Source organism: Quercus robur, chromosome 1 (genome assembly GCF_932294415.1).
Source record: "Quercus robur chromosome 1, dhQueRobu3.1, whole genome shotgun sequence".
Taxonomy (NCBI): domain Eukaryota; kingdom Viridiplantae; phylum Streptophyta; class Magnoliopsida; order Fagales; family Fagaceae; genus Quercus; species Quercus robur.
This window is the reverse complement of record NC_065534.1, coordinates 17638056-17690099: the sequence shown is the minus strand read 5'-3', so window position 1 is coordinate 17690099 and position 52044 is coordinate 17638056. Positions and strand designations below refer to the sequence as shown.

The 52044-nt window shown below is 35.0% G+C and overlaps 2 protein-coding genes across 10 annotated transcripts; both read right to left on the bottom strand.

The window, feature by feature from the left end:
• Positions 1-19817: 19817 nt before the first annotated feature.
• On the bottom strand, positions 19818-21786 carry LOC126723827 (uncharacterized). Its single transcript, XM_050427732.1, has 3 exons — positions 21646-21786; positions 20449-21114; positions 19818-20258 (listed from the first exon to the last, which is right to left on the bottom strand). The coding sequence occupies exons 2-3, from the start codon at positions 21038-21040 to the stop codon at positions 20107-20109; spliced, it is 744 nt and encodes a 247-aa protein (XP_050283689.1). The 5' UTR covers positions 21041-21114; positions 21646-21786; the 3' UTR covers positions 19818-20106.
• A 2002-nt stretch (positions 21787-23788) lies between these two features.
• Positions 23789-46824, bottom strand: LOC126723817 (rho GTPase-activating protein 7). 9 transcript variants are annotated; one of them, XM_050427647.1, is made up of 23 exons: positions 46501-46823; positions 46261-46414; positions 44755-44791; positions 42306-42382; positions 40520-40590; positions 40362-40440; positions 40108-40246; positions 39858-39977; positions 38734-38811; positions 38515-38570; positions 38366-38435; positions 36977-37064; positions 34210-34453; positions 33578-33799; positions 32408-32761; positions 32260-32309; positions 31665-31725; positions 31498-31581; positions 30292-30423; positions 30053-30222; positions 29016-29085; positions 24761-25000; positions 23789-24430 (listed from the first exon to the last, which is right to left on the bottom strand). In XM_050427647.1, the coding sequence occupies exons 2-23, from the start codon at positions 46309-46311 to the stop codon at positions 24245-24247; spliced, it is 2679 nt and encodes an 892-aa protein (XP_050283604.1). In that variant the 5' UTR covers positions 46312-46414; positions 46501-46823; the 3' UTR covers positions 23789-24244. The 9 variants fall into 9 exon arrangements, with proteins under 9 accessions (XP_050283604.1, XP_050283615.1, XP_050283651.1 ...); XM_050427658.1 differs by having other exon boundaries at positions 46761-46779; XM_050427694.1 differs by having other exon boundaries at positions 32408-32668; positions 46261-46824.
• Positions 46825-52044: the final 5220 nt, after the last annotated feature.

Genomic DNA, 52044 nt, shown 5'->3' with positions numbered 1-52044 from the left:
ATTAAATGCCACTGAACTTACCTTTCATATAAGAAGCCAGATGAGAGGGTACTTCCTTTGCATAAAGACCCTTTAACGTTTCTAAAGCCTTAAACCTCAAGCTGCGCTCAAAGTTTTCCTTATCAACCCAGTCAAATCTTATAGCGTGATATGTCTGAGGTAAAAACGGGGGTGAAGAGACCACATCCTTACCAAAAACACCGTGTCCCTCCGAAGCTTAAGATGGCTCGGTCAGGACAGGGTTGGTAGAGACTCAAGATATTTCTCATCCTCCTTCAGCCAAAATCCGAAGCAGGAGCTAATCGCATCAAGCTTTTGGTGCAATTGAGCTGGGGTTGCTTATCATCAGTACCATCCGCTCTCCTATGAGCATAGCTAATATGGCACCAGTGTGTTAGGAGTCAGGGCTGATGTAGGGACTAAGTATCCCTGCTTATTCCTCTCTTCCTTCATTGGTGCCTCCTTTTACCCCCCTTCTTCTTCTTCCCCATCACCAGATCCATCCTGGTGCTTTTCCTTCTTCCTCTTCTTCTCTTCATCCATCAAAAGAGGTCCTCCTCTTAATATGGTAGCTACTAGTGCAGAATTTAGCGAGACTTCTTATTTTTGTTGTTTGTTTGTTTGTTTTTTTTTTTTTTTTTTTTTTATTCTAGTTCTGGTAATTTGTTTCCTATATAGGCTTGTTTAAGCCCTTCATTGTACACTGTACTACTTCTTTATATTAATAAAAGTTGTCATTGTTTTATTCTATGTATTCTTTCTTCCCTGCAATGGTTATGTCGTGAATGGACATACTACTGTATGATTTCTTTTCATTTTTATACTCTGAACGATGCTTAGAGCCGAAATCCCTGTTAATAAAGAGACTTTACTCTGCGCTTATTGAAACTATCCAGCATAATAATGCCGATCTGAACAAATGATACCTAGGGCAAAAACCCTTACTAAGAAAAAAGAAAAAGATGTTATTATGAGCTTATTAGAGCTGTCTGGCATAATAATGCCGACCCGAGAAAACAATACTTAGGGCCGAAACTCTTATTAAGAAAAAAAAAATGTTGTTATGAACTTATTGAAGCTATCTTGCACAATAAGACTGACCTGAAAAAGGGTTGTATACCCCATACTGCACAAGATGATGGCTGAATGCTCGGTGCTGTGTAGGAAGTAATCATCCGAGGATATGTAACCCCACATGAACAGCCCCTGCGTGTCGCTGAGTAATAAGGCGTTTTGCCATCTTCCTAATGACCTCCGTAGCCTTAGTCTTTTCTGGTACTTGGTCCGAGGACTGAGCGACTTAGAATTCTCCTTAAGTAGCTAATTTTTCCATAGATTTGAGTCCGAGGACCATGCAATACCTTGGTTCTGTCCAAAACTTGCTTTTTTAAGTAGTTGGTTTCCCCATAGGTTTGAGTCCGAGGACCATGCAATACCTTAGTTATGTCAAAAACTTGCTTTTTTAAGTAGTTGGTTTCCCCATAGATTTGAGTCCGAAGACCATGCAATACCTTGGTTCTTCCAAAACTTGCTTTTTTAAGTAGTTGGGGAAATTAACCCCTCGGTTATGGCGTGGGACATTGGTTTAGGGGGATTAGCTCCTCGGCCCAGCCCCCAGAACCACCCGCACCACTAACGCTTTGGAACGTAGCCCCTATTGAAGAAACGTAGCCCCTAGTGGAACTTTATGCTAGAACACTACAACCAGCTGTTGGAAATGATGGGGGGACTGTCTCAACCCACCGTTTGTGCCAAGATACAAGCCCTCCCCACAGACGGCGCCAATTGTAGGGACTCAATTCGTGACGACCCCAAGTCCCAATATGATATTGGGCTCGTACGTAAAGAGGGCCCTAACAATATCATTTGTAGAGCGTAGGTTTGAAAAGGCTAGGCCTTGGTCACCGGACAGTGGTTAATCGTGGTGTTCATACAAAAGTAAGCCATGTTCGCTTCAAGGAGTCTTTCTCCTTGAGGCGGTCTAGAGGCCCTGGTTCTTGGCCTTTTTTCCCAGCCCCTTTCCCTAGATTGCTTACTTTTCCTTTTATACTAGCCTGTATCCCTCATCCAGCGTCCACGTGTAGGTTCGACTTTCCAAGACTGATACTTGTCCCATCAGCCCATACCCAAAGTGGTTGGAGGTGGTTGTAAAAACTGAAGAGCATGGTTCTGTCAGGTGCAGAGTATTCAATGGCAGTAATGGCAGTTTTCCCTTTGTCCTTGGTCGCCATACTGTCCAGCGGTCCTTTCTCTATCAACGCAGATATTTTAAGTCTTTTCCAAAACTGTTCCTATACCGTTCTTGCCCCTTTCTTTCAGGGGGACCTCGGATATGCCGAGGACATAATTATCCTCGGTTACGTCTCAGGACTACTTGGACTTTTATTACACGTCCTCGGCTATACCCCTCCTCAGCTCGGGCCTCGGGCCCCAATGTAAAAATGGGTCAGGGCCACTAATTATTGGGCCCCACAATAATCAATACCGAAACAATTCTAAACCTTTTGTGACTCTATATAATTTATGTTATTTTAATCAATCCTCTCATAACTCTTAATTAGTTTTTTTTTTTTTTTAAAGTAAAAGAGATAAATAACTATTTTTAAAAAATACAAAATGCTAGCCAAAAGACCCAAAACTATTACGCGTCAGAAGCAACGAGTAGATTTTATACACTCTTTTTTTTTTTTTTTTTTTTTTTGATAAGTAGATTATACACTATTTTTGCATGTTGAGATGTTGAGAATCCAGCCTCCTGTATTGGTTTGTTGGTGAGTCCGATTTTGTGAGGTTGGGTATTTAATTTTGGTTGTTTTTAGATATGAAGTAAGCCTTCAATCTTTATCTAAAGTAATTATCATCATCATATTATAGTAATGTATCTTATCCTTCTGTAGATAAAAGCGTAGTTGTCCTTGCTACAAAAACAAAATCACATTTATTCTAAAGAAAAAAAACAAAATAACATTAATGACACCACCAAACTCATTAATGCATGGATTAGGAGGGATCTAATTTGAGTAGCTAGTAATATATTTTTAACCATTTCAAATAATAATAATAATATCATTAATGACTTTTCTGTTGGGGTATGTCGGGACTCACTCATATATGAATAATGCTAGAGATATAAACTTTTTTACAAAATTTTTTACAAATTTTGATGTGGTAAGTAGTTATTGATAAATGAAAAAGTGATTTAATGATGGGTCTATATGAATATCAATAAAAAGCTAGTAACGACAACCGTTTGTAAAAATGTTGTAAAATAATTTGTGTCTATAGTATTATTCGTCTTATATTTAGAGTCATTCACTATTTACATTTATTACTTGAGTTATAATTTTTTTTTTTTTTTTTGTTGGATACTTGAGTTATAATTATACATAAAGCCATAAAGGGAAATGATAACAGTGTTTTTAAACGAACTTAGAAAACTACAAGTATTCTATTTTTGGCAGACTTCTAACTCGTTCTTATCTTCTAATTTTTCAACATTTGTAGAACTTTTTGTAATTTATTCAAGTTTTTAATAAAGGAGTAGCCACTTGTGTAATGATACTCAGGGATGGAGCCAGAGGGGGGCACCTACCCCCCTGTCTCCTCCCCAAAAAGTCCTTCATATTTTTCTATAAAACAAACCATACCCCTAACATGACATAAGGAAATAAATAAAATACAAATTTTTATTTGAGAAAGTTTAAAAATGTAATAAATTTTCATAATATTTTTACAATACTCTTATTTTTAGTTGAGATGTATCTCAGAATATATATATATTTTATTTTTATCTTGACCAATGATATATTGATATTTTAATTTATTATAAAAATATTGTGAGATTTTGTAGTATTACTCAAACAACTCCTCCCACCTTAAACAATGAGCTTAACACAAAATAAATGCCACTACCACCAAACCTATTTAGACTTTTGACCAATTTCAATCCTTTTTCTTTTTACTTATCCAAATTTCTTTCCTTTCATTTCAGTTTAATCACGTAGAACTCAAACTTTATACAAAATAATAATAATAATATCTTGTATAGCACTAAAGCTATATAAAGCATCCACTATTTATATCTCCATTTCTTGCATTTTCTTAGTTTCAAATTTTGATTTTTATCATAAATCCAAATTTTAAATAATTAGAAGAATAAAGAAAGAAAAGTTGAAATTTATTATATCAATTTATTTTGAGGAATCAAATTAAATGTTTAAACTTGATATATATAGATTAATCTCTTACTTTGATGATTGATCGTCAATAATGTTTTACAATTGTTTATTTATTTTACAATTATTTAAATTTTAATAGATTTTGTATGACAATCATTGTTGTTTATAATTTTATTATTAATATTGATTAATAATTTTAGGCTCTTTTTTATTATTTTTTAATCTTGCCCTCCCTAAACTGAAATCCTGACTCTGCCACTGATGATACTTATTTCACAGAAGATAGACACTTGCATAATATTTTAGGACAATATTTTTATTATATTGTAAATGATAATCCCTATTTTATATATTGTCTATAGGTACATGGTGCATTTCTACTGATTTTAAGAAGGGGATTATAGCTAAACTAACTTGGTTGAGGTCTAAAAAGTACTAATCAAGTCGCATCATTCAATATGAGAACTAGGTACTTATTGAGACAATTAAGCCATGTCATTATTAATGTTGTCTTTTTCTTTTTTTCCGACAACCATGGTTGACGCCTTTGGTGACCATTGTTGATAGTCGATTTTGGTCGGTTACTTGTTATTTCTCCCTTTTTGAACAACCCTAATTAAGTCATAAATAAGAAGAAGAAAAAAAATTGGTTATTATGGGAAAACAAATATTAAAAAAATTATATATAAAAAAAAAGAAGTTGCTATTGCACGCTCCGTCAAGGGAAGTGTGTATGCTGTAAGAGTCCTGTGAAGCTCTGACTCAGTTGTGGGAATAAATATGAGTGGGGCCATGCTTTGATTTAAGACATGCATTGCTGAAACCGTGGCGCTTACTCAATTAGCAAGTTGATCGTAATCCAAGCGCTACGATCACAGCCGTCAAAAATCTTTGCCTTTTCAGTTGGACGGTCAGGATTGTACAGTTTAGAGGTCGTTGTAATCATCCCCTCTTTTGGGTAAGAGATAATTGGTAGCCAACTAATAATTTCCACCTATAGTATCACGACACGATCATGTCCTGTTTCTTAGCCCACTAGAGTGTATATATATTTATGCACAAAAATTAAATACAGTCTCTTAGGTGCTGTTTCTTATATCCTACTCTTAAGATTTAGCCATATAACTATTTAACTAAAATATATTTTCATCTCATAAGAAAAAATCAACATGACAGAATCTTAAAAGGGAAATCTAAAAAATAGCACATAAATATTGTACCTAAGTTTTGCTCTATATTTATTATATAAATAGCAAAATAATTAAATATACTAGCTTCACTGCATGCCCTTTACGTGAACAGTAAGACTCTTCTTTTGTAAGGGCACATTTGGTAGACTGTAATAGACATTGTAATGTAATAGATATTTTTATGATATAACTATTCGGTTGTTTGGTTATGTTTTTATTACAATGAATAGTTATTTTTTATGAATAGTTATTTTTCAAAATGAGGAATAATTATTCCTTATTAAAATTAATGAATATCTATTCTTTCACCTTATGTAATAACTTAAAAAAAAATCCTAAAAAGTCATTAGTTGCCACATCTTCAAAAAGAAAGAAAATAAATTTTCCTTATTGTTAATTGTAGGGTTAAGGATCCAAATCATATATTGGACCTTGGGCCTTGGCTGAGAGCATGAGTAGTCCGAGGACGAACGAATGGTAATGAATGATTTAGACTCAGGACTTAATGAGCAAGATACAAATGGGAAGGTGGTCCGAGGAGGAATATCTCCTCGAGTATGATAAATACAGCTCAAATATGTATTCCAACAATTGGGGTGACCTTCCAAGAAGCTCCAGTGATAGGGACTTGCATCATAAACATACGAGAATGAGGGAAACCCAAAAATATCTAAGAAAAAGCTGCTACCACCACATTGAATGCAATGCAGTTACTTTTCTGAACGTATTTATGTGGAGAAGACCCCTGAATAGTGCTGCCTTGGCTACCACAATTCACAGAAAGCCAAAGAGGGTGTCTGATGGGACAGGTACTCAAGTAAGAGCTCAAATGATCAACAAGTGTAGGATCAAGATGGTCCAAAGGGAGTTATATAATGTAAGAGACCTTCCTTGAGGAAGGGATCGAAAAAGAGAGAGAGAACATTGTAGCCATCAAAGATATACTTGTAATCGGTTTAATTAATTTATATGGAGACTTACCTCCTTGGACAGTGAATTCATTCAAATCAGTGCTTCTTGTTTTTCCTTGATTATCCTCTAAATCCATACTAACCATTGTCCAATTCATTAGGACCTAGTTTTTTGATCCACTCTCTACAAATTTATTGTACTAGGCTCACTGGACCAATATCCCATACATTTTGGGCTTGGGCTACAAAACATGTCCCTACACTACTCATTCAAAACAGCCTATACTAGCTCAATCATGCCACACATATATATTCCCCAAGAATCTTAGTTCAATATTTGCTACACTGAGCTGGAATCTCTCTCTCCCTTCATTCCAACCTATTTTTTCCTTTTTTACTTGTAATTATAATACCTTTAATCCTTGTTTATTGTTATTATGATGAAAGCCATAATGTTTTGGATACTATGAAAGTTTTTCCTTACGCTGAATTAATAATAATAAGGAAAACATATAATTTTTACCATGTAAATACACTTATTAACCTGTCAGACATCTACCATTAAAGGTCTGTCATATTCACTGCTGGACCGTTTTTCCTCTTGTGTACTTATTATAATAAGTCCACTTTTATATTAACCAACTATGGAGGAAATGCATAATTTTTGCTATGCAAATACATTTATTGATTTTCCAAACATCTACCGTTGGACGTTTCTCTTGCTTACCACTAGAATATTATTTAAGCACTCATTGTGGTAGGCCATCCTTTGTGCTAGCTTATCTTTGCCATAGGTATTTTGGGGCCTAATTATAATATTTGTTGGATGCAACCTAGACCTTGAGCAAAATGGGTATTTCACACTTTAGCAATAGTCTTTGGGCCATGTTCCAATCCTAAAGTCGAGTCTTGGTCTTGACTCCCCTAACATCATGTGGGCAATGAAGGAAAAACACCCCCAACAGTAATAAACTCCCAACTCAACATGTATAATTTTTGTTGTAAAATATGTTGCGTTTATAGCAGCATTTTTTCAACAATATGTGAATAGTAAGAGCATTATATTATTAGACTAGATAAATAGCTAAGATCATTATCATTGAGTTAGCTATAATTCAATCAATTGGCCTAAATTTAAGGGTTACTTCCCCATAGTGGGTCCGTTGGGTGCCTTTCTAGTCTTCCTTGTGAAGCTTTTCTCTTCCTCAGTGAAGTTTTCTTTCTTCTCTTACCCTCTGATTTCAATCTATCAATCTTCAAACCCATAACTTCTCTATCTTTACTCTCAGAACACCTTTCTCTACCTTCATAAACACACCCATCTTTCTTCACCTAATCCTTTTTATACATTTATTACATCCATACCTCTCGCTCATCTAAACCTTTTGCCTTTTTGACTCCGTCCTATGGATGGAGAAAGCATAGAAGATATCACCTCACAAACAGCAAAATTGGGGTGGTTAAAAAACAAACTGAACCTAGATGTGGACCCCTCAGCGCAAGAAAAGTCAAACTGGTTGTTAATAGGGAAGATTCTATCCAAGAAAGTATTTCCAAAGCCTTTAGTCAAAGAGATTCTGACCAAAGCTTGGAATACTATAAATGATATTGAGGTCTCAGTGGTGGACAAAAATCTGTTCATTTTCTCCTTTGCGCACAAAGTAGAATTGAGAAGAGCATGGGACAGAAGGCCTTGGACTGTGAAAGGGGAACATTTGATACTCAAACGTTTCAACTCGGATCTAAGCATCTCGGAGGTAGATTTCTCAACAACAGAATTTTGGATCCAGGTACATGGTTTTCCGTTAAACCGGGTAAGTAAGGAAAATCTTTTGAAAATTGGGAGCTTAGTAGGCAGAACTCTAGATACTGACGTCGTGAGCCCAGGACAAGGGATTTGGCGTAGAAGTACTAAAGTAAGAGTGGAGTTTGATATAAGTAGTTCTCTTATTCTTGGGTTTCCACTAGAAAGGAATGGTCTTCCAAATCTTTGGATCCCCTTTAAATATGAAAAATTGGGGAATTTTTGCTTCAAGTGTGGCATGTTGGGGCATGAGCTTAGGGATTGCCTAGGCAATGGGACGCAATTGTTAAGGAAGGAAAGAGAGACAACTGGAATATTTGGGAAGTGGCTAAGAGCGGATAACAGTGAATTCCAACTGGGGCTGAATATAAAGGAGCTCTTGCACTCAGATCGCCCAAAATATAGCCCTTCTCCAACCAGGTGGCAGAGAGCCTTGGAAGATTGGCAAACCATGTCGGAAAGGGCGAAATTCCCAATAGAGGAACAGGTGGGTGACATAGAGTCGTGTGCTGCTGGGTCTGGGTCTGGGTTAATCATTCAAGGTGAATCGACAGAAGTTGTACAGGAAACAGACAAGCACGGAACGAATGATGTGATCGGGGCATTGACGGAATCGTTGGTAAGTCCTAACTTTTCTCCCTCTCAACCAAACTCCAGTCACACTCAAACTAATCTGTTACCTGCATTAGCTCTGGCACAACCCAGCTTCTTAGGCAATAGGACTGAGGCCCAACCACATTTATTAAATTCCCAAGCCTAAATGAACTGGCCCGCTCAAGATTGTATAAACAATACCCTACCAAAAACACATTCTCCCAGGCCCAAAAGAAAGTCTAGCCCAACTCAGTCACCAACAAACCCATCCCAAGACTTTAAAAGAATCAAAATTAACCCACCTTATATTAATACCAGCGGGGCCTTTATTTCACATGACACATCCCCCTCAACACTGAACATCACACAACCACATGAATTCCCAACAAAAAAATCCATAACCATACCCAGCCGAACCAGGAAAAAATCCATGAAAATCCTAGTTAGAACAAAGACAAGTCACATTGCTTGCGCTCTAAAACAACCTGTCACATGTTCTCCAGAAACTAATTCTGAGCCTATCCCCAATACATGTGTGAAGTCTCTTTCTTCATCTCCTGATAGCATGGCCGAGGAGGCGGGCCTTATCATGCCCCCCAATTCGCCATAAGGACTCTAGCTTGGAACTGTCGGGGTGCTGGCAGAGCCCCGACAGTTAGATCACTAGGAAGCCTTATTCATAACTCCAATCCAGATTTAATCTTTTTATCTGAAACAAAAATAAAGGCTATTAGAGTAGAGAAAATTAGAGTGAAGCTAAATTTTGTAGATTCCTTTTGTGTGGATGCCAATGGCCGCTCTGGCGGTTTGGCCATTTTGTGGAGACAGGGCATGGAGTTAGAGGTAGTTTATTCTAGTAGATATGTTATAGAAGCGCTAATCTACTCTGACCCTCCAAGGTCCCCTTGGCTCTTCTTTTTTGTCTATGGGCCACCTTCCAGAGCTAAAAGAAAACAGTTCTGGGAATTGATGGAATCCATGGTTAGCTCCTTCTCTGGTCCTTGGGCAATGGTTGGAGATTTTAATAGCATTAAAAATGCTGGAGAAAAAAGTGGAGGAAAACTAGCTTCTGAAAGCTCAGTCAACAACATTAGAACCTTCATCACAAATTCTGCAGCAATTGACTTAGGTTTTAAAGGCCCACCCTTCACCTGGACTAACAAAAGAGAGGGTCTAGCTAATATAAAAGAAAGATTGGATCAATGCCTGTGCAATCAGGAGTGGCAGCTGCTATTCCCAAAAGCTGGGGTAACTCACCTTTGTGCAACTAATTCAGACCATTCTCCCATCCTTTTGGATACAAATTTTGAAGATGAAAAGATAACTCGGCCATTTAGATTTGAAGCTATGTGGACAAAAGATGAATCAAGTAGAGAAGTTGTGGACAAAGCTTGGCAATTACAAGTGGGGGGTTCGCAAGGTTTTAAGCTGGCAAGGAAGCAATCGAACACTAAGAATGAGTTAAAAAAATGGAACAAGGAGCATTTTGGTAATGTTAGAGAAAGAATCAAAGTGTTGGAGAAAAAGATTGAAGAAGTCCAAGGTGCAGAACCTACCAAAGAGAATCTGGAATTAGAGGCTGCCCTTAGCCTTAAGTTAGATGATTGGTTGGCCAAAGAGAGTCTCAAATGGCAGCAAAAATCTAGGGAGATTTGGCTTAAAGATGGGGATAGGAATTCAAGATTTTTTCATCTTACCACTTTGGTAAGAAGGAGAAGAAACTTTATTTCTAATATTAAGCAGGAGGACGATTCCTGGATTTCGGGCAGAGAGGCTATCCAAGAGTATTTTATCACCAACTTTCAATCCTTATATCAGTCAAGTAGTCCCCAAATCCCAGAAAACTTGGAAAATCTTATCGAGGCTTGTGTCTCAGTTAAAGAGAATGTTGAGTTGTGTAGAATCCCTTCTAGAGAAGAAGTTAAGAAGGCGATATTTGGGATTAAATCTCTTAAATCTCCTGGTCCAGATGGACTTCCAGCCCTCTTTTATAAGCACTATTGGGAAACTGTTGGAGATCAAGTTACTTTGGCTGTTCATGATTTCTTCAAGTATGGGAAACTTTTTCAAGAATTCAACAGCACCTTCATTGTGTTAATTCCAAAGAAAATTGGAGCATGTAATTTTAATCAATTCCGTCCTATTAGTTTGTGCAACGTGGTATACAAAGCAATTTCTAAAATTCTAGTTGACAGACTGAGACCTCTGCTGGAGAAAATGGTGGATTCAGCTCAAGTTTGCTTTTGTCCCAAGTAGATGCATATCGGAAAATATTGTTCTGGCTCAAGAGATAGTTCACAGCTTCAGACACATGAAAAGGAAGAAAGGATTCCTAGGAGTGAAAATAGATTTTCAAAAAGCTTATGATAGGATGAAATGGAGATTTATCCTTAGGGTCCTGAAGGCTTTTGGCTTCAATGAGTAGTTTATAAATCTAATCCACCAATGTCTATCTACGGTTCATTACTCTTTGCTCTTAAATGGAGGAATTTGCCCTGCTTTCCATCCGGAACGAGGTTTGAGACAAGGGGATCCTTTATCCCCTTACCTTTTTATTCTGGGCAGTGAAGTGCTGATGCGCTTAATCAATAGAGAAATAATTCAGCACAAATTGTCAGGAGTAAAGCTCGAAAGAACAACCCCTCCCATATCTAAACTTTGTTATGCAGATGACATAATTCTCTTCTGCAAAGCGTCTAGAGCTGAGTTATCTTCTAAAGGAGTGCTTGGAGAAATATTGCCAATGGTCGGGTCAAAAAATCAGTGTGGAAAAGTCCGGGGTTTTCCCTTCCAAAGGGGTTAGTCCTCATTTCCTCAATCAAATTAGAGCTCATTGGGGCCTAAGCAAACTCCCTACTTCAGCAAAATATTTGGGTATCCCATTATTTCTCACCCCCCACAAGAAAATGGATCTTAATGACATTAAGGAGCGAGTCGAGAACAAGCTCAGTAGTTGGAAAAGCAAGAATCTGTCTTGGGCGGGTCGTGCTACTCTTATCAAATCTGTGGCATTTGCCATCCCCTCCTACTCCATGTTTGTCCTCCAATTCCCCAAGGGGCTTTGCGATCAATTGGATGCTATTGTGAGGCGTTTTTGGTGGAATCTAAAATCTGATAAGGGGACTTATTCCTCTCCTATTGCTTGGGATTCGTTGTGTTGGCCTCTCAAAGAGGGTGGATTGGGATTTAGAAAGTTTTGGGAATTTAATCAAGCATTGCTATCTAAACTTGCATGGTGGCTCCTTGAAGGTAGAGATTGTCTTTGTATAAATCTACTCCGAGCAAAATATAAAGTTAGAAACAACTGGCTTAATCATAAAGCCTCTGGCAGCATCTCTCCTGTTTGGAAAAGCTTAGAGGGTATAAAGCAACTCATCGCTCAAGGTGCTTGTATGTTGATCGGAAGTGGGGATTCTATTCGTATATGGAAAGACCCTTGGTTTCCAAATCTCCCTCTCTTTCAGCCAACTTTGTGTGAGAATGCATCTATGGATGGAGCTTTGGTTGTTTCACAGCTGCTGGATCACAGCAGGATTCAGTGGGATTTTTCCAAATTGAGGGCTTTGTTCGATGATGCAACGGTAGCTTCAATTTGCCAAATCCCTTTACCTCTTAATGCCCGTTCCGATAAATGGATTTGGACCAAATCTGTGCATGGAGAGCTGTTGGTAAAGTCAGCTTATTGGCTTGGCAGAAGCTCTAACCCTCCTCCAAACCAAGACTTGTTGAGAGGCCAAATATGGAAGACCAGAATCCATGAAAGGTTGAAGATGGTTTTATGGAGAGTAGCTGCAAATTGTCTCCCCACGAAGGACAAAAGGCTGAGGTATGATGCCAATGCAGACACCATTTGCCACCTATGTAATTCTGGGCAAGAGTCAACCATTCATCTTTTTATTGATTGTCCTCTAGCTAGAGCTTTGTGGTTCAGTAGTCAATGGGGAATAAGAATTGATAATTGCGAGCTGTCCACCCCGGCCCAATTCATCCATTTTCTGCTTGTGCCTCCTTTCCATGAGGCTAGGGAGGACTTGCTTCTTTTTGGGGCCTTACTTTGTGATTTGATTTGGAGACTAAGGAATGAGGCTCTATTTGAGGGTAGAGCAGCCAGCTATGAAGATTTAAAAGCCAAAATTGTTAGATTGTTTGCTGAGCATCATAAAGTCAGATCCTCTCCTCAGATTAGAGGCAATTGTGTTCAAGCTAAATGGGTAAAACCTGAGCTAGGTTCTATTAAATTAAATGTTGATGCTGCTGTAGGCACCCATCATTCTGTTGTTGCAGTCATAGCTAGGGACTGGAGAGGGGAGTTGGTATTTGCTTGCTCCAAAAAAGTGAACACCACCCTCCCTCTCCAGCCAGAAGCAGAGGCTATTTTATGGGCTTTGCAACTTGCTGAGCCTTTAATTTCAGCTCCAATTTTGGTTGAAGGCGATTCTTAGGTTTGCTTCAAATCAATCACAGAGCATGGCATGGACATCCCATGGGCTATTGAGAATGTCATCCACAGTGTAAAGTTTCTAGCTTCCAATCTCCCTTATTTGTCTTTTAGGTGGGTCCCTAGAGAAGCCAATGAGGCCGCCCACTCTCTTGCTAAATGGAGTTTGTTCTCTAGTGTTTGTGGTTTCTTTTGACTTTTGTAACAGCCCTCCCTGTTTTGTTAAGGTTATCAGGGAGGAGGTTGGGTGTTTTCTTGTTTTGTAGTCTTCTTTTGCTTTGAATAATATTATCCATTCATTAAAAAAAAAAAAAAAAAAATTTGGCCCAAATTTAAGGTCTTCACTGGTCTAGCAGTTAGATTTACAACGTCCAAAATGCCAATGAAATTCGGAATAAAAATCCTCTATTCCATTTAATATTTTATCAATTATAGAATGTCATTTGTCTTCAAACATACTCTAAAAAATAAAATCAACTATAGTATGTGTCATTTGTCCTTTTTTGTTTTTCCTTTAATGTAGTTATTTGATAGGTAAAGAAAAAAAAAATATAATAACGTGTTGTTGTAATTGATAAATCATAAAATGTATCACTTAAAATGGTACATTTTTCCCCCTTCTTTTTATGTCTAGAATGGTTTTTCCCCATGCCTTGCCAGCCTTGGTGGTGTGGGTTCGTTTATCAATAATTGAGACGTAGAGACAGAGCATTGTTTATTATTTCATTAGCGATGACAGGTTTGTGTCGATGGTAGTGTGGGTTGTGCATTAATTGTCGAGTTGAAGAGAGGGACTCGTTTATTCCATTGGTAATAATGGTGGATTTGTGTAATTGGTTTGGTGGTTGAGTTTTGATCAACTTGGGTTGATTTTAATCTCCCTAGGTTGAGGTTGAGATTTACTCATTACACTGACTCTGGGGCTTTCTCAGAAAATTTGTTATGGTCGTGTGTTTTGGTGGAGGTTGACAATAACCGCTTTAGGAATATTTTTATGTTATCTATTAAAAAACTTAAATTATATAAAATTTTATAAAGAAAATGACTTGAGTATATCAACATAAAATATATGAAATTTAAAATTTCTTTTTACGAGTTCTTATATTTTGAAATCGTTGTATGATATTTTTGTTATCAATATTATGACTGCAAAGTCAAGAAGAGAAAAACTACTAGTGCCACTAAGGAAAACTCAAGACCATGATATGTCTCTCTTGGTACCATTTTTTAGGAAAAATTAAATTAGGAATTATATTTAATAGAATTGGTTGAACAAGTTACAAATTCGAGTAATTATGGATTTTTGTTTTTGAGTGAGTTTTTTGTTGAATATTTTGTTCATTTGTTGTTGTTTAGCTATATTTTCACTGTTTTTTTTTTTTTTTTAAGAGTTAGGATTATATTTGGGTGGCCAATATTATTTTTGGAGTACTGTTATGGACACAACAATAGGCCACAACATGCTAATTTAGGATTTTTTTTTTTTTTTGGTGATTTCTTGTAATGTCTCTAGTATTATTCTTACTTTTGTTGAACACAAATTTTTGAGATTCTCAAATCAAGATGTTAAATACTTATTTTTAGTATAGGCAAATAAGTTAATTTTATATAGTGGTGATTTTGGGTGATGACGGTGGCCATTTGTGTGGGTGGTTGATGAAGAAGAGGAGAGTCGAGAGAATCGGAGAGAGGAAAAATATTATAATAAAAGAATATTTAAGTAGGAGTGTAGAAAATTATGGAGAGTCTAAATGCATGCATTTATGAAAATGAGTTAGCTAACATTTTAAAAAATTAATAATACTAAAGAAAACGACTTTTTAATCTTCAATCTGACTATAACTTTACCGAGTCTAGTGCTTTTTTTTTTTTTTTTGAGAATCTTACCAAGGCTAGTGCTAAATGCTAATGCTATAATCTCATCTGGAGTCTGAAATTTGATAAAGACATGGTGTAAAACATGAGTTTTACACCATCTAATAAGAGATTGTCACTTTAGCTTTTTACTTAAAACTTAATCGACGCATAATAACATCTCAATAAATTCACAGTGAAATTTAAAAATTATACTACAGTTTAATCTAAGTATATATGTGTGTGAAGTTTCATCATGAAAACTTGAATCCTGGTCCTTACCTCCCACCATTAAAGGTGAAATGATTTGAACATTGGATGTCTTTGTTAAAAATATAAGTAAATGTTAATCAATTGAGTTACAAGACTCTCAACAAAAATAAACTATCTTAATCACAATTACACAATATAATATCTCACATCATATATATTGTTTTGTTAACACTTTTATACCTCACATTTTACTAACAGAATGATGTAGTTATGACCTTTTACATGGTTGATGACTTGAACTTTCCAAGCCCAATGAATCAAATTGAAATTTCATGTAAATATCTAAGACTAACAATAAGACTCTCGGCAAAAATAAACTATCTTAATCACAATCACACAATATAATATCTCACATCATATATATTGTTTTGTCAACACTTTACCTCACATTTTACTAACAGAATGATGTAGTTATGACTTTTTACATGGTTGATGACTTGAACTTTCCAAGCCCAATGAATCAAATTGAAATTTCATGTAAATATCTAAGACTAACAATAGGTGTTTTTGACTTTTGCCCCTTTATTTCACGTTCATAGTAATAGTTTTTCTTAATTTTGGTTAGACAGCACTTTGAAAGTTTCTCGAGTCTTGACCGTGACAAGGGAAAAGACCCTATTTTCAAAATATCATGACTACTGACTAGACTTGTTGACAAGAAGAATTTGAAATTTTTGTACTAATAAAAGTAGGAAAAATATCTCAACTTTCATAAAAATTGAAAAAGAAAAAAGAAAGGGAGAAGGAAATTTATATCAAAATTAAAAACAAAATAAAACTTACAAGTTCTTTGCCAATGTTGTCTTATAGTGATTACTATATGCTTTCAGTATGTTTATGCGTTGGAGCTTTTTCTTCTCTTATTTTTATATATACTTCTTCTTTCTACTTTTTACCTAAGGCTTTATGGAATTATTAAGTTATTTTTAGCTTATTCATATTTGATGTGTGTTTGGAAAGAGATTATAAGCTAATTTTTTAGCTTTTATGTACCGCCTTTTAAAACTTCGTTTTTTTTTTTTTTTTTTTTTTTTTTCCTTCTTATAATGTATTATCGTTATTTTTAAATACAAGTATATTTTAGCACACTTTCAACAAAAAGTTTTTAGTAAAAAGTCAAATAAGTTATTCTCGAACAGATACAATTACATATTAAATTTTATTGTATTTTTTAGAAAATATATTTAAATTTTTTATCCAACTTATTTTTAAAACCCAATAAATAAATAAAAGCTCTCCCAAACTAGTATTTACATTCAAAGAAGTCAAACATGTCGACTCCTAGACCTAGAGTGATCTAGCCCAATAAATTTAAATTTGTACGTGGAAAGAAACTTTACAAGAAAGATTAATATTTGTGGCAAGGTCTCGTGATAGGAAGTATCAAGCATCCAAGGCTTGGTCATATCTTCATTGAGGCCAACAACCAAATTTTAAAACAAAAAACAGAACAGTATGAACGATTTAGTTGAATGTGTAGCTGTTAAGGTTAGGAGAGAAAACAAGATGGATTTAGGGTTTGTTAAGATACTGCTTATTGCTGAAAATTGAAAATACTGTAGCAAAATAATTTTTAAATATGAATAGTACCGTGTGGGACCCAGTTTTAAAGGTTTTTTTTTACTGAATTCTGTACTTGCAAGTCCCGTGAACAATGCACGTGACCCACCATTTTTCAACAAAATACAAAAACGCATGTTCAACGTGCGTTCCAAACACACACTCAATGTGACTTGCATGATTGCAAAATTTAAGTTTAGGACAACTTTTTTGTTTGAAAAAGAAGTTTAGGACAACTTGAAAGGCGATAAAGTTTAGCCTGCAAATTAATATGCATATTAACAACTACAAATACACATATATCATGGCTTTGTTCTCCAAGTTGAAGCTCAATCTGCGATTTCCAGCTCATGAATGAACTTTAATGAGCAACTTTACAGATAAACATGGCATTAGATATTAATTTAGTATACCAAGCATGTGGACTGACTTGAACAAATGCGTGTCGTGTGAGCGTGTATTAAGTGACACATTTGGTGTTTACTAGGTCGAACTGCGTTACATAAGTGATTACAAATAAGCCTCGATTCCTAAGCCATAATCCACTAATTTGGATCAAAGTTATCACATTAAAAGCCAGTCATTAAACATTATATCTCAACCCCCACGTTACTTGATCCTAAAATTCTCTCAACCCCCACATTAATACAACCTCACCTGCGACTACGTGTGAATATCAATGCTCTTGACACTATCTATTTGACTATCCTTCTTTACTCCTATTGCTACAGTAATGGTCACAACAAAATTAAGACATAAGGAAAGATAACATTATAAAATAAGACATGGTATAAGCAAAATATAACATTAAGACATAAAGAAAGAAAAAGATGATATCAAAAGTCAGTTTTACTCAATGTATTAATACTTGCCTGAGTGTATTTGCCATCACTTACCAGGAAATTAATTGGCAGTTTGAGGCAATGTTCAGAGCCAAGATTTAAAAAGTCAAACATATTTTTTTTTTCCTGATAATTTTCAAAATATATATTATAAAGATTAGAGGGCAAAATACAAAGGCATGAAATATGCATTTTCTGTGTGTTACAAGCTAAACATCAGTTTATGGGTACAAGTGATGTTTTCAAACATTTTGATGGCCATTCATTATTTAAAAATAAATAAATAAATATAAATATGCCTAAAAATATTAGTTAACTAGTTAATTATCATGTCCCCACTGTGTATTGTCATGATTTTTCAAAATTCATTGTGCTCTCCATGTCTTGGGTCGAATCCTGTTAGATGTTCTATAAAATGAAACCAAATCAAGTCAAATGAACACTTGGTACAAATATCAATCAAACCAAAGAAGAATGAAACCAAATAAAGTAAAATACCCTCCAAACCAAATCAAGTAAATAAGAATATTGTATTATTAAAAAGAAAAAGAAGAAGGTGGTATTACATGTTTCGGCTACATGCATCCACCCTCTCACATGGGATGAGTCCCACAAGTATAGGGTCCACTCTCATGTGAGAGGGTAAATATAAGTAACCGAAGCCTGATAGATTTCCAAAAAGAGAAGAATGGGAGGTCCCTCTCCATCTCCCACCTCTAGGACAAAATCCCAAGAAAGAAGGGAAGAGATGGTAAGGGTCCATCTCAATTACGAAAAGCCAACTCCACGAGTGAAATTGTGAGTCAAAATTTTATATCTCTTGGAACAAAAATAAAATCCCAGCAAAGTTGGGAAGAGAGAGTAGATTAAATTTCTTTGATAGTTGGCTCAAGAGACAAGAGTGGGAGAAATGGATATTGCACTGCTTCAGAGAGATGTTAGTCTCCTCAAAAAAGACAAACTTGAGCTTGTGTTCGAGTGCCAGATTTGCTGCTTACAGAGCAGCTGAAACTTCACCAATCAAAGGGTCAGATGGAGTAAACTGGATTGTACAAACAGTAACTCACCTGAATCGTCTCTACAAACAACCACTGCAAAAGCTTTACTTAGGCAAATAGCAACATCAAAATTATCATAATCTCGGTCTCCATCAGTCTCCACCATATTCTTTATGGAGGAAGAAAGTGTCATTTGAGCTAGAACTCAATGAAAGACTACCTAGATTTTTATTTATTTTATTTTTGCATAACTACCATCTAGATTTTATAGTACACACAAAATGAAAAAAACTCTAAAATTTCTGGGTTATGATATAGAATTGATAGACCTATATTTATCCACCCACCCCCCCCCCCCCCTCCCCCCTAAAAAAAGACCCTGAGAGACCTATAATTAATAAAAGAGCACAGAGTGGTGGTAATTTGTACTACCAGATCAAACTCAGTTAGCTTTTATCATAATCATAGGCTGCTTCTTCTTTTTTTGTTTATAAATAACGTATTTTATTAAAGAAAATATAATCATAGCCTACTTCTATAAATCATAGTTGTGATCTAAGATCCTCCTTCCTAAATTAGTAAATTTTTATCATTAAGGAAAAATTATATCATCAGTTTATTTACAAATTCCCTAAGCCATAATCCACTAATTTTGATCAAAGTTTTGATATTAGAATCAGCTAGATCCACACTGAATTATTTTTCAGATCACCAATCAAAACTGTAACAGCACAAAGGGAGATAATACACCACAGTTTTAATTGTCAACTCAGATTGGTAAACAGCATATAGATGACATGCTGGCATAAAATTAAAATTAGTGAACTTTAGGCTGACAACGGCTAAATTTTTAACACAAGGGAAAGAGAAAAGAATGAAAGGCTTGAGACATTATCAAAGACCAATAATACACAAACATAAACACATGCAAATCCATATTCACGCACAAAGTGTAGAATAAAAGCTCACATATTTACAGCCAAACATAGTGCATACAGAACAATTAGATTGTGGAAAGAAATGGTCTAAAGATTATTCACATCTTCAAATTTTAAATAGCAAAAGGATATTAACTATGAGGCTCCAATTTATCACTAAATGAAAATCAGCATTTGACATAAGCGTAAAATTAGCATATATAAATAAGTACACTATTAAGAATGGACACAGACCAATTGGTAGAGTGAAAGGACGTAGACTACTAACTCTCAATGTTTAATAATCATAAGGTAGCAATGTCCGTAGCAGTAAAGGCAGTTATGTACATTATATGTATTTCGGGAGAATCCAAATTAGATTCAGATATTTGACATTTTCCAACAAGGGCAATGATCCTAAGTTGCTCTGTATCTCTCACAGAGAAAAGCTTCAGAACAACTTAAAGACTAGAAAATGAGAACAAGTATAATTTTTAAAGATGATCGGCTTCAACTCCATATCTCATTAACTCTGACGCATAGCTCACTATGTCTCAGAACTCATGACAGATCTTTTAGTTTTCTGAAAATTCCAACTTCTCCATTTTATGTTGCTTAGCCATCCAAAATCAGTCACAGCTTGTCCAGACTGTAGCTTCACGAGGTGGCTTCTATAAGGTATTAGTATATTCTTGAGACCTGCCAATCATGAGGACATAACAATCAGAACAATAGCAAAAGGCAAAGTGATCAATACCAATAAAGAACACAACCTCCCCCCACCTCAACAAAGAATTAAATAACAAAATATGTCATTTTTTTTTTGGTGTGCTTAATCATAATGCAATGTATACCATACTAAAGAACAGGGTTTTGATGAAATGAATACCTGTAATGCACATCGTCTTATAAAGATTAGCAATACGAGCATCTCCTTTTGTAGTCATATGTGGCCTCTCCAAGCACTCAAGAAACACCAAGTCAGCCTTCAGCAGCTCGGCCTGATCATGACTGTCATAACCAATATCGTGACAATAGCAGCAGAAGTCCAACCAATCAATTGGCCTCTTGTCCCAAACTAGAGACCCATGGTCTTTCCCACTCGACCAATTAGGTCCACAATAATGTCCATACCGTGGGAACAACTGAGAAAGAAATGCTCTTGCACCTGTATGCCATGGAACCCTAGAAACATATGGTCTGAAGCGTAAAGCCACAACGCCTTCATTGTCAATAGCCCCGCGGTGTCGCGCTCGCCTCTTTAACCCTCTATTGATGGTAGTTGGTGTTCGAATTTTATCTCTAGCATTGAATGCCCATGGAAAAAATGAAAGCAGGGACCATTGCCACAACTTGATATCAAAAAGAGCTTTTTGTTTAGGTTGCTCAACTATGGCACTCATGGAACTAAGGGTTGTCACTGAATCATTGTTTGGTTGGGCCTTAAACCATGGAAGACCACCAAGAAACCCGAAATCCATTGTTGAGAAATTCAAGATGTCATCAAATTGAACAATTTAGCCACAATAGAAACCTTACACATTCAGTTTTTAACCTGCCACCAATATTACACAGCTATATATCAAGAAGAGACCACCAATATGGAAAATGGGTCAACAAATCAGCAAAAACCCATTTATTTTCTAGGCTTACCAAAGCTAAAAATCAAATCTTTGCACAAAAAAATTCAATTGGGTTGAAAAATTATCACAACCCATCATTACTCTACATGGTAGTATACCTTCAAATTAATAAAATCACCATTCAAGTCACAAATCATTAATGAAAAATACGAAATTCACAAATTCTTGATCATTTTAACAGGTTGTTCACTCAAACCTTGTTAAGGACGAGAGAATTCAACAAAACTAGTAAATTTGAAGTTGATATGCTTTAAATTATATCAAAACAAAGAAGAAGAAAAACTACAACTCTAAAGTTGTTTCATTCTTTTGCTCTCCAGCGTTTTCTCAGCGAGGAACCAAACAAGATGAATATGGAAATATTACACGAAAGGATACAAATATATAAGAAAAAATGAAGAATCAGAGAGACATAAACATTAGTATATTTGGGAAGAACTTACTTTTGTTGATAATTCATCGACTACTGACAGTTAAAGAGGTCCTCAAATGCGTTTAGTTGAGAGAGAGAGAGTTTTTAAGTTTTTTGAGGGAGAATTATATATATATATAGTATTTTATATTTTCTTATTTTCTTATTTTTTGTGGGTGAAGTGTGGACTTGACTGGATAAGGTAGACTAAAAATGTACTTTCATTTTTAAAAATAAAATATACTAAAAAATAATTTTTTTTTTCATTTTTAATTAAAATAAAAATATACTAAGAAAATAAATTTCAAAAATTTATTTTTTATAATGGTTAAATTGGCAAAGAGTGATTTTGATTACAATAAAAATAATGTTTGTAATGAGCTCAAATAAAATAGATGTTACATTGATCATAATTTCCTACCTCAACCAATTATGAAAAAGTTCAAAAAATTTGTTATGCGGAAAGCATTACTTAGAATGTATGACCACTTGATTTTGGGGCAAAGAACTAGGACTTTTTTTTTTTGGTGTGTGTGTGGTAGAACTAGGACTCTTTTTATTTCTCTTTATTTTTGTGGAAGAATTAGGACTCTTTTTATTTCTCATTTTAATTTGTTTATAATACTATTTTATCACATTTTTAGGTTAGGAAACTGTTACTTATAAGTTATATTTTGAAAGACTAAGTGTTCATTTGGGACGGGCTAAAATTTTCAGCTTATTTTTGTTACTATTTATGGATTCCACTGTACTTTTTGATACTATTTATAGATCCCATTGTACTATTCAGCTTATTTTTCAACTTTTTTTACATTTTCAGCAAAAAAATTTCAGTTTCAGTTAAATAAACTATTCCCAAATGAACCCTAAGTCTCATGTACGTTCTAGCCCAAAAAAATTAAAGACCATTGTAATAGTTTATTATATAATCTAAACTTAAGACCGTAAATTATACGAATTAATTATAAGAACTTGAGCTTAGTTTGAGAATAACTTATTTATATTAATATATTTATCAAACTAGCTTGGTGATGAGGTCGAATTCAACTCGTGTTTAAAATAAAATAAAATAAATCAATCTTAAAATTTTAATATTCAATTTAGCTAAACTCAACCCCTAGTTTGACATAGTGCACTTTAGATGTTCAACACATGCCATCGCATTTATTACAATAACTTCAAACTCCAAATTCGTAATTTTTTTATTATATAAATTCGATAGCTACAACGAGAGAGAAGACATTTGAATCCTAAATGTCTTCGTTAAAAATACTAAGTGTCAATTAAACTACAATGTTCTAGGCCAATCCATAATCCAAGTCCATACTAAAATCCTAACAATTTGGGATATCAAGGTGCAAGACATTACGATGGAGGGAGACTCACTACAGCAATAAAAGCCTAGATTTGCAACCAAGCTAAACCTCTCAATGGTGGAGCACATCATAGATGCAGAAATAAGTTTTTGGTACCACAACTAAAACAACAATTTTCAATTTTTAAATAACATTACACGTATTTCCACACATTTTTTCACACATACGTATTTCCAAAAAATACAAGCAACTTTACTAGAACAACATTACCAAGTCAACCTGAGTGGAAGTATACATGAGTAACATTATACATGAGTGGAAGTACATTGTTTAGCAAGGCAACCCAGCATATAGAGAATGTAGAAGTTTGAAAAAAAATGGTTCTCTGTTTTCTAATCTAATCGGAGTTCCAATGGTGGTTGAGCCAATAACATTATAATAATTTAACTAATAATTATTTCATAACGTAAATAAATAAGGTAAACTTATTCAGGTGCCTGTTCAAGTTTGAGATGTTTGAAAATAGATTTCAGAGAGATTATTTTGAACCTAGAAAAAATACTTACAGACTTCTTGTTAATTTTCATGTAAAGTTAGTCAAGTGCCTTGTGAATATCCATATGAAGTCAGTAAAGTTAATCAGAAGTCTTTGCTCTGCCGGAATCTTTCCTTTTTTCCCTTTTTTATTTGATAGTTTGAGGCCCTTCATACATTTTCACTGCACTTTTAACTTGATCTTTCAGAGATTGCTTCTAAGATGCTTGCTTTCCCAAAGGATGTGGACTAAAATAACCATATTAATTAGTAAACAAAGAACAAACCCTGAGAAGTAGCAGATATTAAAAAGGCAAGGTCAGGTATCAGAATTTAAGTAGATGATATAATTAAAATTGCCTTGAAGGTCTGTTACATAATAGTGATTCAGCAATGCACGTTTATGTAAAAATTTCTCAAACAGGAAAACTATTGTTCACTATAAATATGTTTGTTCAATAACATACATCCACCACCTACTATTAACAAGATAAAATACTTACTCTACTTACATTGTTTATAACCAAAAACCAACATAAAATAAAGAACCCAAGGAACAAAAGGAAAAAGACTTTCTCATCCAAAATCCAATCACATTCTCTCACAAAAGTGGAGAAGGGGAAAAAGGAAACTTTAAATATGAAAAAGAGAATAATATTAAACAAACTACATTGGATTACAGAGGCTACAGATATACGCAATGGCGTCAAGGATATACAACATCAAGAAGTCAGGCAAACTTCTTCCCAACACATTCAATGAAGCATCATCTCCAGTCAGTCAATTCCATGGTGGGGATGACGGTCTATAGACAAAGTCTTGAGAAGACGTTGTGCCATAGTTCAAATCAAGGTTGTGGAGCTGTTCCATAAGCTGAGAACGCCTTTCCTTGAAGAAATCAAGACGAGATGTTAATTCTACTAATGTAGACGATGCTGCAGATGGATGTCTTGGATACTCTATCACCTGGAACCAGGTTGCATGGTCAATATCTAGACAGTAATTGGAAAGGCAGATATAAATTAAGTGAATACTCTGAACTAAAATTGATAATAACTTCAACATATAGAATGCTATTTAAAAAAAAAAAAAAAAAAAAAAAAAAAAAAAAAAAAAAAAGGGATCAGGGTCTTTGTAATGATTTGCAAATCATTGGATTTGACAAGGTAAATTCAGGTGTCAAATCAAATAAATAAAATATATGAATGACTTTAATTATCAGAAAAAGTCAAAAACACGTGTCAAAATATTTTGCTATTGAAGTGCCATTGATTCACAGTTAGAATGTTGTCTTGCCTCTGCTGCTCTGGAAGTGGAGGGCACGGAGGCAGAATCAACAGCACATAGCTCATCCATAGACATACTTGTCGAAGCCTCTGTACTTTTAGAATCACTCAGGCTTGTTGAATCTATAAATTGCTTTCGAGAAGGCTGCTTGATACTGCTGCCAGGTGCTAACGCCTGTCCTTTAATACTTCTCCAGTCTGTGCCCAACAAACTCTCCTGTGGCAATATGGCCAATTGAAGATGTACATTCTTTGAAACAAGAGTTTTGAAAAAATAAATGAGGTAAAAGGTCAAACAGGATATTAAAAGGGACAACATTATATGAACAAGCATTATGTAGAAATTTAGAAGGCAATTGAGAGAGGTTAGAAAGGATGCTTCCATGACTAGTAGATTGCCATCTGAATGCAAACAGTAGTGATCAACCAGCAAATTTTCTTTTCTACTGTTATAATCAATTTAACAGACGAAGGAAAAAAGAGGATCAATGTGCTGCACCCGGATGGCTTGGGTGAGGCGATCCAGTCCTATCTATAATCCGGTTTCCTCATTTTCTGCTTTAAATTGAAACATACAGCACTACAACAGCCAATCAGCTAAACAGAATAATGCAGATAATGACTACCCCCAGAATGTGGTCTAAAAGTTCTGCATCAAGATTTTTCAATTTCATATAAAGCTAGCTGAGGAACAAATAACCCTACCCCAATACCAAAAGGAGGGTAAAAACACAAACACATGGATATATAGAGAGGTAGCCCCATCTGTGGCAGCCTGAGGATAATGAGCATCCTATTCTAATTTCAATTTAGTTCTGTTTAATTCTGGAAATCAATTGCGGTTTATTTTAGGCTTTTGGTCAATTAGGTTAATTGAAATTTTATTTAATTTCCTAGAGTCAAGGATATTTTTGCAAAGCAATAATTAGGCCTTTCTAAGTCAAAGAGGATTTAGTCATAAAAGAATATATAAGCACAATATTGTACTCCAATGGAGTGTTTGCTTGGTTGATAAAATTTCTAGAAAATTTCCCAATGGTCAAATACTGACTCCATCCAACACAAGATGGTTCTCTCTTGCTTGGTGCTGACTTCAAGAAAACCTAGGTGTTGATTCCTAGGTTAACTCTTCATTTTTTTTGTTCAATTTTATAGTTGCATCCATATTGGTTTTGCCCTGCATCATTCATCCCCCAATATCTATGGAGAGAGAAGTTTTTTTTTTTGATAAGTAAGAATGATATATATACGAAAGGCTACTCTATGCATGAAGAAGCAAAGAGCAAACCCAGAAAATACAAGAAGAAGAAAACAGAGAAAAAACAAAAAAGAAAACCAAACTACACATTAATTACAAAGAGAAAGAGAGCTAAGGAAAGAAGGGAGAGAATCACTAGTTGTGAGTCCCCAAGCCCGAGACCAATCAAAAAGAGTTCCACTAAAAGAAGCAAGCATCTGAACACCGGAACTATCCAAATCCTCAAAAGTCCGCCGATTCCGTTCCTTCCAAATACACCAAAAGATGCACAACGGAACTAAATTCCAAATCTGAGATGAGTGCTTCCCCAACCAATTCACCAACCAAAAAGCAAATCTGGGATCAATCTAGGTATAACCCAAGACAAGCCAAAAGTTATAAAAACAAAACTCCATAACCAATAAGCCATCTCACAATGAAGAAATAAGTGGTCTACCGTCTCTCCACAATGTTGGCACATAATACACCAGTCCACAAAAACCAATCTCCTCAATTTCAGGTTATCACCCATTAGGATCTTATTCCAAGCTACACACCAAACAAAAAAGGAAACTCGCCTAGGGGCCTTTGCTTTCCAAATAGCTTTCCAAGGAAAGACAATTGAGGGAGAGTTCCTTAATTTGTTATAATATGACCGGATGTCAAAATCCCCATTAGACTTCAACTTCCATCTCATCCGGTCTCCCACATCCATTGGAGGAGTATTAGCTCCCAATATATGAAGAAAATGCAGCCCTTCATCCATCTCCCAATCATTAAATTCTCGAATAAAACGAACATCTCAAATTCTTCTATCCTCCACCCCCTGCCTTGACAAAGAAGCTTCTACAGAAACCTCCTTATCAATGGCAATACTATACAACCTTGGGAAAGCCAAATGAAAAGGATGATCCCCATGCCACCCATCCTGCCAAAACCTCACTCTATTCCCCAACCCAACAACAAACTGACAATTTTTGCTAAAATCCTCCCATCCCATACGAATACTTCTCCACAAACCACACCCATGAACTCCCCTACCCAACTTTGAGGTCCATTCCCCCCATTCTTCCCCATATTTTGAAGCTACCACCGTCCTCCATAACCGATCCTCTTCCTTCCCAAACCGCCATAACAATTTCCCCAATAAGGCCTTATTGAAAGTAGTAAGTTTCCTTATCCCCAAGCCACCATTGGCTATAGGCGCACAAACTTTATCCCATCCTATCAGATGAGTCTTACTATCACCCCATAGAAAGTCCCTTTGCAACTTTTCAATTTTATTGGCCACATGAGTAGGGATTGTGAATAACGATAGAAAATAGATAGGAAGACTAGATAGCATACTCTTGAGTAACATCAATCGACCCTCCTTAGACAAATACAACTTCTTTCACCCAGCTAGTTTCCGCTCAAATTTTTCCAAAATAGGATTCCAAATTGAAGGGGAGTTATGTGAAGCCCCCAACGGCATACCAAGATAAGACATAGGCAACTCTCCAACTCTGAAGCCCAAAATTTCAGCCAGGGTATGCACATCATCAACCTCCCCTATGGAGAGAGAAGTTAAGGATTAAGCAATTCGTAAAGAACTAAATGTCATAAATGAAGGAAAGATAAGCAGCCTTGGCCCAGATGTTTGCCAAGCCAACTATAGTAGCTAATTCTAGTTAATGCTCAGGTACTCATTGCCTAGGTTGCACCGACACGCCATTTCTGGCAAAGTATCGGTGTCCGACAGTACTCATTGCCTAGGTTGCACCGACATGCCATTTTTGGCGAAGTACCGGTGTCCGACACATGTCGGAACCAATACTGGTAAGACTTGCCGGACTCCGGTGTCCGATCGGTGTTTTTTTTCTTTTTCTTTTTTTCGCTTCCTCGACACGGTAAGGAGATTTTGGACCGGTACAAACAAGAAGAAAAAAGAAAAAGAAAAGGAAGAAGAAGATGAGAATAATGGGTCTGTGACTCACTGACTTGGTGCCTAATGACTGAGATTTGTGCTCCAAATCTTTCATTTTTTTCTCCTTCTAAACCCTTTTCTAATTTAGATCCCATTCCTCTCCATTGTAGCTGCTGCTACATCTTCTTTATTCTCCTTCTCCTTTTTTCCTGCGTCTTTGGTTTCTTCATTGCTAATGCACTACAAGTCTACAACTGTGTGCTTTCAGCTTTGTGTCTTTCAAATGTTCTTATCTAACTATATAGGCCATTTAATGGACTTACTGTATATCTTTTGCTATTTTAGAGTCATCACGTGTCTATCTTTCTTTTTCTTTTTTTCCTTTTTCTTTTATTCCTTCACTTCTTCTTTTTGGCTTTAATTCATTCATTCCTTCACTTGTTGTTTATTGTAAATATTATATTTTTTTAATTCTAGACATAAAAGTATTTTATGTCTAAAAATATTTAAAAATATGCCTAAATATAAAATTTAATTAATTATTTAATTGCCGTACCCACGCCGTGTCATCCCCTTATTTTTCAAAAATTGTCGTACCCATGTATCCGTACCTGTGTCGTATCCGTACCCATGTTCGTGTTGGTGTAACTTAGCTCATTGCTAGCCTCTTAAGCTTCATAAATTACTGGTCTCAGATGAGAACAGCGATATCATTTGTTAACCAAGCTAAAGTTCATTGTCCACTCATGTGAAGCAGGATGGCATCTAGATCCACCAAGCAGGGATTCCCCCATCCCCTTTCTTACACCCTGCACTAGGAGGGAGTCCATGAAAGCAACAGGAATAGTGAAATTGTTTACAAGTGTGATGCCACCATTTCTGATTTGGTATCAGGCGACATTACACCAATAACCAAGGACCATGAGGAAGAAAACAACAAAAGAATGAAGAAAGAGAAAGTTTAAACAGATTTGAAAGGGTGACAGAAAATGGAAATTAAATAATAGGATGATGAACAATGAATTAGAAAGATTAGCACCTCAATACTATACAAAATTCTACCTAATAAAAGCTCATCTCATTTACGATATAGACAAAATGCTGAAAATTTATAGAACATACCTCGGTCCTCTGTTTCCTTTCTTGATTACAATAAGCAAGGGTTGTATCAAAATCTTGCTGAAGAAATCTCCTGCAGTAAATATGCTTATTTGGTCAAACAAGAATGTCAGTTAACAAAATTTTGAAATAAAATATTGCAGCAATTTCCATATTAAACTGAAACAGTACTAACATCCTTAATTTTCATAATGCACTATGTTGCTCCAGCATCACTCTATCAAAAGCACAGACATGGATATAAACCTACAAGCACAGATACATCAAACTAAACTAACAGAGATAGCCATATCAAGCATCAAAATCCGATATGGGTACTCTTGGATACAGAGGGATACGTCTTTAACTTTCTTTTTCTTCTCTCCCTCTCTCTCTATGAAACTAAAGGCTTCTTAATTGGTTTTATTATTAAAAGATATTTTACACCATTCAGCATTATTTGTTTTTAAACTAAAAATTAGCATAGTATGAATTTAAGAATATTTATTTATAGAATCACTGATCAAGGTATTCATGTTGTGTCATATACCAAATTTTTTAGAATTAACATATTGCCATTTCTGTACCATATCACATATTTCTTTCCATTGTTAAGTTACACACACACCCAGTGGGTCTTGAACCCACAACCTCGCCCACCATATTGCTTTTACAAAAGGGGGAGGTGCAATTTGAGCAAGAGCCCATTGACACCCGTACCATATCATACATGTTTCCTGTCTCCGTTTCAGTACACTTAGGCATACATAAATACACATATTGCTACAATGACATTGACAGATTAAGAGTTGACATTAGATAGAATTAGATCACATGTGGATCGCAATCAACCTTCATGATGTCAGGAAAAAAAGGTCCCTTGGTGCGCAACTTATAGCATGGGTATATACATGCCAAGATATAGGGCAAATTGAAAACTCAAACCAGTAAGCTTGAGAAACAGCCTCTACGACATAAGTAAAAACAAGGCATGCAACTACTTATTACTTAACACCATAAGCTGACCATAGAAAAAAGATAACATGTTTTCTAAAACTCACTGTTGAGAATTATGGTTTTGGACATTTTGATAACGGTCACATGCATCAGAGAGGGAACCATAGTGATGCTGTCTCTGTTGATTAAGTTGATGGTGGAGTTCTGCAACTTTCTGCTTCAACCTGGCCACATCTGCTTCAGCAAGTGCAATCTCCTCTAGCTCAGCCCTTGTCTTCACATCAGTTTGAAGTCATAAGAATGTGTTATACAAGCATTTGAAATGAAAGGTAAAGAAAACTACCTTAAGATCTATACAAACCTTAGAATCCATGCCACGTGAACTGGAAAATTGTCCAGAAGACATGCTCAAACCGACTTCAAGTGCAGCTCTAAGGTCTCTTTCAGCTTGCAACTGCTCTTGCAATCTTGAAACCTATAGTCATTTAAAAGTCAGAAGACTCAAACGAAGTAGATGGTGCAATTAATCTATGGTATTAAATATGCTCCACATGAAAACAGGCAAGGTCGATATGGCATCAACATATAAGTGCATGTGTGTTAAAAAAAAATAATAATAATAATAGTTACTTATGTCATACATTGATGCTACAATTACTTTTCTTCAAAGGAATACTAAGGAAGGTCAAACTGAAAAATAAGCCAGATGCTTAAATTGTAACAGATTCAAACACTAATGTATTAAGAGATAACTTATCTATCACAAATCTCAAATATCTAAACTTTGCACCACTCTTTACCTGTTCTAGAAGAACTCAGATCCAAGGCATAATACAATAAAAAAATTATAGAAATTTGTGCAGAATGCACTAGCATCTAACACACCAATATGCCAGAATGTTGAGCTTGAAACAATTACAATCAATAATATGCTTCTTTTAAAAAGTAAAGTTCTTGTAGTTCAAATTGTTCAATTGTATCTAAGATTAATTGCACAGTTGTCTCAACACATTTTGGGGATTATAACTTAAAAGGTATTCTCAAATGACCAGCAAATGAGGTAAATATAACACCATAGGAACCCATCACATTCAAAATGTCTAGAAAGATTGTAGCCCACACTCCTTTACCACAGACATAGAGACCTCACACTCTTTAACATTCCTGATGTCAAAAGTCAAATGGAAGAGTGCACCCAAGAATAATCAAAAAGCAAGAGAATTATACAGGTAGTAGGTATGGCCTTTTACCTATATTACTTGTTTATTCTAAATTACAACTTGCATTAACGCATAAGTGTAGGTGCACGGATTAAGAAATGAATACCATGAAATTACTTTAGGAGCTTTCTGTCAAAAAGTTGAGCATAATAAGATGGTTAGAAAATAACAAGAACATATAAGGCAGAATATCAGTGTTTATAGCATATGTACCAAAGAGCAAGAATATATTCAACATCAAGACAACAAATCCTGAAATAATATGTGGAATACTTCTTATTTTATTTTATGAATAATATGTGAATATTTAATGGGCAAGGAGGAAATACATCTTGTTCAAGTGCCAGGCGCCGCTCATGCAAAGCCTGCTTTCTTCTCTCCAAGCTTGCTTGTAAAATTGCGTTTCCTCTAGCCTGTGAATATTGATGGTTAATCCTGTTAGTAAAAAACACAATTATGATTTAGAATACAATGGTTTCAGCAAAAGCAATGTTACCTCCTTTGCAATTCTGTGTTGCAAGTCATTTTTGGCAATCTCAAGCCTCTGAATAGTAAGCCTACAAACAATACACCAAATTAATTTCTTACACAAATGGGATTACCTGTATTGAGCAAATCACATTAAACAAAGAGCTTTTTATGTACAGTTGCCAAAGCTTTCTAAAAAATAAAATAAACAAGTCCGTGCAAAAATACTTTTAAAATATAAAACAGAATATAAATGACATTCAAGCCTTTATAGATGCCCAAAATTAAAACTAGAAGCCAATGATTATCTATTTTTTCCTAGTAACAACCAAATCCCAAAACAGTGTATTCCCAAGGTTTAAAGGTTCTGACGAAAGAAAAATCAAGTTAAAAAGTTAAAATCATAAAATGTGCATAGTGTCTATGTTTCCCTAATAACACGATGTTTTTGACCATAGTGTCATTCTCATCACGTAAGTGAGACTGTGTGCGTGTGTGTGTGTGTGTGAGAGAGAGAGAGAGAGAGAGAGAGAGAGAAAGAGAATAATAATAATAATAATAAAGGTTCTACATTGACCAACATGGATTAAGCAATGTGCTAATGCATATTATGAGTATCTTACTCTTCTTCTCCAGAAGAATCAACTGATTCCATTGAGGGTGTCTTTCTGGCCTGCATAACAATCAAAGCGTTGCACTTGAAGATACAAAACCGTAGAAAGTAGACTAGAACATCTCTTGATTATTAAAACAAAGCATATGGCAACTCACATTGTTCCGTCCCCAGAATGTTGCTCGCTTTGCATTAACATTGGACCCTGTAACTTTACCCACTGGCTTTCCAGCACCTGATTCAAAAGCAGGCATGGGCAAAGGATGTGCTGTATCCATTGAGGACAGGATCTCCCCCATTGATCGGTAAGACTCACCAGCAGGTGAGACACTTGGAGTGTTGATTTCATTAATGGAGTTATCACTTACATTCTTCTGCTTGCCTTGTTCCTCGGACAGTTGACCATTAGGATCCCTTATCTGTTGATGATCAACACATAAATTTGAACTCTCAGCCAAAGCATGATTCTTTTTACTAGGGGATCCAACATCTGAATCATCACCCCCAAAGGCCTGTTAAGCGAACAGAATGAAAGCAAACATCAACAAATGTGGTCTACCATAATCAAAAAAATCTTACATATGCATACACGAGTGTGTGCCTAACGTGCATGTGTACGTGTACTATGACTGGTTACACCTTATAACCTTCCACACGCCCAAATGACAACATCACTTCATAAAAAAAAATTAGCTTAACTTAGAACTAAATCAATGTCTAGAATGGTGAGATTTCATTTCTTTTCCAGGCACATCAACAAGGAGACAACTTTCAACTCAAATAGGATTATCAAACTTTTGACGCTTCCATCAATAGAAAAACTCTGGGAGATGCCTATTACAATGAACCTTTTCCCACTATAATTTAACAAAGAATTGTACTGAAAGTAAAATATTTGTTAAAAAGTTCTGTATTTTCATTTTCAGAAGGGAACTAAGATAGATAGCCAATATTTAAGGTTTGACTAGTTTTTATGAGAGCTCACTTAATTGTCAACAAGATAGCTAATTTAGATCAAAAGCATCAACATTAAAACCAAGATCAGCATCTGGAAGCAAAAGATAACATTTACAACACATCATGCAGGACAAGATAAACATAATTTGACATATCTACTATCTTAAACTTGAAGCAGCAATGGTAAGACCATTGAAGACATAACAGAACACAAGATTGCAATCAAATGTTCGTTAGATGTCTCTATGTGTATATACAAATGCATGCACGAATAAAGCAAATATCTATATGCATAAACATATTTAAAAATCTGGGCTTCTCTCATGAGTGTTGCCTGCATGTGTGATTGTAGAGAGAGAGAGAGAGAGCACCTTATAATCATAAAGATCACTCCCAGCAGAACCACTACTTTCACTCAACTTTCCACTGTGCACACGTTCCGGATCATCATCTGTTTCTGGATCAACTTCATTTTCTGCATCATGGTATCCATTGTCTTTCATATCTAGATTTTCATCATCAGTTGAATCTTCGGTCCCACTGTTTTCAATCCGAGAATCAGCTGAAATGGAGCATCTGTTAAGATTTTCTTCCTGCAACAACAGATCACAGTAGCTACACATTACCATTTAATTATGTTACAATTGAGCACTTGCTTGAGAGTCCAACAATGACAAAGTCAACATAATTCTGAAAGTAAAATCAGAATTAGGTCTTCATCCTAGCATGTTACATGGACTGAGCAGTCTAAATTGAGGTACCCAAGTTGAGACAACACTCTGTCTAGCAAAAAGATCTAAAAACTAAGAGGGAGGAAGAGAGGACTCTTAACACATTACTGTGACGTCAATAACTTATTAGGCTACATTGCTGAGTCCATGTAACATAATCTGCAATAAGGAAAACCACAAACCAAATGTTTACCTTTGAAAAAGGTAAACACAGAAAGCGGTTTAAACTCTACTCTTTTAATCAAAAAGCTGCTGGATGAAGAGTATCTTACATCAAAAATATTATCATACTCCTCCAAGAGAGTTGTAATAATTGCTTGAGCATTATTAGCAGCATTTGCAGCAGCAAGAAGTTGGGCTGAACTATCACCATTAATATCAAAGTCATCCTCCAACTCACACTCGCCAGCTAATAGAGGGCGTAGAAGCAAAGGCGCCATGCAAGCAGCAACAGCTGATGGAGTCATCCGGTTCTCATGAGCATGACAAGAGATAGTATGCATCATCTTCAGAATTCTGTGGAAAAATGTCATGAAGTTAGTAACTACATTCAAAATAAGAAAATATAGTCCTGCAACAAGCTTCACTGAAGAATCCCTAGCATCTTCAGTCTTCATTCACAAAATATGCATATTTTAATCATATTTATCTTACAACACTGACAAACATGAATGCCACCAAGCACGGATGCATTTGTTATTTTAATTTTACTAGAGCACACGATTAGGGTACACCCAAAGTAAATCACTTTATTAAAGAAAATCACTTTTATTAAAGCCCATCATTCCACATTCAACTAATGAAACGTAAGCATCAGTTTTTACTAAATGCTTATTTATCTTTGCCAATAAAATAGAGATTGTCTCAAGAAGACAGTGCTCAAATAGTAAATTAGCTACAAGGTAGAGCACATAAATAGTTAGAACATAATCTTTATTGGAATTCTTAAAATAGTAACTCCAAGCTTATAATTAAGAAATTTCTGTTAAATAAGGCCTGTGTGGAAGAAGCTTAGATGCCCTTTCCAAACTATGTCTAAGGGAACAATGAACAATCCTTCTTTACATAGCCAATATTCTTCATATGATAATACAGTTGTCACAAAATATATTTGCACTGATTGCTATCGCTTCTGACAAATTACCAATTGTCCTAAAAACTTTTTTTTTTTTTTTTGAGATAAATGATAGAATTGTTCCAAAAACTTAAGCTATTAGAAAATTGTGAATTTAATCATTAAACCATAATTCTAACACTCCTCACATGTAGGCCTAAACTGCCCCTTAATAAGTATTGTCCAAAACATGAGATTTTTAACATTTTAAATGGGAGGTAGAGACAAAGATCGAACCTAGGATCTTCTACTCTAATTCCATTATAAATATACAAGTGTCCCAAAAATTTAAGCTGTCAAGAACTGTTAGAAAATTGTGAATTTAATCATTTAACAATAATTCTAACACTCCTTCTCACATGTGGGCCCAAACTCCCCCTTAATAAGTGGGGCCCAACATAGGTGATTTTTTATATTTGAAATGGGAGGTAGAGTGGAGACTCGGATCAAACTTAAGACCTCCTACTCTGATACCATGATAAATTATCAAATGTCACAAGAGCTTAAGTTATTAGGAAATTGTGAATTTAATCATTAAACCATAATTCTAACAGCTTCTTTAATGAGTTAACAAAGAAATACCACATAATTCACCTTCAAGTAATAGTATCAATATCAATGTCTTTACCTCCAAGGTTCCCCAGGTTGCTCCTAGCCCCATAAGATTAAAATATTTCAGCCCTTCTCATAATTTTGTTGCTTTAGGTCCTTCTTTCATATATTCATATAGTTATTAACAAAAGAACAAGTCTCTGTAAAAAAAAGGTCCTTCATTCTTATATTCATTAACAAAGGAATTTGTAATTGCCAGCCTAGACACATTTTTCACTTATCCAATCATTAGATTTTTTTTTTTTTTTCCTTATCCCTTTTTTTATGATGTGGAACCTCACCAAGGCAGGGTCCTTTGGACTCACCCCTAAGGAGTAAACCATGGATACATGACCCCACCTGCTAGAACCATGTATCAAGTAATCTAGAGGAACTCCTAGTGGGGATCAAACCCAGTATGTCTGGGTCTACGGTTCATCCCAAATCCAACAAATCCAAGTTCTCAAAGAATTTTCCTTAAAGATTTAGATATAGGACACATGCTCAAACAGATGGATATCACTGCTGTTTCGCCTCAAATTTGGTTAATCAGCGAAAGGCAGAAAATTTGTACATTGTATCCTTTTCCATTTTTAGCTCACAAAGGAGAGTGATCTTCCCACTGAGATAAGCATCAGTTGGTTTCAGTTTACTCCCATTACGACATTGAAATTTTGAATTTGTTTCATGCTGGTTCTGATTTGTCTTCAGTGTTAGTATTTTTTTTATCACCCAGGAAGCGAGAAATTTGTACATCCTTGAGGACACAGATGGGTTGATATATACAAATCTAGAGAAAATACAGTCCATTTTCCTTTACAGCTTAAATGTCCAATAATACTCCAACTTCCTCCAATTAATCCCAGCCAGTTTGGTTTGGCAGCCTCTCTTGAGAAATATTTGAAGTTTAATGGAACCTTCCTGGATATTATTGGAATAATTTAATTTCTGTTTGTTAGTTGAATTCAAGTGTTATGGAACAGAGATCAATATGGACAGAGTCAGATGGTCTTGTGGGGGAGTTCTAAGGAAATTTAAATAAGAGAGAGATCCATTCTATTGCCAAAAGCTGACAGAGACAACCTGGGAAATGCTTGGAATTTCCTTATCTTTGGAAAAGGGCTATAGAGAAAAATAAGCATTCCTTTATGTGATCCCCAAAAAAGCACAACTAAGCTCAAATTTGCTCCCACAATAAGAAGCTATACAGGCACCAAATTACCCATAACCTTCACCCTTCCACGGTCAAGTTGATACAACACTGGCAGGGGCGGGGCTACATGCCTTACAGACTCTCAAAAATAGACATCAAGTAAAAGAGAGAAAGGGATTACCTCTGTAATAAGCGCCGATTTGGTTCAGGAAATGACTCCAATATTGCTGCGCGCATTGCATTTATCCGAACTTCTTTCCGATCAATTTCTTATATAGTGGGAAAAGCAAAGCAACAGCATTAACTCTTTAAGTATAAATGTACAATCAAATCCACTATAAAAAAATATAAGCTGATAATTTCTATGCACCCAAATTTTATTAGAAAACAAAAATATATTGAAAAACAGAAAATCATTTGAACCAAACAGCTGAACATAATCCATAGTCTTTCTTTAATATATGTGTACCAGTTCCAAGATCCTGTTGACAGAACATAAAGAACTTTACTATTCCATACAAAAGAGAAACTAACCCCAGAACTGGAGTACTGCATCACACACAGTAGTATACATAGGAATTGTTTCCTCCAAGGCATAAACATCAAGTTCAGTCAATGATCCAAGATGCATCTTTATTTATACGTGCAATCAGTTTATATCAACACACAACCTGACTGGAAAGTGGAAACCCATGTTCAATTAGAGCCAACGAAACAGAGCAACTAGCACTATGGAAGGATCCAGTCTCCAACATAGCATTCTCAAGAAAAGCATAAGAAAGAATCCCAAATGCTAAAAAGTGATTTTGCCTTTGATTAACACATATCTTTATTTTTTTCCCGTGTGTTTTGGCTGTCTTTTATGCAGGCGGTACAAAAATATAAAATAAAATAAGAGCTATAGTAGTAAAATAAATTTATTAAGAAAAAAAAGTAGCAATAATTGTGTACCAAACTACACCAGGAGGATTACAAACTCAAGTTCAAAGTCTCTATAAAATCAAGAAAATGACAAGGAATACTGCCAAGGTTTGTCTTCCGTTCAAAGAAACATCTCAGCACAGTATTGTTTGGTGACAGGATGCTCAACCCCTTCAAACGCTTTGTTATCATGCTCACTAGATTGCCCACATAACACATAAACAGGACCACCTCCCATATTTTAGCACCTCTATGGCGATGGAATTTACCTTCCATATCTTAGCGCCTCTATGACGATGGAATTTCCTTGCCAACAGTAAAGCATCTGAGACACAATCTTTCGCATAACTCAAGAGACTCCAAATAAGGCAAACACAAAGGACCTCTAAATATATTAACACTGTAAGTCTTTAGCTTTTGTCAACTTGCATCCTAAACTATCATCCTTTGTGCATGATTGATTCATTCATTTTTTTTCACACCTAAAGTAAAGAGTCTAATGGCTACAATCTGCTTTACAACCGTCTCCCAGATAAATGCTACAGACTTCTCAACAAAATAATGACAAATCATTACAACCATGAACCATCCCTTCTGAAAAAATATAATAGAAAGGACACAAAATAATAATAATAATAGTTGAACTTACTGTAAGCATCCAGCAATGCAGTGCAGCACGATGCTGGAACTGGAGAAGAGGGTAACTCCCTAAGGATATGCTGCAGATTAAACAGTTTCAATGAATCTTGAACTCTAAAATTTAATAGCCATGAAGGGCATTGAGTAGTCAGCAATTACCTTAACGCAGTCTCCAACAACATGAGCATCCTCATCAGGAGCAAATTCAGTCTTACCTAAAAACGATAAGAAGATCATCAGGAAGGGAATAACCTCAATTAGAAAGGTATGTGTACCACCAGTTAACATAGACTCAAAACAAACTACACATTCAACAAAACTAAAATAACATCTATAATTTTTTCCTACTTCTAGTAATTGCTTGAGCAGAAAACCTACCTTGTTCATACTCTTGAACCCTGTGGTCTACCTCCTCAACATCTGCAGACTGTCGTAAAATACCTTCAACATTAGTTCCTGTTGAATAAAACAAGGTCAATAAGCAAAAAGTGTTGGATCAGGAGGAAGACATTTTCTTGGCATTTTAATTTCTCTCCTTAATTGAATTTCCAAATTTGCTTTTCCACTATGGTTCTATGTAACACTTTGCACTGATGATATTCAAGATAAACTAAATTCACGAACATCAAAGTTGCAAAGTAACACGGGTAACCCTTTGCTAATGTTTGTTTGGGGTAGCTCAGTCAGTCATGTAGTATCATCCAGCTGGCATTCACTTCAAACAACAAGATTTTGTTTTTTCAGGGGTAAGTATATTGTAGAAATTTGTGATGGAGTGATAGAGAAAAGAGAATAGAGAATACATGATGATTTACATGGTTTAGCCTTGTGGCCTACATCCACGATACAAGAGCCCAAAAAGTTACATTATCTCATACGCTTTTCCTGATAATACATTACAACGGAATCCATATTTATAATGGAGATTACAAACAAAAGTCAATGACCATTTGAATTCGAATTGCATATTGATTGCTTCAATCCCTTGATTTATTAACCAATCCTATTATTTTCTCTGGCAATCAATATCTTGATTTGGTCTTCAATGACATGAAAATGAATTATACTTTCTAACATATATTAATCAGCCAGATTTCATTTTTAAATATCCAAACTACTATCAAGTCATGAGTCATTCAAATACCATCTTCCTATGCTTTTATATTTTTTACACAAATCATTAACAGGCAATCTGATATACGTACCAACAATGCAACCAAAAAGATGTGACACCTACCTAGTTCAACTAGCATGGGTGTCATTCGAAATGAAACAAAATAATTTACACACACACACACACATATATAAAACTTGAAAAGGGAATGAAATCAATCAAATCCGGGGAGAGAAATAACATAGATTGGTGCCTAACAAAAAAATTGTTTATGAATAATAAAAATAGAAAAGGCTTAAGTTTACGACAAGGAAAAAAAGCACTTGGTGTAGAGTAACTAAAATAAATAAAATAAAAAAAACAGACAAAAATTGATATCACAACTTACCGTACTTCTCAAGAAAACGAAGAGCTTTTTCAAGAAAGGATGGACCTCCATCAATATCTTCTAGTGCAAGCAAAATTGGTCTTCCAACAACCAAGGATTTAACCGGACGCTTATCCCTCCCTGGATAAAATACATGAATCTTGTAATATTAAACTACGTGTACACACGCACAATAAACATGTGCACAGACACAAAACTCAAAGAAGATTAACTGATATTAGGAGAAAGATTTCTAATAAAAAGTACAAACATTGATTGAAGGACCCATCAATTGAATCATTAGTGTCACCCCGAAAAATCCCATTTACAATAAGGGCAGCACTTGGTGCTTGTGCAAGGGCGTGCTCTAGGGCTGTCTTCCACTCGTACAAATCCTCAGATGTCTCAGCCTAGCATTTGGAAAATGAACATTTTTTACAGGAATGTGAGACACAATGATACATAAATATTTTCCTTCCACTATGGAAGAAACTAGCAGTGATAATAAACTAGTAAATGAAGCACCTTTAGAGTAAAGGCTCGCCCATCACGCCCATCTGGAAACAATACAGTCAACAATTTTTTATCTTCCCTAACCACAACACTGCAAGGCAAACAATTACATCTATAAGCTACATGGTTGATAATACTTCTACAAAAATAATAGCAGTGATCATGCATACCTCCCAGAATTGTTTAAGTCAATGCCTCCCAAAGTCAGATTTACTTCACCACCTCTTTGCGGAAGTGCACTCTACATGACAAAAAATAAGATGTATTTGTTTCAATTAACTTATTTAAAAATTATTACTGTCCCAAAAATTGTGTATAAAAAGCTGGAAATACCATATAACTAAACACAATTTTATTGCCTAACAAATCATCTCTCATTACCCATTATGTGTTGTTCATTAAGTGGATAACGAAACCAATTCTTAACATCTTTCACAATCAAGGTTTGATAAAGGACAAAACTAGCAGCACTAACCACTAATAAAGACTAGCATTTAAAAAAGACAAAAAGAAGAGCATAAAGTTTTTAATTTCTTTGCATGCAATGAGAGAAGAGACAGGAAGATCTCCTCACTGTTCAGCTTTATATTTGGTCCTCACCTCTTATCATATGAAGAGATGAAAAGCAGTTAGATAAAGTCACACTTTATGCTTTCTCTTGTTCTGAAATTAAACTACATTTCTAAATCCCTTCTCACAACAAGTTAGAAAATTAGTTTAATAATGCTTTGCAGAGTGCCTCCCAAAAAAACCTATTGGATTATCCCGGAATTAAATAAGAATTCCATACAAACAAATGATGTTCCCACTGTGAAAGCTGAGAGGGGGATGAAAGGGGTTCCTTATATCATGAAGGAAAACCAAATTTGATTGCCCAGAAAAAGGGTTGTAACCAGTAATGGAAGAATATATGCAACTCAACAGCTAGAGCATTGGTAATTGGAGGACTGATGTTGATACCACAATTTAAAGCTGCAGAGGGATCCCTTTTTGCAGGGAAAAAATTGAGTTTCAACAACAATTGACAAAGTAGAATATTGCATCTTCTTTTGACAAGCTCAGAAAACATAGGCCTGGGCATATTCTAAGCTTTAGAGGACTTAAAGCTTTGAACTATATATATAGGTGTGAATCTCTTAATCTAAAAATAAGTCTCAAAGTTGGCAGCAAAGATGAAAGAGAAAGCATAGAGGACATTCAAAATGATGTGCAGTGTTTCTTTGCAGTCAATCTACATTGCAGAACCCAGTGGAGAGGCAACAACAGATTATGCCTCCTTTCTAGAAGGGGCTTCTGTTTGCAGCAGGCACTAGAGGGTACGAGAGATGGTCCCCATCACTATTTATATGTAACCTGCACAGCAGCGATACTTGCAAGGTTTGACCATAGGTGCAATATTAAGCTGCAGCCATTAGAAAATGGATTTGATCTTCTACAGCCAGTTTAACTAAATGAGGTCCTACTACATGTCCTTTGTGGGGGAGGGAAGATCAGAGGAACCGTCAAGCACGTCTCCCTTTGTCTGGTTGGCAACATGTATAAGCTTATGGTAGTTTTTCAAATCAAAATTAAGATTTATGATACTCATTCAGAAAAAAAAGGCAGACATGCCTTTGAATGAATGGCTTTGGGCACAACTTACATCCAAGGACTTGATGTGTTTATGGGATTCAGCAATTCATGCCAAGTATGCCACTTTGCTACATTTCCAATAATGCATTCCTAGTAATGCAAAAAGGATACACAATCCACCAATAATAAAATACTCATGCCAAAAAAAAAAAATTTGATAGATACCAATAATAAAATACTCATGCAACAAATTGCAGCTAGAAGCATCCTCCAATAATTTAGAACAATTAAAAAATAAATAAAATTAAGAGTTGGCAAAGTAGATAAACATATGAACGTAATCCAAAGCAAAAAGAGAGATAGAGGTTATCTACTACTACTAACAGGATCATTTTTGAAGAAAACTAGGGAAGTGCGTGTGAGGATAAACCACCGCTTCTTCCAAGATTTCCAGCCTATTCCTGCAGAAGTTCAATAAAGCATAGCATAAGCAATACCAAACAACTTTTACATAAAAGTAAAATAACGAGCATAATACAGTTATTTGTAAAAAGAACTTCATACAATGGGAAAACTCCAACTGCAACAATGAAGAAACCATTTGCATGAACTATTTTATAAGAAGATGGAGCCAATGGGTGAAACAATGTGATTGTTTAGGACTAATTCATAGTCCAAAACAACCCCAACACTAATTGAAAGATTAAACATTGATGGGAGACAATAAATGAATAAATTCACCATTTCTTAAAAACTTAAACTTTTAGGAGAATAATTTATCATGGTATCAGAGTAGGTGGTCCTAAAATCAAACCTTGTCTTCTCTCTAACTCCCATTTAAGAACTTAAAAATCTCAAGTGTTGGGCCACTTATTATGGGGGAGTATGGGCCCACACGAGGGAGTGTTAATATATTAATTATGATTAAATTCCCCATTTCCTAACAACTTAATTTTTTTGGAAAATTGGTAAGCTATCACCAAGCAAAAGTAGCTTGTTTACTAATTGCGATCTCATAAAAATCGGGGAGGCCATTTCTAAGAGGTTCATCACCACACTACACATCATCTAAAACTCAATACAATTTCGATCCCTTGAATAAGATTTTTTTTTTTTTTGATAAGTAACTTAAAAGTATATTGAAAAAAACACAGCCCCATACGTAGGAAACGTACTAAAAAGGCAAAGACATCAAGAAATCAAAGTACAATGCTCAAGCAACCCAGAAAGGGAAATACAAGAAAGAGAAGGTAAAACCAAACACCATTCGAGAAGAGTAGAAAAGAAAAAAGACTTAAACTCAAGAATGGACCGTTCACGATCCTCAAAGCTTCTCGAATTCCGTTCCCGCCAGATACACCACATCAAACAGTGCGACACAATCCTCCAAACAACTATATTACGATGCCGCCTGAAATTGCAAGACCAGCAATCCAACAAATCCGCTACCCTTTGCGGCATCACCCAACAAATACCAAACAAACAAAAGATCATACTCCATATCTCAGATGCAATAGGACAGTGAAGGAGGAGATGATCTACAGATTCCCCACACCCTTTGCACATATATCCCATCATCTTCTAATATACTTCCACAGAGTCACCCTCATCCTCTAATATACTTCCTCATAGTCACCCTAGACCCCTAGCCTCAGTTGAACACCAATAACCTTCCCCTTCCCCATATTTAGCCCCCACAACCTTTTCTCCAAAGAGAATCCCTCTCAGTAGCATAATGCCAAAGCAGCTTCCCTTAAAGAGCTTGGTTAAAGATAACTAGCCTCAAGATCCCTAAACCTCCAAATTTGACAGGAAAGCAAACCACGTTCCACAAAACTACGCGGCGTGACCCAAAGAACCTCAAATAGTGAACACACCATGTTCCACAACTCTTGAGCTATTGTGCAATGTAGGAGTAAATGGTCAGTGGTCTCCCTATTCCTCTTACAAATGCAACACCAATCCACCACTGCCACCTTTCACCTCCTTAAATTATCAATGGTTAAAATTTTCCCCAAAGCCACTGTCCAAATAAAGAAACTAAACTTTATAGGCACTTTTGGTTTCCACAACAGTTTCCACGGAAACGAATCAAGGTTTGGGGGTTGTAAGGCCCTATAATAAGAACGAACATCAAAAACACCCGTAGGAGAGAGTTTCCAATACATTTTATCCACCCCATTCCTTCTCCAAGATCCAAAATATATAAGGTCCATGAAGGATGCAAATGATTCTAACTCCCAATCTTGAACCAGTCTAGTAAATCTGATATTCTAACCTCTTCTTAAGATGGTAGATTCCAGCCCATCAAAGATATTCTAATTTTTATTTTTTCCACACAATCCATGCAGCAACAAAGAAAATTAATTCCTTCATTAAAATTTCAACAGTTCTGTAATGTTTTTTAATATTCCTACTACTTTTTTCTACTAGCAAGTTACAAATGAACCCAATGAGTCTCGAATTCATGATCTTGTCCTCCACCTAGTTCTTATGAAGAGAAGAAATACAATTTGAGCTAGAGCTCATGAGCAATGCTCCAACTACTGAAAACAACAAATTTCTCAAAAGCTATCAAAAATATTTTAGGAAAAAAAAATACTCTAATATACTTTTACCACATAATCATAAAAATACTTTCAATCCATGTGCTTCTTTTTCCCTATTACTTTTTTATTTAATAATCCTTTATGAATACTTCTACTCCATTATCATACAAAAGCCATGTAATTAAAAGTATATGTGATAACAATCACAACAAATATATATGCTGGAGAACCTGAACAAATAAAATTAATAAAAGAAAAAGCAAAAAAAAAATTTCTTTACCGACCTTTTGAAGATATGAAAAGAGGGCCACTCTTGAAAACCTGTCAAAACATCTGATGTGTTAGAAACCATGAACAATCACTGCCTACCTAGTGCTGAATGAAACTAAATTTAGCATTACAAAGGGGATGGAAAAAATTTTACATGCTTAGAGGACCTATTATGATTTAATTAGTTAACGAAGCATGCATTACCAAACCCATCAATAAAATCCAAATAATTAAAAGTTAAGCTAGAATGAGTTAGGGAATTATTAAATTAACTGCCATTTGAAAAGCAGAGGAAAACCTTCATATAAAAGTTAGTTGTTTTTCAAAAGATATCCTACTACATAAGCCAAATAGTTTGGGGTTGGACAGGTTCAGTTAATGATGTTAAAAGCTTACAGAAAACAGTTTGAGAGCTTAATGAGATACCTGGTTTTTAAATGAATTAAGAATGGCCTACATGTTTGAGGCATTTAATACTCAGAGCTCAGTATAGTACCCATTGGGATACGGTGAACAAAAACAATAACCTAAGTAACTTTGAAATTCTAGCAAAGTGTACAAAAACCCAAATAACTTTTTGAAATCCAACAATATCAAATTTGTATTCACTGGAGTCCCCTCTAAATCCTCATTACTTCTATTTTCTAAATTTCAACTGGAAAATTGTTTTCCCAAGTCACTGAAAAACGTAACAAGCAGCAAAACAACTTTGTGCTGAATAAACGATGAGGTCACACCTATGTATGTGCATGAACAGTGAACACAGACAGAGGCAAACACACATTCACACATCACAGACAGATGTTAGCAGTTCTCTTTTATTTATTTTTATTTTTTTTTGTCCAAATGACAAATTAATTGAAAACCACAGATTTTGGACCCAACTTTTGTTCCCAATAAGGCTCATCACATCTTGATACCTATTTTTAGTATGAAGCATAACAAATTTTCTCACATATTATTAGGAAGCTAATACCAATCCTAGCTAGTAAAGCCCCTTGGTGCCACACTAGAAACCTTGAACAGAACATTCATCCCTAAAATTTCTCCGCACCAACATTGTAAGACCCGCGAGTCATATCATCCACATCAGTCCCATAAAAATCAGTTAATAACAATACAATCCAATTAAAAATAAAATAAAATAACACTACAGCAATATTACATTAATAAACACAATATCAAAAATATATTATCAAATTTAGCAAGAAGAAAGTCATCGAACTCTCAAAATTTCCTAAAATTTTTCATTAACATGGATCCAATTAAACACTAAATCCACAACTTTAACTAAGCCTAACATCAACAATTTAATTTAACAAGGGCCCAGTTCGGACTTCAATCTTCAATTACTTTCTTTTCTTAGTTTCTCACAGCAAACGACCAATTTAAGTAAATACATTTCCTAAAATTTTCGGATTTTCTAAATAAGAGAAAAAAAAATTTTTAAAAAAAACTAAACTTTTCCTTCCAATTCTAAAAAATTTCTCGGTAGCCAAACAGGAAAAAGGTCAAAATACCGTGTTAAGCCCAGGGCGGGGCCGCTCGAAAGCCGCTACAGGAGCCGACATTTTCGCCGCCGATTATCGCCGGAGCTACATTCTCCACTCAGCATTCGAAGCAATCGAACAACCCCATTGAGTCAGATCGGCCGAGTGAGAGAATCGCCGCGATCTGAAGCGAAAGCGAGCGAGCGAGCAAGTAAGTTAAACTTTTTATTTTTCTAGGGTTTGCGATTTCGATACCTGATAAAGACTCACCAACAACCAAACTGAACAGGTACAAAACTTTCTCTCTTGACTTCAAATTTTTTTTTTTTGTATATATATATATATATATATAACAATATTATAAATTCTCTATCTTTCACTGGTTTTGCTTTTCCCAGAAGGAAGAAGAGAAAGTAAAAAAAAAAAAAAAAATGAAAAAATTTTGGGTATAGATTAGGTGGAGAAAGAAATGACAAAAGCAATAGTAGTTGAAATTTGGGGCTGATGAGGGGTTTTTGCTTTTCACCTACTCTGTGAAAATGGGTTATGCAGAGAGAGTGTTGTTGCCTGTAGGAGTAGTAGTAGTAGTAGTAGTGTGTGTGAGAAGGAGAGAGAGGTTTTGGTCTTGTACAGTCCAAGTTCTAGTCCTACTGTGGTAATTCTCCAACCATGAAGTGCCACGTAGGCAATGTCACAAGTTTCAGAGCTCTTAAATTTTCTTGTTTGTTTTAGAGGGAATATTAGCACTTTGAAATGGAGGAGGAGAATCTAGAGTTTTCTTTTCATGGGAATGTAAAAACAAAATCATTTTCAAAATCTTGTACTTATTTTAATTAAGACAAAAGGGCATTTCATTAATTTTCTATAAGAATTATATATTTTTTATTTTAGCTTTTTTTTACATCTTTTTAAAATTTCATTTTTTCTTAATTTTTTCAAAATAATTATTATTTAACATACTTTTAGTATAAAGTTTTTAGTAGGAAGTTAGATAAATTGTTCATAAATGAACACTTAGTTATGACTTCTTAAATGTATAGTTGAATTTAACTAAGAAACAAAAAAAAAAATTTAGAGAAACAACTAAGAAACTAATGTATAGTATTTAAGAGATTTCCTTTTTAAGGAATTAGGTGGCGTTTGTGTATTGCGTTTCTTGTGTTGCGTTTTTTTTTTTTTTTCCTGGATGCGCGTTTGACACTGTTCATTGTCCATAAACAATGATTTTAGACTTATGAACAGTGCTAAACGCGTGAACAGTAACTTTTTATTGTTTTTAATTTTCAATTTTCAGCAAAATAAATGGTATCCAAACGGACCCTTAATATTGTTGTAGTTGCTAAGTAAATGAAAAAGACAATGGGACTTTTCTAGGTTTTTTGGTGTAATAGTAAAAAAAAGGAAGCTTTCTATATTATTCTTAGATTGGAAAAAAGGGGTTTTTGGGTTCTAATTTTTGGAGCTTTGGAGGGGTTGAAACTGTGGTTTTAATCAGAGTTGTTGCTATGCTTTTGGGGTTTAGTCTTACTCTAATTAAATACTAGATAGAACCTGGTTAGATGAATCACATTATAATGGAAGTAATGTGGATACAAAATTAAAGTTTTGAGAGGAAGTATGCACCTGAAACTTAAAAGCTAGCCAAAACAATAATAGTAAAAGAGCTAGAGAGTTAGGAGACATTTAAATGGTATAATTTATGGTACACCTAATCCCATTAAATGGACCCATGAACAGAAGGTGGAAAGGTACTGTATATTAAATTAAGGTGGCTAGGTTTAATAATTGAAGCAAACTGGTAGACATAATAAAACTATTTATTGGTCCGTTGGCCATAATACAGAATAAAGGACACAACCACACAGACACAGTTACAGTACAGTAGGGCACCTCATCAACTGTTAAAAGAAAATACCACTACCTAGTTATAAAAGTACCGCTGTCCAAACAGAACCACAAACACGACAAACGTTAACAAAATATTACCTTGGACTCAGGTTATCGCGACCACACACACTCTCGATTATAACGCGTGTACACGCGACACAATCACGAGGGGAGCAGTAACAGCTCAGGGTGAACGAAGGACCACATGTTAACAGTGAGTAGAGAGGACGTGAGGGAATATATGTGCTTGGTACATGTTTGTTTTATAATATTATATGTAGTATTTGCTGGCTTATTAGACTGTAATCGTGGTTTGTGTTATTGTTCATTTTGGTCACGTGACATAAGGTTAATAAATCTATGTTAGAGACTTTCTTTTTCATTTAGCAAAAAAGAAAAAAGAAAATTGATATCGTGACCATCACGATTCTGGTTTGGTGGAAAAAGTCCTCGTATTACTTGATATGATATTAGTTATAACTAGAATTGAGCGGTTTAAATAACGGCGCTTCAGTGATTTACACGATATTACTTTTGTTATTATTATCGTTACGTGACATGGGGTTAATGTTTCCATATACTCTTCATTTGGAAACAGAAAAGACATTTAATGGATGGTCTACTAGACTTTTGTCAACTTGGGTTGGAACGTGATTGAAATGTCCTTGACGCATTGTCTTTGAGCGTTGGGGGTGGTTCCAATAACCGGTTAGACTTTACGGCTGTCAATGCGTAATGGACGGTGCTAATGCCTCCACCATATTTTGTGTCACTTGCATTGCAAGCCTACAATTTAGATGGAGTTATCAATACTTTTGTTGTGGGTGCCCAGTTCTCTGCCGGTTTTAGCTTAATATAATACTACTAAGAGACAAAAAAAAGTACTATACTTTTTTTATTTTTTGATAATCTAGTACAATACTTCTTTGTTAAGCTAAATTTTGGCTTCATAAATTTAAATAATATATATTTATAGCTATACTCTTATTTTTGATCGAACTGACTAAAAGCTATACTTTTACCAGTAAATGTTACGTAGAGTTCTTATATATGTTTTTCAATTAAATTCAAATATATGGTTATATTGTGCAATGCAACACATTTAGTGTTATGTTTTTTATAAGTAATTTTTTTATAGGTCAATGGTTAATGGTGAGATATCTCTGTTTAAAACATTAGGGGTCCGTTTGGTTGGAAAAATAGAAATATGGGAGAATAGAAAAGATTTTAATTTCCCTCATTTGTATTTTGTTGAGAGGAAAAAAGTGAAGGGATGAAAAAAATAAGTTTGTATAAATTTACTTATACACCTTATTAAAAAATGATGTTCAATTAAAACAAAAAAAGTAGCAAACAACCAACCAAAAAAAAAAAAAAGGCAATCGTCCAAATTCATTAAAAAATAAAATTTATGCCTAGAATAGATCTTTTATTTTCTATCCTCCCTATTTCACTCCCAACTAAACAAACCCTAAAGAGTGTCAATTGAGCTACAAGCCTCAAAACATTATCTTTTCTTGAGAATAATTAAACACAATGTATTATGTGTTTCAATATAATTTACTAAATTATTTTTATTGTCCTTTAATTTTGCATTGTTTTAATTTTGATCATCTTCATTTTGACATATTATATTTGGTTCTGTTTTCATATGGACCCTTTCATCCAACTCCATTTTATAATATTTAATAATTTTGCAACGTATGGCATATATGGGTGATGTGTCTTAATGGACGTGCATTTCCATTTTCAACTTTATCTTTTGATTTTATAGTTGAGAATGTGGGTGGTTGAAGCATAGGATTTAGTTAGAAAAAATTGTTATTGTGGATAAGGGGTTTGGTTGTGCGCATGGGTTGTGATTGGGTTGGGCACGTTGAAGTTTCAAATGTCACTTGAAGTCACCATGAAGTAGCTGAGCATAAGAGCCATTAAAGGCCGACATAGTGGCATAACCTAGCATTATTAGAAGTTTATAATTATTCCTTAAATTTGATTCCAAATAGATTCAAGCATATTACTGAATAAAATTACACGTTGTCAAGTGTTTTACACCTCTATTGATACCTCCTTGTGTTTCTAATAAAAACGTTTAGGGTTTAAATCCCTTTGTATCTCATCCATCGAACTATAAAAAAATTAAAATAATAAAAACACAAAACAAAACTAGGTGTTCACTGTTGGTTCTTTCTCTTGTCAAACAAATATGACCTTGTTAATGAGTTATTTGATTAAGTTATTATTTTCCTATATATAATAAACATCACTACTAACTTTTTTTAACCTGTGAAGTTTCCCATCCCCCTTATCCACACTTGTCACTGTAGCTCAGTAGCTTTCGTCTTTCCTACATTATAGTTTTGTGTTATCTTCATCTCATCTTCTTCAGGTGGTCCTCACCTAAAGGTCTTCCTTGGGCTATCCAGCTCCTCGCCATGAAGCTCTTCTTCTAAGGTATCTAGGCTCACTTGGATCAAGTTAACTATCCTTGCATACTCTTCGGACTTGGCCCAACTAGGCTAGTATCCTTGGATTCCCCCCAAATATATTACTGAAGCGAATTATATAGAATTATATTCAATTGTGAGCTTATGAAAATTAGATTTACCAACCTTATATTGTTAAGAGATATACAATCTCGATTAAAATGTAGACTATATATATTATCCTCTCTCTCTCTCTCTCTCTATATATATATATATATAAAGATCATACAAGTTTATTTACTAAAACAACATTATGTTTGAATTGGACTTGTTTAATAGTTGAGTATAAACTTTGATTTGAACTTGATTTGTTTGTTAAGCAAAAATATATAAACAAGTTTTTAGTTTTTGCTTTTTAACTTGTTCATACATAACTCAATTCATTTTATAACCTCAGGGGTATAAAACAAAACTACTTTGATCAACTTCCACAAATCCTTGAAATTATGGACCAACATTGTTGAGAGATGCCCCCACCCTCAAAGATAAACAACCATAAGGACATGTATGATCCAAGCAAAACCAAAACACATAAAATGCAAAAATTCAAAAGGAGATGATAGATTGATGGTCAACTTGGAAGAGAAGTTGAGAGCCTTTAAAATGGTATTTCTTGCCAAAAACCTTGAAATTCAAGTAACATATCTTAATGATTTCATTATAGATATTAGGGTTCAAATCCTCCCCCCATTGTATTTATCAATTAAAAAAAAAAAAAGCATTTCCTCCTCTCTCTTTTTTTTTTTGGATGTATTTCTTCAATTTGTGTAGTCAAGTTTGCTATTTTTTTTTATTATATAGATTTAATATACTTAATTGGTTATTATGTGTGATTGGAAGAGTTTATATTCTTTGAGCAAAAAGTACAAGTTGTATCTATAAAATGTAAAAAAAAAAAAAAAAAAAAAAAAAAAATCATAATTAATTGAAAAAGGTAGAAAAAAAATGGGTAAATTGCAAATTACATCCCTAAAGTTTGGGGTTGACTAGATTTTATACCCTAAAATTTCAAAATTTTGATTTTACACCTTGAAGTTTGGTTCTGTTATCAATTCACCCTCCACGGTTAATTTTTGTTGTTAAGTGATACATCATCATGCTGATGTGTTATATTTTTGCCAAATAAGCATCAAAACTACGTTGTTTCAGCTATGACCAAGAGAAGGGTTGGCACAAATCAAAACTACGTCATATTAGCCTAGAGTTAAAATACTAACATCTAGCTTAATCGACACCGTGAAGACCTAACTCTAAAATCCAAAACACAACCCACAAATCCAGTTCTTCAACTTGGTGAAACCCACGAACCTAGCTCCTCTGCTCTGCAACTCCTCTACGATGCATCATTATCAAAGCTTGATCAAGCCAAGTCAAAACATCGTCTCTCGTGACCAAAATTATCTTGCGCACTGAAGCTTGGATCCAAAGGTCTCCGTAGGAT

Coding starts and splice junctions, on each gene's coding strand:
- LOC126723827 (XM_050427732.1), bottom strand. CDS start 21,040: ATGGATTTCGGGTTTCTTGGTGGTCTTCCATGGTTTAAGGCCCAACCA. Junction 20,259..20,448: donor TAAGACGATGTGCATTACAG/GTATTCATTTCA, acceptor CATGATTGGCAG/GTCTCAAGAATATACTAATA.
- LOC126723817 (XM_050427635.1), bottom strand. CDS start 46,311: ATGTCGGCTCCTGTAGCGGCTTTCGAGCGGCCCCGCCCTGGGCTTAAC. Junction 40,591..42,305: donor TTTTCTTCAAAAATGATCCT/GTTAGTAGTAGT, acceptor TTTGTCATGTAG/AGTGCACTTCCGCAAAGAGG. Junction 38,436..38,514: donor TTGTTGGAGACTGCGTTAAG/GTAATTGCTGAC, acceptor TTTAATCTGCAG/CATATCCTTAGGGAGTTACC.